The sequence below is a fragment of the Molothrus aeneus genome, chromosome 30, assembly GCF_037042795.1.
Source record: "Molothrus aeneus isolate 106 chromosome 30, BPBGC_Maene_1.0, whole genome shotgun sequence".
Lineage (NCBI taxonomy): Eukaryota > Metazoa > Chordata > Aves > Passeriformes > Icteridae > Molothrus > Molothrus aeneus.
The window spans coordinates 3,200,825-3,261,772 of record NC_089675.1 but is presented as its reverse complement, the minus strand read 5'-3'; the positions used below and the strand labels follow the sequence as shown (position 1 = coordinate 3,261,772).

The 60,948-nt window shown below is 48.8% G+C and overlaps 3 protein-coding genes and 1 pseudogene across 3 annotated transcripts; all 4 read left to right on the top strand.

Annotated features, from left to right (window-relative positions):
• The first annotated feature begins 1,841 nt into the window (after positions 1–1,841).
• On the top strand, positions 1,842–5,592 carry LOC136568032 (keratin, type II cytoskeletal 6B-like). Its single transcript, XM_066567875.1, has 9 exons — positions 1,842–2,495; positions 3,350–3,564; positions 3,711–3,771; positions 3,932–4,027; positions 4,161–4,325; positions 4,434–4,559; positions 4,677–4,897; positions 5,176–5,210; positions 5,318–5,592. The coding sequence occupies exons 1-9, from the start codon at positions 1,986–1,988 to the stop codon at positions 5,590–5,592; spliced, it is 1,704 nt and encodes a 567-aa protein (XP_066423972.1). The 5' UTR covers positions 1,842–1,985.
• Positions 5,593–17,640: 12,048 nt separating this feature from the next.
• LOC136567830 (uncharacterized) lies at positions 17,641–24,589 on the top strand. The gene is made up of 10 exons (XM_066567578.1): positions 17,641–17,725; positions 17,893–18,140; positions 19,402–19,619; positions 20,312–20,372; positions 20,979–21,074; positions 21,388–21,552; positions 22,167–22,387; positions 22,578–22,606; positions 23,334–23,665; positions 23,744–24,589. The coding sequence occupies exons 1-10, from the start codon at positions 17,641–17,643 to the stop codon at positions 24,587–24,589; spliced, it is 2,301 nt and encodes a 766-aa protein (XP_066423675.1).
• A 1,749-nt stretch (positions 24,590–26,338) lies between these two features.
• On the top strand, positions 26,339–45,641 carry LOC136567828 (keratin, type II cytoskeletal 71-like; annotated as a pseudogene).
• Positions 45,642–50,209: 4,568 nt separating this feature from the next.
• LOC136568041 (keratin, type II cytoskeletal 4-like) lies at positions 50,210–55,628 on the top strand. The gene is made up of 9 exons (XM_066567883.1): positions 50,210–50,665; positions 51,634–51,848; positions 52,220–52,280; positions 52,904–52,999; positions 53,587–53,751; positions 53,831–53,956; positions 54,200–54,420; positions 54,664–54,692; positions 55,153–55,628. The coding sequence occupies exons 1-9, from the start codon at positions 50,210–50,212 to the stop codon at positions 55,626–55,628; spliced, it is 1,845 nt and encodes a 614-aa protein (XP_066423980.1).
• Positions 55,629–60,948: the final 5,320 nt, after the last annotated feature.

Below are 60,948 nucleotides of genomic sequence, written 5' to 3'. Positions count from 1 at the left end.
CGAGTTTTACCTGGAGGAGACTCGGTTGACTCCAGGTTTGGAATAATCTGCACATCTTGTCTGAAGACGTCAGAGTGACTCAATCTGGGCGTCTTATCTGCAGGAGCTGAGTGTGGTCAGCACCCAGGCATCTGGCTGACTTTGCAGATCTTCCTCCTTGCTGTGGAACCTCCTCGTGGGATATTCCAGTGAAGTGCTGGTGCCTTCATACCATGGGTTTGGCAGCTGGGAGGGAGGCCAGGAGAAGGACAACCTGCTTTCTCCACCTAAACCCGAGCCACTCTGCAGCTGTCCCAGGCTGCTCGTCATGAGCAAATGAGCTGGGCTGCAGGATGGTCTGGAGAGCTTAAATGTCCATCTGGGAGATGACCATGGAGAAACCAGCCCGTCTTGACTGCACCTGCTTTTGGAAAGGAGGGTGTCCCCTCTGTGCTTTGGGGGTGCTGTCCATTCTCCAGCTGCAGGAACACACACCTGGGCAACCTTTGGCCAACCATGACTTGTGTCCCTCAAGGGTGGGACAATCCTTTGCCAACTGTTTAGTCCATTAAAGAGGGATAATCCTTGGTGACCTGTTGTGTACTTCAATTGCTGAATAACTGCTGGCAACAGTTGAGTCCCTAAGGGTGGGATAATCTTGGCCAACATTTGAATCCACGACAAGGGTAATGTCCCCTCCTTCCTCCCGTTCCACACAGTCTGTGGTTCCAGAAGCATCATCCCAGTGACAATCAATACAATTCATGTTTCTGATTCCTCCAGTGGCTTTTGGAAGTGTTTTCCTGAGCTGGTTTTCCAAAGTGTTTGCTGTGTCCATGGCCACCAGCTGATTCTAGGGATGCTTGCAAACCACATTTACCTGCCCAAATCTCTCCGGTATGATGATGAAAACTCAACACATGCAGCTGGGAAGTTTAAAAACAGGGTACTTTTTGAGTGCTGAAGTGCTTCAAGATATGTATTTCCCTTGACTTTTATTCATGATTTTAAGGAAATAAGAATGAAGGAAATGTTAGTGTTTTTTACCAATAAAATTAATAAATGTAACAAAAATATTTATTTGATTAGTGAGGCTCAGAAGGTACATTACAAGATGTCCTTCATGTGAGTGTCCAAACCCATTGCCGGGGAGCTGGTACATGAAATGAAACATTATTGTCAGTCATCATTACATCTACTGCCTGGAGCGTCCTTTCCATCCTCTGTGGCTTGACAATCCCTGTGGCCATTGGAAAAGCACAAGCAAAGAGTTGGACATCCTTGTTCTCTTGCTCTGGTGCTCAGAATCCCAGGACCTGATTGTCTCAGACTTTGTGGGACACATTTTGGAGGGAAAAATTCCACCTGATGCTCTTAGGAAGGAACTAAGCAGCTGCTTTCTGGTTAAAACAGAAACGCTGACCCATTAAATGTTAATGATGCAGCATTTTTCTACTTGGAAAGCCATTGGGAATTTTCTGCTTAACAAGGAGATGCGATGTGTGCTTGGGGGAATTGTGAAAGACTCATTCTACCTGGGTTTCACCAAAATCCTTGCCTGGTGTGGAGTGTCAGGCAAAAAATCTGGAGTCAGACAACCTGTGGAGTCGTTAGGAGCAGGCAGGGAAGTGGGAGGAGGGAAGAACATGACAACATCACTGTAAAATATATTTTTCCAGATGACATAAAGATATGGGAGTCCACTTACTCACAGAGACCTGCCTCGGTGCTCCTGCTTTTCCCTCTGCATGGTGAAGCGGATTTCTGGGTGGAGTCACCAATTTGGCAAAAAATCTGTTAACCGCACCAAGCTGATGAAGACAGTAAATTTGTTTCCTCTTCACGCCCAAGTTGTCCCAGCCCACCTCCAGGAGCAGATAAAAGGGAATGCCTGGAGCTGTGGAGCCAGAGAAGACTCTGAGCACTTCTCTCTGCCCTCAGCACCAGCTCAGCTCTGTGGATCTCCTCACCTTCCCCAGTTTGGGCTCTTTTGAGGAGAAGCAGCCATGTCTCGTCAGTCTGTCTGCAGAAGCTTCGGAGTTGGGAGCAAAAGGGGATTCAGCTCCTGCTCTGCTGTTGGTGGTGGCTTTGGAGGTGGCGGCCGGAGCAGGATCAGCTACAGCTCGTTCTCCACATCCAGGGGGATTGGAGGTGGCAGCGGACGCTGTGCAGGATTCAGCAGCCGGAGCCTCCACAACCTGGGTGGCAGCACAAGGATTTCCATGGGCAGCTCTTATGGCAGTGGCTACGGATGTAGAATTGGTGGCTTTGGTGGAGGATTTCCAGGAGGATTTGGTGGCATTGGAGGAGGTGTCATTGGTGGAGGAATGGGTGGCTTTTGTGGCCCCATCAGAGGTGGCCCCGGGTTCCCTGGAGGCATCCAGCCAGTGCAGGTGGACCCAACCCTCCTGCGGCCGGTCCACGTTGACATTGACCCTCAGATCCAGCAAGTGAAGTGCCAGGAGAAGGAGCAGATCAAGACTCTGAACAACCAGTTTGCCTCCTTCATCGACAAGGTGAGAGGTTGGAGCTGGATTTGCTTGGGAATGGGAAAACTGCAGAAATTCCTTAGGCTCTGGAGAAGGAAATAACAACCTCTCAGCTCAGTGTTGGGCTGTAATTGTTTCCATTCTGTTCCACCTGGTTTCCTCCTGAGGAAGTGTCAAAATTTAGCATGCATAGAGAAACTGAACAACTTTCTCCAGGTTTGGTGGATGCACACTGGTTTTCACTCCAGTGTAGACAGGGCAAAGGGATGGGGATATACTCAGTGACCAAAGTGTTTATTTAAGTCTGTCCTTTCTCTGGGATAATTTTTTTCTCAAGGAACTTAAAATCTAGGAATGAAATTAAAAAAAAAATTCCCAACCATTTCTTCATTCAGTTTAAGTGCAGATGAGCTCCCTTTAAATAATCTGAACTGGGAGAATGTTAGTTATAAGCGTGCTCTTTTGTCTTTTAAATATATGATGTGTATATGGAATAATTTCTGTCTGATAAGAGGAATGTTCTTGAATATGGAGACCACTGGGATGTCATTCACTGGTAGGTCAAAAAGGATCTGATGCTCCTGAAAATTAATGTCAAAAAATCCTGACTGGTATTGGAAATAATTTGTAGGATTGGAATGGAAGCATTTCAATAGCTGCCCCCAGAAAAAAAAAAAAAAAGAGAGCAGAAATACAGGAGGAGGAAAGAGGAATTTAACAATAATTGGGAAAAAAAGGAGAAAAAAGGGAGGAATTTTCCCCTTGGAAGCAGTGGGAAGGGTTTTGGGGATTGATTCCCATGGCCTTCCAAAGCTCCCTGGAGCTTTGAGCAGTGGGATGTCTCTCTGGTGAATGTCTCACACACCCTTTGTTGGCTGTAGGTCCGATTCCTGGAGCAGCAGAACAAGGTGCTCTCCACCAAGTGGGAGCTGCTCCAGCAGCAAGGGCCGTCAGGGCCCAGGAAGAACCTGGATGTGATCTTTGAGAACTACATCCAGAACCTGCGGAGGAGGCTGGACTCTCTGCTGGGGCAGCGGGGCCAGCTGGAATCGGAGCTGCAGAACATGAGGCAGTACGTGGAGGAGTTCAAAACCAAGTGAGTGCGGGGACAGATGGGGAGGGACGAGCGGGGAGAGCGGAGCTGATGAGGAGACCCCGTGAGTGGAGTGACCACTGCAGGTGAGCACCCCCAGGGGTCTCCGAGGGGGTCTCAGAGTCTCACTTTGTCCTGCCCCGCCACAGGTATGAGGAGGAGATCAACCGTCGCACGGCTGCTGAGAACGAGTTTGTGGTGCTGAAGAAGGTGAGTCTGGAAGACACCAGCAGGGATAGGGTGAGGGGGGACAGGAGGTAAAGACATGGGAAGGACTCAGCTCCAAGATGGGCAGATCCCAACAGGAAGAGCCAACAGCTCTTGTGCGATGAACGGAAGCTGTGGTCTAATTCTGAGATCTTTCCTTTAGGATGTGGACTGTGCATACATGACCAAAGTTGAGCTGGAAGCCAAGGTGGGAGCTCTGACAGACGAAATCAACTTCCTGAGGTGCATCTACGAGGAGGTAGGAGCTCTCTCTTCTCCCGGGGGACTGGTGTTGCAATGAGGAGGCCAAACATTGAGGTTGGATTGGGTGTCTGGGTGGATTTAGGCCTCCAGATGGTGGATGGTGCCTCTGACTCATGTCTTGGTTGCAGGAGCTGGCTCAGATGCAGACGATCAGCCGGGATCTGTCCGTGGTGGTGTCCATGGACAACAACCGGCACCTGGACCTGGACAGCATCATCGAGGAGGTCCGGCGCCAGTACGAGCAGATCGCTCAGAACAGCCGGGCTGAGGCCGAGGCCTGGTACCAGAGCCGGGTGAGTTGGGAAGGGCTCGAGGCTCCTGGGACAGCCCCCACTGTCTGAACCACCTGGGCTTTTGGTCAGCTTTGGTCCTGATGGGTGTCTTTGTCCCCACTTCTCCAGTACGAAGAGCTCCAGAGCACGGCCGGCCGGCATGGGGACAACCTCCGCAACACCAAGATTGAGATCCAGGAGCTGTCCAGGAATGTCCAGAGGCTGCGGACAGAGATTGAGAATGTGAAGAAGCAGGTGGGGGTTGGCCAGTGTCTCACGGGTTCCTTCTGTTTTCCCTCCTCTTTGTGCCATGAGGATACTCCAGTAGAGTGTGGGCAGAGGGAATTAGGAAATTTACTTTCTTCTCCCCAGAACCATCATCTGCAGTCAGCCATTGCTGAGGCTGAAGAGAGAGGGGAGATGGCCACCAAGGATGCCAGGAGAAAGCTGGAAGAACTGGAATGTGCTCTGAGCAAGGACAAGGAGGAGCTGGCTCGCCTGCTGAAGGAGTACCAGGAGCTGCTGAACATCAAGATCGCACTGGATGTTGAGATTGCCATGTACAGGAAGCTGCTGGAGGGAGAGGAGAACAGGTGAGACCTCCTACCATTGGCTGGGCCAGGGTTCTGTCTCCCCTTGGGTCAGATTCATCTTTAACCATCCCTCACAACACATTTAATATTAAAACTTGGTTACTTTCCTTTTTTCCTCCCAATTTTGACGCCAAAACAGAAACATGGTTCCCATGGGGAATACTTCTCAGGGGGCTTGATTGATCTTACATGAAACACGATATAAATGGAATATTTGGGGAAGAGTTTTGCTTCTGACTGTATTCAGATTTACAACTGATGTTCCTCTCCCAACACAGGCTCTGCTTAGAGAACCCCTCCAACGTGAATGTCTGTAAGTATTCTCACATTGTTTTCTCTGCCGAATTGCCTTTGTCCTTGGTTTTGTAAAGATTCCCAGGATGTTGCCTGGTGTTCAGTGAGCCTCTCCCTCTCTTCCAGCTGTGGTGGGCAGAACCACCGTGTGCGGAGGCAGATCTGGCAGCTTTGGAGCCAGCAATGGCCTGAGTGCAGGAGGAGTGTGCACGGTTGGTGGCGGGAACATCATTGGCGGCAGTTGTGGTGTGGGAGGAGGGATCCTCAGTGGAGGCTTCTCCTCCGGGAGCGGGAGGATGTGCAGCACTGCAGGTGGCAGCTTCATGGCCGGGGGAGGCTCCTCCTCTGTGCGGAGATGCGTCACCACCACGACGGTCAAATCCTCCGGGGTCAAATACTGAGCCCTCATCTCCATCCTCCCAGGGAAAGCAGCACCTTCCTCTTCCTCCCACCAGCAGCACAGCCCCTTCCATCCCCATCGGTATTCAGGAGGAAAGAAACTGTTTCTGGGGGAAATCTCCCTAAAGTGAGATTGAAATCAAGACACATCCCTCTGGCCCAGCCTGGCTCTCACTGAGCCCCACTGGGGTGAATCATCTCCCTTGTGGGTCCCCAGCCCTGCAGAGCTCCCCGGCGCTGCTGCACCAGCTGGGGAGTAGCCTGTGGAAAACCACTCTTTCCTGTCACTTTTTAAGGCCTGTGTTTCCCTTGCACCCCTGATGGGTCCCCCTCATCCTGCTCCAGCTGTGTCAGGAGCCCACATGAACAGAAGGAAGGAGATGATGCCCCATAGTCAGATTTAGGAGTGAGAAACAGGTGTCTGGAGTTGTCCATCTTCCCCAGGTGGAGTAATTTGACAGCTTTAATGTTTTATGGATCCTTTTCCCTCCTCTCCTTCCTGCCTGGAGTGTGTGGCCCTGTTGCCCCCCTCTGTCGTGTGAATCAGCTGCTTCCTGCTGGTGCCCTGGCCCAGGGTCATTCAGTACCAATAAAATGCAGAGATATGAAGATATTTTTGTGTTGTCTCATCACTTGATGCTCCCCAGCAGAGGAGAAACACGGGTTTGCCCTGGGCCAGAGTGATTGCAGGGCAAACACAAACTGAACTGAGAAAGAATTGAGAGCAGGCCTGAGAGAAGGACTTGGGGGTGCTGGTGGGTGAGAGCTGGACCTGCCGCAGCCCAGAGACGCACGAGCCTGGGCTGAAGCCCCAACATGAGCAGCGGCGGGGGGGCTGTTCTGCTCTGCTCAGGTGAGACCCCACCTGCAGAGCTGCTCCAGCCTTGGGGAAGGATGTGGAGCTACTGGAGAGAGTCCAGAGGAGGCCATGGAGCTGCTCCGAGGGCTGGAGCTCCTCTGGGGCCAGGCTGGAAGATCTGGGGGTGCTCACCTGCAGAGAAGAGAAAGGAGACCTTTAGACCTTTAAGTCCCTTCCAAGGGGCTCCAGGAGAGCTGGAGAGGGACTTGGAAAGGGGGTGATGGGACAAGAGGTCATGGCTTCAAAATGGAAAAGAGGAGAGTTAGATGAGATGTTGGGAAGGAATTCCTCCCTGTGAGAGCAGTGAGGCACTGGAATGGACTTCCATGAGATTGCCCCAACCCTGGAAGTGTCCAAGGCCAGGCTGGATGGGGCTTGGAGCAATCTGGGATAGTGGAAGGTGTTACTGCCCATAGCAGAAGGTGGAACAGCATGAGCTTTAAGATCCTGTCCGACCCAAACCCTTACATGATCCTATTCTGAGCTGATTTAGATGATCTTGCAGGAACGTCAAGGTGTTTCCTTGGGCATCACCCTGAGAACTAGGATTCATTATTCCCATTTAGGGCTTGGGCTTGGGTTGGAGGTGAGTGGGAGCTTTGAGCAACCTGGTCTAATGGAAGGTGTCCCTGCCCATTGTGGAATCCTCTGAATCCTCCCACTCAGGGAAATCCCCAGGGCCTTGCCTTGGAAGAATATATCACAGAATTTTCCCCACTTAGGCTGAAAGAGAGGACTCAGCCCATGGTGCTCTGCAGCACTACTGCCAATCTACATCAGATTGCCTCTCCCATTGGCCAGTTGACACTGCCCACTCCAATTATTCATTCCTCATTGCCCCTACAGGTTGCTGCCCTTGGCCCTGCCCTTTGCCCACCCCTGTGCCCTCAGGTCATTGGTCACTGACCCCACATTGGTCACTGACCCCACACTATTTTGTCTTCGTCTCTGATCCCTTTGGCGTGGTGGATGTAATAAACCTTGTCTGGAATACATCATGCAAAGGCCCTTCCTGTCTTTCTTCTCCTGAGCTGTCTGTGAGGTGTGTGTGTGTGCATGGACTGGAAATGGCTGTTCTTGGGGCCTTTCTCTGAGCAGCTTCTGAAGGAGAGGCCTCAAAGAAGGTTGCAGCATTTCTACCACCCTGGAACGCTGCACCAGCCCATGGCAGGGGCGGAACTGCATGGGCTTCATGTGATCATCTCATTCCAACTCCTGCCATGGAGGAGTCTCCAGTGGGGGGTTGGAGCCAGGGTGAGGAGGATAAATCGTCCCCAGGGCTGGCACAAGGATGAGCAGCACCCTCTGCCTGTCTGGCTGGGCTCTTACACCAGCTCCTGTGAGCGGTGGGAAGGTCTGACAACTCTGAGTGGACACAAATTACTCACAAAGAAAAAAAAAAAAAACAACAACAGTATGAAAGAGTAAGCCAGAGCCCAGAAACTGCCATCAGAACTCCAGGTTGCCTAGCCAGCTTAGTCATTAGCCCTCTCCAAATTACATCCCACTGCAACCAAATTAATTTGATTAATGCTTGACTGGATTCTTCTGTAGCTCTGGGAGGAGCAAGAGATGAATCAGCCCTGACTCCTCAGCGGTGTGTGTGTTACGGGGGGTGGGACCAGATGGGATTTAAGGTCCTTTCCTACTTCAGCCATTCCATGATTCTATGATTGATCTGGCACAGAAAAAAATATGGAAATGGACATCAATATTGTCAAGTCCTTATCATCTAAATGAGCAAAATAAGGAAGAAATGATTGTTTTCATTTGAACTAGTGTTACTTTCCTGCTGTTTTTCTTATTTACCCCCAAATTTCCTTCCAGTTCACCCTCCTGACTTCTGAAGGATGTTTACACCAGGCTGCAATGTGTCTTATCCTGCTGTTTGAGTCAAAAATAACATTTCTGATTCTAAAATTCATAAGTTGGGATGGGAAAGACCAAAAAGTCATAGCCCTCTTCTTTATCCCAGGGAAGAGTCTGAAATCATCTCCTTCTTCCTCATCCCAGGGAAGAGTTCAGGGACAGAAATATACCCAGGTGGTTCAAAGCCCAGGAATGTCCTGAGAACACCCTTGGGAAGGTGGCAGAGAGGACAGAGATCTCCAGCCTGTTGAAGCCCTGGGAGCCAAAGGTGCTGATGCCATCCTGCCAAAAAACACGGGATTTTTCTGAGTTCCCTGAGTTTTTCCTGGAGAGGAGCCAAGAGATGCCGGAGTTTATCATTCCCATCTGCTGCACTCATGAAAAAGGGAGTTGAAGGAAATTGCTCTAGTGCATCGTGTTGGGATGAAAGGGTTGGGATCCCCTTTGCCCGCTCAGTGGGGCACTGTGAGAGCTGCTGGATCCCATCCAGGGATGCCACAAAAGACACTGAGGGGCTGGAGCATGTCCAGAGACAGGAACAGAGCTGGGGAAGGGCTGGAGCACAAGGAGAAGGGTCTGGAGAGCTCCTGAGGAGCAGCTGAAGGAGATGTGGAGGCCTGGAAAAAATGAGGCTTTGTCGAGACCTTCTCACTCTCCAGAACTCCCTGAAAAGAGGGAGCCAGGTTGGGGTTGGAGGGCAGGGAAAAGTTACTGCTCCTCTGGGGTCAGGGCTGTGCAGGATCTTTTGCATTAGAACATGGGAAGAAACTGAATTGGTGCCGTGTTTTATGAGCTCCTTAGGAAGTTATCCCAAGTGGGATTTTATTGGCTGTAATTAGAGCTGGAATGAGTTTTTAATTGTTACTAATCACGTTTATGGTGGGAGGGCCTCGTGATCCACCATGTTTTTTCCCCAGGGTGGGTCATTGTGCAAACATGGAGGACACTCCCCCAGTTTGGGCTTGCTGGGGAGCAGGAAATATTTGCTTTTGTGAAAAGTACTGGTTTATCACCTGGGAGGAGACCACCCTCTGCATCCTCTAGACTGGGGGTTACCTGGCACACTTCTCCTGAGCAGCTGGAGTCCTTTGGGATCTTGAGGATGGGACATGGGAAGGAATTAAGGAGAAGAGAGTTTAAAGGAGGTTAAAATTTGGGATCAGCATCCTTTGGTCCCCTCTCTGCACTCAGCAACACCCCCAGTTCTGTCACCTTCAACTCGACTGGCCTAAAAACCAGCTCAGATGTGCACTAGAAAACCCTCTGACCTCCTCAAGAGAGACCAAAATCAGCAGCTTATGGAAACAGTGACAGCTACGGAGTATCTGGGCTTGGGAGGAGGTCTAAAACTCCTGTGGGCACATACATTGACAAAGGTACCTAAAGCTGTGCAACTTCCAAAGAAATTTAGCTAAGGGAAGCTCTTCCCTTTGCTTTCCACACTAGGCTCCTGATGTTTAATCCTGAATACTCCATCACTTCCTTTCCTGTTCTTTGGACCCTGCCTTGGATTCCTTGTGAGTGAATCCACTGCCAGGCTCCAGGGGTGACTTGTGCTGGGATCCAGAGGAATCTGTGTCCCAGAACATCATCTATGGCTGTGCAGAAAAATTTGGGTCTTTCATCTAATTAATATTCACCCCAGCTTTGCTTGGACAGGTTGAGCTGACATCTGAGCACTTTTCCTGCTGGACTTGGCCCCTATTGGATGTTGACCCTGCTCCTCTGAATAAAACAGCTGCTGCCACCCAGCCCCATGACCTGGATGAGCTGCTTGGGAATGTGGTGCCTCCCGCTCCCTCCCTGTTCCATCCAGGGCTGCCTCAGCTCCAGCTGGGACAGGTAGAGCCAGATTTGCACAACTTATGGCAACAGCATCATCCACACCTGCTGCTGACAGAGACCATTCCTCCTCTTCCTCCTCCCACCCATTGGGATGGTGGTGCTTCCTGAGCTTCATCTTCCTTCCACGCTCCCTAGTTCTGTCCTTGGAGCGGAATGATATTCCACAAGGTCTACAGGCAGGACCCCAAAACACACATTATATGACCAATTCTCTTGGAGCATGGGTTGAATCAATTCTACCTCTCCCGTGGCCTGGGGACTCAGCTGGTCTGGTGGGGGTGGACACAGCCACAAAATGTCACAAAATGTCACTGGAAGGTTTGGAGCCTGTGCAAGGGAAAGTTCTCTGACACAGCTGAATCTGACGGTGGCCTCCAGGTGCTGCTGTGACCCCTGAACCTGTCGTTGACCTCCAGACCCCTCTCACACACCTGAACCTGTCACTGTCCTCCAGGTCCTGATGTGAAACATCTGAATCTGTCATTGTCCTCCAGACCTTCTGACATACCTGAATCTGTTACTGTCCTCCATCCTGCTCTGACAACTGAACCTGACAGTGACCTCCAGGTGCTGCTCTGACACCAGAACCTGTCCCTGTCCTCCAGGTCGATGACAAATTTACTTTCCCATAAGTTATGGGTTAGGCTGAGACAGGAATTTTGGGTTGGGCCCAAACCCACCACCGCTCCAGGTCATGACTCCAGCAGACAATCAGGAGGAAGGTGACAGGAGAAGAGGTGGGTTGTGCCCATTTTTGTGATGGGTCTCTCTGGGCTGGGGGGTGGGGTCCTCTGCTGAGTATGATCCATTCAGGATTTGATTTGGGACCAGAATCAGCTGGAATGGGAAGTGCTCTGTGTGTCAGCCTTGGACAAGGACCTTCTGCTGGCCCTGGGGGGCCTTGGAGCTGCCTCCCTCCCTCCACCCCCACAAAACTTCTTACTGAATAAATTCTTCCATTTTTGGGCAGGCTCTGCAGGTGTTTGTGACCCCCTGGAGTAAAGATTGGGCTGGCAGCCAAGGAGTTCAGCCCTTCACCTGCATTGCTTTCCATGGGGCATCCTCTGGGAAATCCATTCCAGGGCCTAACCACACTTACAGGGAGGAATTTCTTCCCAATATCCCACCTAACCCTGACCTCTGGCAGTGGGAAGCCATTCCCCCTTGTTCTGGTACTCCAGACCTTGTCCCCAGTCCCTCTCCAGCTCTCCTGGAGCCCCTTGAGGCACTGGAAGGGGCTCCAGGGTCTCCTTTCCCTTCTCCTCTCCAGGTGAGAGCCCCCAGCTCTCCCCGCCTGGCTCCAGAGGGCCTCCAGCCTTTGGAGCAGCTCCATGGCCTCCTCTGGACTCACTCCAGCATCTCGTCATCCTCCCTGTGTTGAGCAACAGTCTCAGGCTCATGGTGGAATTGTTAGGATTCTCCTGATCAAGGCCAGGAGTTGGACTTGATGATCCCTGTCTGTCCCTTCCAGAACTCTAGATATTTCGGGATTCTATACCTGTTGAAGCTCTTAAACTGGCCTTCCCCACCCCACCCTCAGGCCTTTCCCTCCCTGGGCAGGAGATTTCCTCTGGAACCATCATGGTTTTGGTGCTTTTTGTGCAGCTTTACCTTTTCTGCACCTGCCTCGTTGTCCTGCGGCCGCTCCTTCTGCTGCTGCAGAGGCAATCACAGCCATTTGGATCCATCAAGAGAGGGATTTACTCAATTGATCGCAAAGTCTGACCTTGATTGGGCTAATTATGAGCTTGTAGTCCAGCCCAGGTGGAGCTGGGTGTAGTCACCCTCCTGCTGCTGATGGGAGAGCAGCACCGGACCCACTGTTGGTAATCACCTTGTTTACCGGATTTGGAACATCTGCCAGAATTAACTCCAGCTGCTTCAACTTCCTGTGGGACAGGATGTGATTAAAATCATCCTCAACTCACACAGCAGCTTCTGAAGCTGCTGAACACTCTCAGACTCTTCTTTACCTTGGGGACCAAGTGAAGAGGTTCCCGAGGTTTCAAACACCTGGAGAGGCCATTCCTGAGACCTCTGATTGTTGGGTCACCTGGAGATCCTCATCAATATCCTGCCCTAATAGAAATGAAAATAAATTTATATCATGACCAACATGCCCATGGACCATTTTTCTGCTGAAAAACATGTGCACATAGAAAAAAAAATCTCACGTCTCCCTGTGTTTTTGACCTGGAGTTCAACCCAGTTTCCTCCTCCTCCTCTTCTTTTTTTTTTTTTTTTCTTATTTTAATCTTTTTTTTCTCTGCAGGTTGTACTTTCCTCCTCCACCTCCTCCTTCTGAAACCCTTTGGAGATTTTATCTCTGCCTTGTTCCAGCACCTCCCGCCCGAGCCCGAGGGCATCATCTGTGTGTGGAGGCACCCGGACACGCTCAGCCTGTTGGAGATCTCAAGGATCAGAGGCTGATACTTGGCATTTGCCAATTAAGCAAAAAAATTAATGAGCTTGTCCTTCGTCCACTCGCCACTATTGTTAATAATAAGAGCAATAGAAAAATGACTTCAGTGTATTCACAAATCATATTAAATTTAATTAATAAACTTTCACATTATTGTCAGGGAAAGAGGAGATTAACTGATATAATAAAAAGGATATCATAATTATGTTGTTATTTTCTGAATTGGTGATTTAATATCAAGGGTGTTATTGAGGACATTATTGTCTTACCTTCCTGTCAACCACAAGTCACGAACCATTTATTAAAAGAGATTAAAAGAGCCATCAGGCCCTTGTTAAGAGGATCACAAATTAAAGTCAGGTTTTGGGTCGTTGGTCCCTAAATGAGCCTCACCAGAGACCCCCTCCCTCAGGGACAACGCCAGGACTGTCTGACCCTGGAGGTGATGACCTCCCTTCCCTCTCTTGGTGGAATCCACTCTGGAAGCTCCCTCTAGCCTTCTCAAAGTCAAAATTCCAGTTCAAAGTTCTTACCAGGGCATTTCACCTTTTTTTTCTGCAAAAATTACCATGTTTTTGGCATTTCCCTTCCTGCCTTTGCTGAGCACGGCGAGAGGTTGTGGCCAGTCCCTGCAGAAATGTTTCTGGCTCTAGGGAAGCTCTTCCTGCTCTTTGAGGGCTTTCCAGCCCTTCCCACACTGATCTCCTTTGCTTCCCTTGCTCTCATTGGATCTTGGACTCGATTCCAACCTCTACCAGGTTATTCCCTGCTGCCCCAGAGATCCTGATCTCCACTTCACCTTCTCGTGTCCTCCTTCCCCTCCAAATAAAATTCCTCTGTGGTAGCAGAGTCGTTCCTCCTGCTCTGGAATTCTGTGATCCCCCAGCTGCTTCCTTCCATTCGTGTTTGGGAGCAGCTCATGTTGGAGTAGCCCAGTGATGGGTCCTGTTCCTCCTTACCTGTCCTGTCTGGAGCACCCAGCACTGCTCCTTTCCCTCCCTGCACTCCCTGCCCTGGATCCCACAATTCCAACAGCGTTTCCATCAAACACTGCTGTTCAGCAAAGGCGAAGGAAGATATCCCCCACCAAAGTCATTCCCAACCCCTTGAGCTCTGCCTGTCTGCACAGGACAAATCCCTCCCATCTAGAGCCTTCCAGACACCCTCCAGTTAGTTTTCTCACCAGAAAACTTCACTATTTATCACAAAGTGTTGAGAATTCATAGAATTCTAAAAATTTCCTGATAGAGGGGTTTTTTCCTGTGGTTTAATAGCAACTTCCAGTCTCACCCAGCTCTAGGTCTGTGTGAGGGAAACTCTATCTGGTCTCCCTGTCCCCTAAAGGATGAATGTGGGATGCACTTTGGATTATCTGTATCATTAGGACAAATATATATTCTTGCAGCTGGGAAACCTCAGGCTGAAAATAGGATAGACTTTGGGAGAGTATCAACATTTCACCTCTTGTTCTGCATAAAACACAAGGTTTTTTGACATTTCTCTCCTTTTTTTTTTCCTTCTCCAAGTCCTTGCTGCCTTCGCTGACCACAGGGAGAGTTTGTGGTTATTCCAGGGAGGGAGAGGGGGAGAAAAGGAAAGTCTGTGGGCTACAGGCATTTTCATGAGTGTGTCTGTGTCATTCCAGCCCCAGTTCCAAGTGACTGAGGGCCCTAATTATGCAGGAACTTTGGCAGCTGGAGATCAAGATCTCTCTTGTGCTCACTTATCTTCTTCATTCGGGCAGTTATTAAATTTAAATACTGTATTTCTTCATGTGCTACTGTATGGCTCTGGCATACTTCTTGAATAGTCAGAAGTGTGTTGATATCCTTATTTATGCACTCTTTTCTGCCAGTGGGGCTTGCAAAAATACTTCATTTGTATTTAGGATCTGGTTTTCCAAGACACTCTCAGGATTTTAGTAATTTTAGGTTTTGTGTTTTCCGTAGTTCTTTTTTCCCCCCTTTTCTTTTAGTTCTTTCTATTTTCTGAAGAGTTTATGGCTGCCTCATCTGGAGGTGCTCAAGAACAGGTTGGATGGGGCTTGGAGCGATCTGGTCTGGTGGAAGGGAAACCCTGGAGCCCCTTCCAGGGCCTTAAGAGGCTCTAGGAGAGCTGGAGAGGGACTGGGGACAAGAGCCTGGAGAGAAAAGACAAGGGGGAATGGCTTCCCACTGCCAGAGGACAGGGATAGATGCAATATTGGGAAGAAATTCCTCCCAGAGGGGGTGGTGAGGCCCTGGAATGGATTTCCCAGAGGATGTTCCATTCCTGGAAGTGTCCAAGGCCAAGATGGACAGGGCTTGGAGCTCCCTGGGATAATGGAAGGTGTCCCTGCCCATGGCAGAACTGGATGAGCTTTAAGGTCCCTCCCAACCATTCCATGACCTTATTTTGAGCTGATTTAGATGGTCCTGTGGGAATGTTGAGGCGTCTCCTTGAGCATCAGACTGAGAACTGGGATTTATTAGTCCATTTTAGGGTTTGAGTTGAAGGTGGACAGAAGTGGATGAGGGTGATGGAGTTTGGCAGGTTGTGCTCAAAAATCTCCAGTTTGGGTCTGTCTTTAAATTTCTGGATGTTTCCAACATGTCCATCCTGGTGCTCTTCTGGTTCCCTCATTGTCCACAAAAAGTCACACCCATGTCACTGTCTCAGAGTCTTTTCCAGGTGGGAGGAACTTTCCTACCTTCCCCACCTGCCCCAGGTACTGCTTTGGATGGGCAGGACAACACAGGGCCCTCAGTCCCTGCTCCAACAGCTGCACAAGGTGCCCAGGCAGGCAATTTTAATGGATCAAGTTTTGGGATGCAATTTAAACTTATCCTTAAAATCCCAAGACAAAGAGCCAGGTTGACCCTGTGGTTGTAACACCCTGGTCCAATGAAAATCCATCTCCCTGGGACGGATGATGGATGAACCTGTGATCCCTTTGTCCCAGCTGTGTCAGAAAGAAGAGGGAATGACAGGAAGCTCCCCTTTCATCCACAGGATGCGTAGACATCTCTTGGGATGCATCCCTGCTTCTGGAGCCAGCTTGACAGGTCCAGGTGTGGTTGGGATGTGCTGCCAAGGCTGATCCGGTGTCAGCTGCGATCACAACAGCTGCCCACACTCTGGGTTACGGCACGTGGGGTGGGATGGCTGCTCTCTTTGCTTGGGCTCTGGGCTCCAGCTGCTACAGAAAGCTCAGAATTCACACCTGGTTCACTTCAGCTGCTGCACAGGGCAGGATTTTGGGATGGGCTGTCTCTCACAGGTGTTCCACTCTCTGGGGTCACAACACTTCCTTCCATGATCCATGGGGATTACCTGGAGTGTTGCCCAGTGCAGCTCTGGAATGAGGCACTTGCAAAGTGGGAAGAGGAGGGGTGGAGAGGGGAATCACACTGGAGCCAGCACCAGCCCTTTTGAATCACAGAATCATTTAGGTTGGGATCATCAGGTCCAATGATTTCCTTGGCACTGCCAAGGCCACCACGGACTGTGTCCCCAAGTGCCACATCTGCACATTTCTTGGACACTTCCAGGGATGAGGACTCCACCCCTGGGTAGCTGTGCTGGGGCTAGACAATCTTTTCCAGGAAGGAATTTCCCCCTATTTCCAACCTAAACCTGGCACCATTTGAGGCCATATCATCTCATTCTGTCACTCATAACCTGGGAGAAGAGTCAGACCCCACCTGGCTCCAACCTTTCCAGTCTTCTTTGGGAATTCCCTCCCCTCTCCCCTTCTCTTAAAATACTGGTAATTGCACCATTTTTAAATGTTCATCGTAATTAATTCCTGCAGGAGACAGAATTCTCAATCCAAGTCAGAATTTTTTACAGGTTTATAAAAAGGGGGAAATCAGCTGGAAATATGGTTGAATTTCTTCAGGAAATGTTGATAATGAGTAAAATTTAATTACAAAACTAGCACAAAAGGGAGATCTGAGATACCAGTTTGGCTTTTCCTGGTGTAAGGTGAGGTAGGGGATTTTGGTAGGGAAAAGTGGATTTCTCAGCTGTTTTCCTGGAAAACACTGTGTTTCCAGGTGAGAAAAGTGTCTGAGCATCCAAAGTCTTGTCCACCTTGAGATATTCCAGCTGTTTTAATAACCTCCAGCTACAACCCCCTAATTTAGGGAGTTTATGAGGCACTTTCCAAATGGAGCCAGGATTGCACAGCCCTGACCACAGAACCTCTATGTGTAGTGGATTCTCAGCCTGGTTTCGTCCAGCTCCTTTGGGAGGAAGAGAATCCTGCCAGGTGATGTCCAGCTCCTCCTAAAGTCATGTAAGGGTCAGAGAGGAGGTTCTACCCGTGGGGATGTGGTTCCAGAAGTGGTTTTGGAGGAACTATATCTTGGTTATTTTTCAAGAAATTAACCCAGGCTGGAGCCTCCAAGTGGTGCTGCCAGCAGTGGGATTTGGCTCCCAAATGCTTTTCCCTCTGTCCATAGCCACTAAATGCTGGAGAGGTCAAGTCTGGCACAGAGATGGGGAGAGGGATGGATCCTCCCTGTGAGAAGCAAAAGTTGCTCCTGGGAAATTCTGAGAAAGAGAGAAGGACAAGAATGGGAAACAAAGGGTGCAGCAGGTGCTCCTGGTGATGTAGTGAAGGGTCAGACAACCCCAAGGACCATCAAAGTCCTGTGCCCCTAAAAATACCAAAAGAGGTGGGGAAATATGGGAGAGAATGAGCTGTGGGGATGAGCAGGGGTAACTGTAATTACGGATGGAGGTTAATGAGATAAGGACATCCGTCAGCAAAGCTCATGAGTCAGGCAGGATTTGGGGAATTTCATAACTGCCCCACTGGTGCTGGTGTTTATCTGACCTCTCTGGGCAGCCATTAATTGCTGCCTGATGAACCAAACCCAATAACAACATTAGAGACCTGCTAATTACTACGGAATGGAGATGAGCTCCTCCAGAACGTATAAAGGAGAACTTCCATACTCCTCTGGAGTAGCTGAGGATCCTTCATTCTCATTTCTCCTCCTGTTTTACCAACTTCTACATCAGCTCTCCCACCTGGAAGTGCTGCCATGAGACGATATTTCTCCGGATATGGGGACGGGAGTTTCAGTTCTTCTTCTGCTCATTGTGGGACCTTGGGTGGTGGAGATGGGAGATTCGGAGGGTTTGGGCATGGGTATGGCAGCAGGAGCCTCCACAACCTTGGAGGGTTCAGGAATGTCTATACTGGTGGAGGCTACGGAGGAGAAGGAGTAAGATATGGGAGATGCCTTGGGTTTGGTGGCTGGAGACAGGCTGAGAGGGGCTTTGGTGGACGAGGATGTTTTGTGGGAGGTTTTCAAGTTGGTGGCACCTACAGAGGAGGTTCAGGCAGGGAGGTACTCAGAGGAGGCCTTGGCACAGGGGTGCAAGGGGCTGGGCAGGGATTGGGACAGGCTGGAGTTCTCCGAGGCATTGGGGAAGTCCATGTGGACACCAACCTGCTGAGGCCAATACGGCTCCAGGTGGACCCTGAGTTCCAGCGAGTGCGCTCGGATGAGAGGGAGCAGATCAAAGCTCTCAACAACAAATTTGCTTCATTCATCGAGAAGGTGAGTCCTGTCTCTGTACTGTTATCTGGAAAGGGGGAGGTGTAAGGTAGGAGTGAGTCATGGGGACACCTTCATGTTCCATCTTCTCCCCTCAAAAAATCCCAGCACTGGCTGAATTCCCAATGGTGCTGTGAAGCTCACAATGGGTTCCTGTAAACGTTGCTCTGTGAATCACTTTTTGCCTTGGGGTAAAGATCTCAGAGTTGTCTTTTGTGGCAGGACAGTAAATTGCCGAGATGTCACCAGCACATAGACTCACTCTTCTTTTGAGGAAAGGGGTTTCTGGGAATATCTATTCCTATATTCTGGTGCCTGGAGGTTGCTGATGCCAGCAGAAAAAGTGGGTGAGGGACAGACATCTTGATGAGTTAGTATTTTTTTTCTCAAGCAAAGCCAAACCTTGCAAGAACAGGCTGTTTTAGTGCCTTTCTTGCAGGGGTTTGTACTTACCAGAAATTGCAAGTGAATTCAATTTCTCTGAATTATTAAACAAATCACTTCTTGGTTTGGAAGCCCTGCCCTCTACTAGATGGTCAATCTTCAGCTTTTTCATTACTTTCTATCTCTCCAGTTTTGTCTTCTCTTCTGCATCTACTCAAACCAGCCACAAAAGCTCTTCCATCCTGCTGGTATCTGGGAGCTGTGTCTGTCTCTGCTTCTCTCTTTTACATGTTTACTTCAGGGTTTCCTATTTCACTGGACAGGATGTGTTGGTTAAACTGAGGAGATTTAAGATTCCATAGTCCTGAAAAATTAGCATGTCTGTGACTCTTCTTTCCCTCCTAAACTTTTGGGTGTCCAGGTTATCACCTGGTCAATATTATAGAAATCGTGGAGTGATTTGGGTTGAGAGCGACCTTAAAGCTCATCCAGTTCTGCCATAGGCAGGAACACATTCTACTAGACCACTCTGCTCCATGCCCCATCCAACCTGGCCTTGGACACTTCCAGGAAAGGAGCATCCTCTGGGAAATCCATTCCAGGGCCTCACCACCCCCTCTGGGAGGAATTTCTTCCCAATATTGCATCTATCCCTGTCCTCTGGCAGTGGGAAGCCATTCCCCCTTGTCTTTTCTCTCCAGGCTCTTGTCCCCAGTCCCTCTCCAGCTCTCCTGGAGGCCCTTTAGGCCCTGGAAGGGGCTCCAGGGTCTCCTTTCCCTTCTCTTCTCCAGGTGAGCACCTCCAGCTCTCCCAGCCTGTCTCCATGGCAGAGATGCCCACTGGAGACATGCAGCCCCTCTGGATCTGCTTCACCTTCCAGGTTCAATGTCTGGAGCGGCAGAATCAGGCACTCTTGGCCAAGTGGGAACTTCTGCAGCAGCAAAGCTCTGGCCCTGAGGAGAGCAGGAACATCAACAACTTCTTCCAGGCCTACATCACCAACCTGCAGCGGCAGCTCGAGACGCTCCAGAGCCAGAAGGAGCAGCTGGATCCTGAGGCCTACAACATGCTCCGGCTTGTTGAGGATTATAAAAACAGGTGAATAGTCACAAATCTGGGAAAACAGGTGCTAGGATTTTCCTAGGTGATGCTCATTGTGCCCTTGGATGGCAAAGCTCAACTTTGCATCTGCAGGACTTTGGAGTTTCTTAGCCCTGCTCTGCTTCAGGTGCATTATGGGGCTTGACTTTACTGCTGGAGGAGTTTGGTAAGGGTTGAACTCCCAAAAATGAGAGGAAAACCAAAGTTTGTGATGATCTCTTCCATGCTTTTTCCTTCCCAGACTCTTCCTTTTCTTTCTTCCCCCTAGCAGTGAGTGACCCAAGATTCCACTCGCGGGGCCCTGGTGGGAAGGGACAGAGCTGAGCTTGGAGTCAAGTTGGGAAGAGTTGTCACCTTTTCTGGCTTAGATAATTTATGCCCACCCACAGATCTGAAAAATGGAAAGTTTAGTTCAGAATTACTAAATTTAGAAGTGATCTGTATTGACCCCGTTTTTTGGGCTGTTTTAGTGCCTCTTTTTGCAGAGGAGAAAATTTCTGGCACTTGCCAGAAATTGTAATTAAAGTAAAATGAAAACTCAACACATTCAGTCTTTGGTTGATTCTATTGTTTACTGGTCCACCTGACCTAACAATTAATATCAATAATTAAAGGTAATGGATAGATTAATTAAATAGATTAATTAATAATAGATAAGAGATCATAATCTAACTCCTTCTGTCCCCCAGATTCGAGGATGAGATCAACAACCGCACATCCAAGGAGGAGGAGTTTGTGGAGCTTAAAAAGGTGAATTAACCTGAGATCCTGAGCAAATCAAAGCCTTAGAAATAAAAGCATATCTGGATGGTTGCCAAGGTTCTCAAAAGCTGAAGTTTTTATTGAGCTTTGTCTAATTTTAACCAAAATAAATGAATACCAGAACAAGACTGAGGATGGATTATTTCATCTAGAGAATGAATCAGTCCTTTGTAGGACAAATATCTAAAAAGTGCTGGTTTTTCCCTATTCACTCAATCCCAATCCAGGTGGAATATTGTCGTTAAGTTAAATAATATCTGTAGATGGCTTAGAAAAATAAAACTATCTGTGAAGAGAAAATTTAGGCAACTTTTTACTAGAAGTATGAATAAAAATTGTGTTTAGCCATTTCTCATGTTCCCCAGGAATGGATTTATTGCTGCAGCTGTGATACTCATTTCCCAGCCAATTTTTTAATCTTAAATGCTTTCCCTTTGTTCCTCTTGCTTTTCAAATGAAATCTGAGATCTCTAGGCCACTATTTGATCCCAGGAATGAAGGCTTTATGGAAATATCCCAAGAATTGCACTTCAGTGGAGCATTTGGGTCAACAACATGCAAATATATTACAATATTTTTTGGGTTTTTTTACAGGAACTGGATAGTGCCTACATGGGAAAAATGGAGTTTGATGTCCGAGTGGATATCCTGAGGCAGGAGCTGGAGTTCCTCCGGTGTTTATACGAAGCTGTGAGTGATTCAAATCTTACCCTCAGGTCTTGAAGGACACACCTTCTGGAGATTCCCAGAAATTTTGTTTGAGTGGGATTTTTTGGCTTGGAGAATTAATTATCCTTGGCCTTTTGTGAGTGAAAAAGGGTCTGGTGTGTCCCAAAGGCTAGAAGACCTTGCAAATTACAAGTGCTGGGGGTACAGTGGTACCTGGGGGCTGCAGGTGGAGAAATTCCAGTGGGAAATTGGCCACAAGGTCCCATTTTTTCCTCATAAAGACCTGGACTGACCACAAGGACTGTTAAAATCCCTAATCTGGTTTTCCCTGCAGGAGCTGTCCCAGCTGCAAACGGTTGTTGAGAACGTTGACGTTGTTCTGTCCATGGACAACCACAGGGACTTGAACATGGATGGGATCATCGAGGAGGTCAGGCGGGAATACGAGGGGATAGCCCACAGGAGCACGGCTGAAGTGGATGCCATGTACCGGGGCAGGGTGAGTGCACACCAGGGAAACAGGAATACAAATCTCCTCATTGGAAAAGAAGCCAAAAATGTGTTGTGTCCTCTTCCCATCAGTACCAGGACCTGCAGAACATGTGGGTGAGTCAACAAGAGCAGCTGAGGAACAGTCACCAGGAAATCCAGGAACTTGCCAGGCACATCCAACGACTCCAACCAGAAATTGAAATCGCAAGGAAAAGGGTAAAGCTGATACTTTCCAGCCTGACTAAATGGCTTAAGCCCCTTTTCAATGGGATCTCAGTGCAGTATGTAGCAGCCAGTTGTTTGGAGGCAAACGTAGGGATGGAGTTTTCTCTTCCAATTGAAGCCGATTTAGATTTTTGGGACCTATATTGGGGTTTAATTGCGTTTATTTACCCAGCCCACTGTATTTTTGCTGTTCTGTCACTGAGAAAAGCCTTTTGATTTCCAAGGAATGGCAGGAGGGTGTGAAAATTATGGGACTTGGGGGTTTTCCTGTGCTGGGATAGGAGTTGGACTTGATGATTCCTGTGGTTCCCTCCTGATAATGGATATTCCATGATTCTGTTATAAAATCCTCCCCACAGATGGGACATGGTCATGTTCCCTTTGTTCCTTCTGCAGAATTCCAGCCTCCAGGACTCCATTAAAGATGCTGAGCACCGTGGGAGCTCAGCCGTCAGGGATGGCCAGGAAAAGCTAGAGGAGCTGGAAAATGCCCTCCAACAGGCCAAGGATGACCTTTCTCAGCTTGTCCGTGATTACCAGGAGCTCCTGAATGTGAAGCTGGGCCTGGACATTGAGATCGCCATGTATCGCTCACTCCTCGAGGAGGAGGAGAACAGGTTGGGGCAAAATCCATCCTGGGTGAAACACCCAGACAAAGCAGCATGTCCATGGATCTGTCACTGGGATCTCTGGGATGCACTGGCCCTGGGAGGAGTCGCCTTTCTGCAGATCACTGATAAAGCCTAACCTGAATTTTAATTCTGGTTTTATTGGCTGCCTTACCTCAATGTCACTTTTCCTCCACAGGATCCAGGAAGGATCACCAGCCACGATCTGTGAGTATCCCAAGGATTTTCTCAGGGTTTTTCACAGGAAACTCTTCCTACTTTGTGGTCTTGACACCATTGGAACAAACTATCCCGGTTCCCATCTTAATTTAGGAAAGGATGCAAAGGAGAGTTTGTGAACACACATTAATGTAACAAGTGGCTTTAGAATTATTGGCTAATTCCTAATAAATTTGGAGGAAATGGGAAATACTGCCTTTAACCCATAGGTCTGTTTGATGCAGGGCAGAAGGGAAGGAAATAAAAACTTGTCCTAAAATTCGTGGGAAAATTGAGGAAGCTGAAGGAGAGAGAAAAACAGTTTTGGCCTTTGTAAAGAATAGGCTGCACTGAGTGTTCATGGGTGAAATAAGACATAAATGATGTTTAAAAAAAATCTAAAAATCACAGAAAAATGAGAAAATATTCCACAGGTTGATGTCTACTCAGGGAGATTCTTGTTGGCCCCTTCAAAGATAAGTCCATGACCACCAGGGTAGGAAGGATGATGCTTAAATCAGCCCCGCTCAGAATTTTTTGGGGTAAAACGAATAAATTAAATGTAATTTCCATTTCTTCCAGGTGTCATTGACCACAGTGCCAGAGTTTCCGGAGTCTTTGGAGGCATAAAAAGTGGGAAGGGTATAATGAGTTCCAGTGGTAGCAGTGGGAGCAGAACGAAAGGGCCAGTCACTGGAGGGGGAAAAGGTGGAAGCTCTGGAGGGTGGGGATCCAGCTCTGGTGGTGGTGGTTCCATCTCTGGAGGCGGAAAAGGTGGAAGCTCAGGAGGGTGGGGATCCAGCTCTGGTGGTGGTGGTTCTATCTCTGGAGGCGGAAAAGGCTCAGGATCTGGAGGAGGAGGAAGCTCAGGCAGTGGAGGCTCCATCTGTGGAGGAGGAGGAAGTTCAGGCAGTGGAGGCTCCATGTCCAAGGGAGGCAGCAGCTGTGGAGGGTGGGGTTCCAGCTCTGGTGGTGGTGGTTCCATGTCTGGAGGCGGAAAAGGCTCAGGATCTGGAGGAGGAAGCTCAGGCAGTGGAGGCTCCATCTGTGGTGGAGGAGGAAGTTCAGGTGGTGGAGGCTCCATGTCCAAGGGAGGCATGAGCTCTGGAGGGTGGGGATCCAGCTCTGGTTCCATGTCTGGAGGAGGAAAAGGCTCAGGATCTGGAGGAGGAGGAAGCTCAGGCAGTGGAGGCTCCATCTGTGGTGGAGGAGGAAGTTCAGGTGGTGGAGGCTCCATGTCCAAGGGAGGCAGCAGCTCTGGAGGGTGGGGATCCAGCTCTGGTGGTGGTGGTTCCATGTCTGGAGGCGGAAAAGGCTCAGGATCTGGAGGAGGAGGAAGCTCAGGCAGTGGAGGCTCGATCTGTGGTGGAGGAGGAAGCTCTGGCAGTGGAGGCTCCATGTCCAAGGGAGGCAGCAGCTCTGGAGGGTGGGGATCCAGCTCTGGTTCCATGTCTGGAGGAGGAAAAGGCTCAGGATCTGGAGGAGGAGGAAGCTCAGGCAGTGGAGGCTCCATCTGTGGAGGAGGAGGAAGTTCAGGTGGTGGAGGCTCCATGTCCAAGGGAGGCAGCAGCTCTGGAGGGTGGGGATCCAGCTCTGGTTCCATGTCTGGAGGCGGAAAAGGCTCAGGATCTGGAGGAGGAAGCTCAGGCAGTGGAGGCTCCATGTCAAAGGGAGGCAGCAGCTCTGGAGGGTGGGGATCTAGCTCTGGTTCCATGTCTGGAGGAGGAAAAGGCTCAGGATCTGGAGGAGGAGGAAGCTCAGGCAGTGGAGGCTCCATCTGTGGAGGAGGAGGAAGTTCAGGTGGTGGAGGCTCCATGTCCAAGGGAGGCAGCAGTTCTGGAGGGTGGGGTTCCAGCTCTGGTGGTGGTGGTTCCATGTCTGGAGGCGGAAAAGGCTCAGGATCTGGAGGAGGAAGCTCAGGCAGTGGAGGCTCCATCTGTGGAGGAGGAGGAAGTTCAGGTGGTGGAGGCTCCATGTCCAAGGGAGGCATGAGCTCTGGAGGGTGGGGATCCAGCTCTGGTGGTGGTGGTTCCATGTCTGGAGGAGGAAAAGGCTCAGGATCTGGAGGAGGAAGCTCAGGCAGTGGTGGTTCCATGTCCGGAGGTGGGCAGAGCTCCGGTGGTCACGGATCTGGCTCTGGCAGTGGCAGCTGCAGCCCCCAAAGTGGGGGGATGAGCTCTGGAGGTGGGAGCAGTTCTAGCAGGAGAGGTTCCATGTCTGGAGGTGGCCAGAGCTCTGGTGGTCACGGATCTGGCTCTGGCAGTGGCAGCTGCAGCCCCCAAAGTGGGGGGATGAGCTCTGGAGGTGGGAGCAGTTCTAGCAGGAGAGGTTCCATGTCTGGAGGTGGCCAGAGCTCTGGTGGTCACGGATCTGGCTCTGGCAGTGGCAGCTGCAGCCCCCAAAGTGGGGGAATGAGCTCTGGAGGTGGGAGCAGTTCTAGCAGGAGAGGTTCCATGTCTGGAGGTGGCCAGAGCTCTGGTGGTCACGGATCTGGCTCTGGCAGTGGCAGATGCAGCCCTCACAGTGGGGGAATGAGCTCTGGAGGTGGGAGCAGTTCTAGCAGGAGAGGTTCCATGTCTGGAGGTGGCCAGAGCTCTGGTGGTCACGGATCTGGCTCTGGCAGTGGCAGATGCAGCCCTCACAGTGGGGGAATGAGCTCTGGAGGTGGGAGCAGCTGTGGCAGGGGAGGGTCCATCTCTGGAGGTGGAGGACAAGGAAGCTCTGGCAGGAGACCATCCACGTCTGGAGGTGGTCACAGCTCTGGTGGATATGGATCAGGCTCTGGCAGCTGCAGCCCCCACAGTGGGGGAATGAGCTCTGGAAGCTGGAGTGGCTCTGGCAGGAGAGGCTCCATGTCTGGAGAAGGAGGAAGCTCAGGTCATGGAGGATCCAGCTATGGCAGTGGTGGGTGCATTGGTGGAGGAGAAGGAGGCTCAGGGTATGGAGGAGGATGCTCTGTTAGGAGAGGCTCCATGTCTGGTGGTGGGGAAGGAGGAGGAAGCTCAGGCTATGGTGGATCCACTTATGGCAGTGGCGGCTGCACTGGTGGAGGCGAAGGGGGCTCAGGATATGGAGGTGGCTCTGGCAGGGGAAGCTCCATGTCTGGAGGTGGTCACAGCTCTGGTGGATATGGATCAGGCTCTGGCAGCTGCAGCCCCCACAGTGGGGGAATGAGCTCTGGAAGCTGGAGTGGCTCTGGCAGGAGAGGCTCCATGTCTGGAGGTGGAGGAAGCTCAGGTCGTGGAGGATCCAGTTATGGCAGCGGTGGATGCATTGGTGGAGGAGAAGGGGGCTCAGGGTATGGAGGGAGCTCAGGATATGGAGGCTCTGGCAGGAGAGGCTCCATGTCTGGAGGTGGTCACAGCTCTGGTGGGTTGGGATCGGGCTCTGGCAGTGGCAGCTGCAGCCCCCACAGTGGGGGAATGAGCTCTGGAGGTTGGAGCAGTTCTGGCAGGAGAGGCTCCATGTCTGGAGAAGGAGAAAGCTCAGGTCATGGGGGATCCAGTTATGGCAGTGGTGGGTGCATTGGTGGAGGAGAAGGGGGCTCAGGGTATGGAGGAGGAAGCTCAGGCAGGAGAGGCTCCATGTCTGGAGGTGGTCACAGCTCTGGTGGATATGGATCAGGCTCTGGCAGCTGCAGCCCCCACAGTGGGGGAATGAGCTCCGGAAGCTGGAGTGGCTCTGGCAGGAGAGGCTCCATGTCTGGAGAAGGAGGAAGTTCAGGTCACGGAGGATCCAGTTATGGCAGTGGTGGGTGCATTGGTGGAGGAGAAGGGGGTTCAGGGTATGGAGGGAGCTCAGGATATGGAGGTGGCTCTGGCAGGGGAAGCTCCATGTCTGGAGGTGGTCACAGCTCTGGTGGATATGGATCAGGCTCTGGCAGTGGTGGGAGCAGTTCTGGAGGAGGAATTAGCTCTGGGTATGGAGGAAGTTCAGGCAGTGGAGGATCAAGCTCTGGCTGCATTGGTGGAGGAGAAGGGGGCTCAGGGTATGGAGGAGGAAGCTCTGTTAGGAGAGGCTCCATGTCTGGTGGTGGGGAAGGAGGAGGAAGCTCAGGCTATGGCAGATCCACTTATGGCAGCAGTGGCTGCACTGGTGGAGGAGAAGGGGGCTCAGGGTATGGAGGGAGCTCAGGGTATGGAGGAGGAAGCTCAGGCAGGAGAGGCTCCATGTCTGGAGGTGGTCACAGCTCTGGTGGATATGGATCAGGCTCTGGCAGCTGCAGCACCCACAGTGGGGGAATGAGCTCTGGAAGCTGGAGTGGCTCTGGCAGGAGAGGCTCCATGTCTGGAGGCGGAGGAAGTTCAGGTCATGGAGGATCCAGCTATGGCAGTGGTGGGTCCATCTGTGGGGGAGAAGGAGGCTCAGGGTATGGAGGAGGAAGCTCTGTTAGGAGAGGCTCCATGTCTGGTGGTGGGGAAGGAGGAGGAAGCTCAGGCTATGGTGGATCCACTTATGGCAGTGGCGGCTGCACTGGTGGAGGAGAAGGGGGCTCAGGGTACGGAGGGAGCTCAGGGTATGGAGGAGGAAGCTCAGGCAGGAGAGGCTCCATGTCTGGAGGTGGTCACAGCTCTGGTGGATATGGATCAGGCTCTGGCAGCTGCAGCCCCCACAGTGGGGGAATGAGCTCTGAAGGTTGGAGCAGTTCTGGCAGGAGAAGCTCCATGTCTGGAGGTGGAGGAAGCTCAAGTCATGGAGGATCCAGCTATGGCAGTGGTGGGTGCATTGGTGGAGGAGAAGGGGGCTCAGGGTATGGAGGGAGCTCAGGATATGGAGGCTCTGGCAGGAGAGGCTCCATGTCTGGAGGTGGTCACAGCTCTGGTGGATATGGATCAGGCTCTGGCAGTGGCAGCTGCAGCCCCCACAGTGGGGGAATGAGCTCCGGAAGCTGGAGTGGCTCTGGCAGGAGAGGCTCCATGTCTGGAGAAGGAGGAAGCTCAGGTCATGGAGGATCCAGCTATGGCAGTGGTGGGTGCATTGGTGGAGGAGAAGGGGGCTCAGGGTATGGAGGAAGCTCAGGCAGGAGAGGCTCCATGTCTAGAGGTGGTCACAGCTCTGGTGGATATGGATCAGGCTCTGGCAGTGGCAGCTGCAGCCCCCACAGTGGGGGAATGAGCTCTGGAGGTTGGAGCAGTTCTGGCAGGAGAGGCTCCATGTCCGGAGAAGGAGGAAGTTCAGGTCACGGAGGATCCAGTTATGGCAGTGGTGGGTGCATTGGTGGAGGAGAAGGGGGTTCAGGGTATGGAGGGAGCTCAGGATATGGAGGTGGCTCTGGCAGGGGAAGCTCCATGTCTGGAGGTGGTCACAGCTCTGGTGGATATGGATCAGGCTCTGGCAGTGGTGGGAGCAGTTCTGGAGGAGGAATTAGCTCTGGGTATGGAGGAAGTTCAGGCAGTGGAGGATCAAGCTCTGGCTGCATTGGTGGAGGAGAAGGGGGCTCAGGGTATGGAGGAGGAAGCTCTGTTAGGAGAGGCTCCATGTCTGGTGGTGGGGAAGGAGGAGGAAGCTCAGGCTATGGCAGATCCACTTATGGCAGCAGTGGCTGCACTGGTGGAGGAGAAGGGGGCTCAGGGTATGGAGGGAGCTCAGGGTATGGAGGAGGAAGCTCAGGCAGGAGAGGCTCCATGTCTGGAGGTGGTCACAGCTCTGGTGGATATGGATCAGGCTCTGGCAGCTGCAGCCCCCACAGTGGGGGAATGAGCTCTGGAAGCTGGAGTGGCTCTGGCAGGAGAGGCTCCATGTCTGGAGGTGGTCACAGCTCTGGTGGGTTGGGATTGGGCTCTGGCAGTGGTGGGAGCAGTTCTGGAGGAGGAATTAGCTCTGGGTATGGAGGAAGCTCAGGCAGTGGAGGATCAAGCTCTGGGTGCATTGGTGGAGGAGGAGGCTCAGGGTATGGAGGAGGGTCAGACAGGAGAGGCTCCATGTCTGGAGGTCACGGCTCTGGTGGATATGGATCAGGCTCTGGCAGCTGCAGCCCCTACAGTGGGGGAATGAGCTCTGGAGGTTGGAGCAGTTCTGGCAGGAGAGGCTCCATGTCTGGAGGCGGAGGAAGTTCAGGTCATGGAGGATCCAGCTATGGCAGTGGTGGGTCCATCTGTGGGGGAGAAGGAGGCTCAGGGTATGGAGGAGGAAGCTCTGTTAGGAGAGGCTCCATGTCTGGTGGTGGGGAAGGAGGAGGAAGCTCAGGCTATGGTGGATCCACTTATGGCAGTGGCGGCTGCACTGGTGGAGGCGAAGGGGGCTCAGGGTATGGAGGAGGGTCAGGATATGGGGGAGTATCTGGGTGTGGTGGAGTTTCAGGGTATGGAGGAGGAAGCTCAGGCAGGAGAGGATCAATCTCTGGAGGAGGAAGCTCCTCTGGAGTTTGGGGATCGAGCTCTGCTGGTACTTGCAGCCCTGGCAGTGGGGGGGAAGGAGGTTGGGATTGCTCTGGAGGGGACAGTTGTTATGGGGGAGGGACCTGTGAATATGAGACACCCAGCTGCAGAGATAAGACTGAGGAATGCCTGTCAGGAGCAGAGTGGTCTTCTCCAAGCCTAGGTTACTGGTCTGGCTATGGAAGCAGCTCAGGTTCCCCTGGAGATGCTGCCCACAAGTAAAACTTGGATGGAAAATCTCACCAGTGGAACAGGATGAAGTTGTCCCCCCTCATTGTCGGGGGCAATGGGACTTTCCTGCTGTCACCACTGGTCTGGACGTGCTGTGCATCATCCTGAGCTCTCCCTGCACAACCATCCCTGGACTTTCTAGGGATCCCACTCCTCTGCTGGATGCTGATATTGTGATGGTGTCCCTTCCTTGGGCTTTCTCAGGGCTTTTAATCTCAGGCTGTGTGGAACTTTTATCTTTGGCAACTAAAAGCTTGAAACCCTGTCTGATGTGTTTGTTTTGGTCTTGGGGAGGGCAGGACTCTGATGTCTCTGATGAGACATTTGATAGAACTTTCTATATAAATGAACTAATGGAAATCTGATCCAACCACAGAAAAAAGTTTCTGGAAAAAGTTAAAAAGTGGAAGAAAGTGGCTGGAAAAGAATGACAAATGCAGATTGTCTGCTGTAAAAATAGGGTTTAGGGCCAAGTCCTTTATGTCTGGTCTGGCCAGTCAGCCAGGACTCATGGCTACACCTCAGATCCATCATTCCCTCCAGGAGTCACTCATTAAATAACCTGGGGGCAGATCCTCTGCATAGCTTTTTTTTTGTCACTGCAGCTGCAGATGAAGAAAGGAGCAGAAAGTCTGGGAATAACAAAGTCTCATCTCACTTTTGGTTCAGTTTTCCCCTGTAGTCCCGAGTTAAGGTGAGATGGGGTGTACCTGAGGAAACATTTCTTGGCCAGATCTGATTTTGGGGCTGTCCTGTGCAGGGTCTTGATGATTGTTGTGTGCCACTTCCAAGTCAGGATAGGTGATCTTATTCAGTGGTGGTTTTTATAACAGGAAGCAAGATATTCCCTAAATTTCTCCCAGAACCTCCTTAAAGTCCAATCAAAAGTTCTGACAAAGCACAGAGCAGCTGATTTTATGTCAAAAGTTTGTTCAAGAAGCTCAATTTAATAATGTCACCCTTGTTTAGCAACACTCCACTAAGACTAGTGGAGTGTCCCAATCCCATTGGGAATACATCATGTCCTTTCCCCATCTGGAGGGAAGGAGGATCCTCTCTTTTGGAGAGAATTCCAACTGTGAAGAGTCCTGGGAGGGGCAGGAGGGTGACGGGGAGAGACCCAGATTTCTGGGAAATACTGTGGAGACCCTTTTGCAAAGGACTGCGGTGCCACAAAAACAACCACAGCATGCAATGGAATTATGGAACTATTTTGATAGGAAGTGATCTTTAATGGTCATTTTCCTTCACTGGGGGCTCCAAGAGAGCTGGAGAGGGACTTGGAAAGAAGTGATGGGACAAGGGGTGGGTTAGAGGACAGAAGAGGGGAGGGTTAGGTGGGACATTGGGAAGAAGTTCTTCCCTGTGAGGGTGGTGAGGCCCTGGAATGGATTTACCGAAGGATTCCCCATCCTTGGAAGTGTCCAGAGCCAGGTTGGATGGGGCTTGGAGCAGCCTGGGATAATGGAAGATGTCCTTGCCCATGGCAGGGAGTGGAACAGGATGAGCTTTAAGGTCCCTCCCATCCCAATTGTCTTGATTTACAAGACAGGTGTCTGCAAGGGAAGGCAGAAAAGCCTCCCTTGGAATGGAGAATGTAAACCCCCTCCCTCCGAATTATTATAATTTTGAAATTAGGGGGCTCTCAGGCAAAGATAAGAGAGTAGGAATAACAATTCTTTAAAAATGCGGGTGTTAGAATGGTAGGTGCTGCTGCCTATCCCCTGTCCCCAGCAAGCCTCTCCTATCAAAAAGCAAGCTGAGTGAACATTCAGGCAACGCAGTCAAACCTCCATTCAACACTCACTGGGGCTGGCTCAGTGATAGAGGCAAGAAAGGCTCTTTTGCAAGGTTTTATTCCAGCAGGGCAACACAGTCGCTGAAGGACAAACCCGGGAAGGGAGGATAAACCACGTGGAGCAGTCATCTTATAAAGGGGAAGGGGTAGGGGGCAGAGCTAAGGGCTGGTCAGAGGGGACTGGCCTCCAGGGGAAGGGAGATGGCCACCAGGGACGCCAAGCCAGTGACAAAGGAGGGAGAAACCAGAGGAAGTTGCCACACCAACTCCATGGGGGAGTCTGTTTTTCCCTTTGGGAGGGCTAACTATGGTAAGTTGTTAATGTTTCCAGGGCTGAGTGCTTGGGGATTGACCAAAAGGAGAGAGTTCATGAGATACATGCTACAGTTCTTTATTATACAGGTGTGTATAATAAAGCAAACAAACAACAACCACTCCGGCACCAACACCAAACAGAACCCAAACCCAGTCCCAGCCTTTGGGCTGTGGCACTGTCCTGTCATGACGTTCTGATGCTTGTATCCCCATTCCTGTGTTCTGTTCATGCTGGATATCATGTTCTGTGCCTTCAAGACTGGCTCTGAAGAGTGAATGTTTTGTTTTGGTTTTGCTATCAGCCGCTCCCCCACGGCTGGTGGGACACACAGACAGGGCAGTACCTGGTGCTGCTTTTGCTTTTTGCTTTGCTTTTCCCTTTGCTCTTGCTTCAGCTTTGCTCCTGCTTTGCTCTTGCTTTTTGCTTCTGCTCATTAGTTAGTTTAGCTAAGCAGTCCAAATTTTCCCTGGACTGTTTCTCCTTTCCCTTTTTTGAACCCACTCAAACCTGCTCCAGACTGGGACCTGGGAAACACCGAGAGTTTGCACCTTGCGGCCTGCAGCAGCTACCCCCAGTGTCAGAGGGACTGATAACAGAGCGACCACCCCCAAGAGAGACTTTCTGAATTTGTAATCTTTTTCAGAATGGTGAAAGAGTGGTGTCATCTGGTATTGTTAATTTTGTGTGTTGGGGATGTTTTGCCTGTTAAATAAACAGGTTCTTTCCACTTCTCTCCGAGGAATCTTTCCCGACCTGGTTGCGGGGAGGGGCTGTGTGGGTTTGCTTTCTGGAGGGGCCCCTTTGGCGGTTTTCTCCCAAATTTGCCCTAAACCAGGACAGGCACTTTCCATTTGGTGCAGTTCCGGGCACAGCCAGCAGGGGCGCTGCTGGCTCCCGGTGGGCGGGGCAGGTGCAGTGATCCCTCCGTGGCTGCAGGGGGCGCTGTGGGGCGGCGCGGGGAGCACGCAGCAATGGCGGCTGGGCCCAGACGGGGAGGCACGGAGGAGAGGCTTTGATCCACAAACCCCGGGGCAGCCGATCCCTGTGCCCCAGCAGGACTCTCAGGAGCAGCAGGATGCAACGGCAGGGATGAGCAGAAATCCCAGTGCAGTGGATGAGATGTATCAAAACTCCACAACAATAGCTGTAACCTGCGGGATGCCCTGGCAAGGCAGGGGCATACAGGGCCTGTTGTAAATGCAGGGCCACTGATATTATGAGTAGAAAAGTTGTCAATTTTTTAAAGGTTGCAGAGTTCACAAGTTAAACCAATTGCTGCCAAGTTGGAGTTCTAACTATTTGTTGTTAATAATTTCATGTTGTAATCCCCTGTTGTTAATAGTTTTCCTTTAATTACCTGTTCTTGATGGTTAGAAATCCCCTTTTGTCGAGTATCACCCTGCTGCTTCCTGGACGATGGCACTCGGGACTGTGAGGAGGAGGTGACATCAGGGTTGGCATGCAAATGAGGAAACCCCTCGCCAAATCTAGCAGGAAAAACCCCTAAAAACAACGAGCCACCACAGAATTAAGAGATCAGAGTGATGTCTAGACGTGAGGAACGTGTTCGCTAAGACCCTTTTTACCCCTCACCCTAACCTAAAAAGATGTCGGCTAGAAAGAGGACCTCGAATGTCAAACTGAAAAACCGAGGAATCTCCTGGTGCTCTCGTGAGGATGGAACCCCCAGCTCTGCCTGCATATCAGCAGACACAGCTGCACTCTTCCTCTCCCTCCATGCCACTCCTGGGAGCAGCAGGGGTGTGAGCCCGACCCATTGGTTCTCCCCACCCAAGCTGATTTTTAATAAAGGCATTAAAAAGGAGAAAGATCTCCTGCCCTTTTCAACTGATGAAGGAAGGAATGAGGAGGAGGACTCCATTTTATCAGAAGGCTAATTTATTACTTTATTGTACTATATAATATTAAAGAATACTATACTATACTAAAGAATACAGAAAAAATACTTACTGAATGCTAAAAAGATAATAATGAAAACTTGTGACTCTTTCCAGAGTCTTGACACAGCTTGGCTCTGATTGGCCAATGAGTCAAAACAACTCACACTGGCATCCAGTCAAGCAATGACCTTCGGTAAACAATCTCCAAACACATTCCATATGAGCACAATACAGGAGAAGCAAATGAGATAAGAATTGGTTTTCTTTTCTCTGAGGCCTCTTGCAGCCTTTCAGCTTACCAGGAGAAAAAGCCCTGGGTGAAGGAATCGTGTTCAGAGAATGTGAATGCCACAGGGGCCGAGCAGCAGGAGAAGGGTTCCCCGCTGGGTTATGGTGGTGGCAGTGAACTCCCTTCCTCAAGCTGCAGGTCCAACCATCCTCCCACGAAGACCAGCAGCGAGAGAGTGGCTGCCCCAACCCTGTCTTTTTTTACCTGCCCCCATTCTCATGGTATCTCTGCTCCCTTCGCCCCAGACAAACTCCCAAAAACCAGGGGAGTTCCTTCTCCCCATCTCAAGAGCCCAGCCATCGGTGCTTCTTAGCAGCTTAATGGGAAGAAATTCCACCAGTAGTAAGGAAAGAACAAGAAAAAACCCAACCCCCAACACCAATGCATTCCATGATTCCATGTGGAGCCACAAAGGGCTAAACCAAGCTCGCAGCAAAGTCTGGAGGCACTTTGGAATCTGCATGAGGGAGCCCCAGATGTTGTAGTTCAAAACTGGGTCTCACCTGGCTCTCACCTGGCCTCACTTTCATGGCTCTCAAGAGGCTTCATGATCCAGGTGAAACCTCAGGATCTAAATGAAAAGCCACTCTGCATCATCACAATTCTGTTTTTAATCCAAGGGATTAGGCTTTAATTCAGGCAAAACTTCATCTTTTAGGATAAAAAATGGACTAATTCCACACAGTCTGGATGGTTATAGGGCTTTAGTTTTACAGATAAATTAATTGTGCAGCTAGGGTGTTTCTCATCTCTAATCAGAAGAAATAAAAATTCATAACTAATAAAACTATCGGATTATTATTAAAAAGGATTGATGATACAAGTATATAATTAATTTAAAATTATCTGATTAATAATACAATATTATATTGACAATGAAAATGAGTATTGAAAAAATTTTATTGATAATAAAGATGTATGATAATAAAAATATTGAATATAATATAATATATAATAAAAGTATTGAATGTAAAAAAAATGGACTAATATAATTATCCTATCAATAATATAATTATCTGATTAATAATGTAAATATTAGATTATGGATTAAATATTTGATTAATATTAGACTAACAATAAATGTATCAGATTAATAATTAGAACATTGGATTGCCAACAAAAAAAATTTGCTTAGTAAAAAAAATTGGAATTATGATAGAAATATCTGATTAATAGTAAAAATATTTTATTAATAGTAAAAATATGAGTGCTGTGATCAGGCCTGAGTGTTTTTTACTGATCCCCTTTTTAGTGTGAAAGGACAAAAAGGAAGAAAATGGGTAAGAAATGAGCACTTCTGGAGGAATTGCAGCATCCTATTCATGCCTTTGCCTTGGAGGGGATGAGTCACCTGCTGGGGATCAGACACAGCCTCTGCTCCAGGTGCCGCCAGACTTTTGAGGTTCCGAGGAGAACTGAGAGCAGCAGCTGGGAACCCTCGAGGGGGTTCTGTGCTGTTTACACGCTGGGAGTGTCCCAGGTACTGCAGGGAAGGCTTGGGAGGGAATATCCAAGCCTGTTCTGCTCATCAGCGGAGCCATCAAGGGCTGCCTAGTTTCTGGAGACGTGTTCCAGCACCTCCTTCCATATCCAATTATACCTGTTGGAGTCAGAGGGCAAAATCTCATCTGGCATTTGAGTTGCCTAAAAATACCATATTTTTTAATATTTATGGTGGTTCCTTTCCTCCGTGAGCTTTTCCTCCTGCTGGTTCTGCAAGGAAGAGCATCTGGCCCACTTTAGGACTTTGGACCACACGGATTTAAGACCAATGCCAAATTTTAGGTCTTTGGACCACATGAATTTAATAATAAGACCAAATTTCTGGGGTTTAGACACAAGTTTAAATTCAAGATCAAGTTTTAGGTCTTGGGACCACAAAAACTTAAGACCAACACCAACATTCAGGTCTTTGGACCACACAAGTTTGAGATCAAGGTCAAATTTAAGGTGTTTGGACCACAAAAATTTAAGACCAAGGCTAAATCCCAGGGGTTTGGACCACAGAGATCTAAGGCCAAGCACAAATTCCAGGTTTTCAGACCAGACAAATTAAAGACCAACACCAGCATTTAGGTCTATGGACCACAGAAATTTAAGATGAAGGCTGAGATTCAGTTCTTTGGACTATTCAGATTTGAGCAGCGGTGACCAACCAGATTATTTTCTTTCCAGTGCCAAAGTGTATTCAAATGTGTGGAAAGCATCAAAAAATGTGTGGAAGGCATCAAAAAAAGATGCAAAGTTGATGTTTTCAACTGCTGGCTCCTCATTAGCTCATCCCGAAGTTCATAGAACAGCAGAATATATCCTGAGCTGGGTGGGACCCACAAGGATCATCCAAGTCCAGCCTCTGTTTCAAATGCCAATTTGAGATCACCCGTGAAAATGTCACGAGATTTACTCCACAAGGCTGCAGACATCTCGAGTTTTGGCGTTCAGGGGCTGAGCTGAAGCCATGAGAAGAAGAGGGGGCCCTGGCTGATGTCTTGGTGTGTGTTTTCCATCACCACGGAGCTGTCAATGCCGAGAGAAGGAGTTTGCTGACACCCTGTGCCCAGGCAGAGCAGGAGCCTCTGGGAGTGCTGGTGGATGAGCAGGATCTCGGGAATGGGGGGAGGACAGGGAGAAGGGAGGCACTGGAGGAAGGTCAGTTCTCTTTGGAGCTGGTGGTGACTCTGTCTCGTTGCTGGTTTTATGCCAGAGGCTCACACGTGTTGTACAGAACATCCCAGGCTGAGTCAGCCTCAGAGTCCATGGGCAATGTCAGCTTCCATGGATTGAGGACCTTGTTGTCCAAGTGCTGTCCTAAATATTATCCCCCACTGCTGTAACAACCTCTTGCTTGTGGCGTCCTGGAAGGTTCCTGAGTGTTTCCAGGGAACTGGCTCATCCCATGGAATCACAGAACTGTGGAATATCCTGAGCTGGAAGGGACCCACAAGGACCTTTGAGTCCAGCTCCTGGCCCTGCACCAACATCCCAAAAGTCCCACTAATTACAAAATCCTACCTCCTGAGAGCATTGTCCAAATGTTCCTGAAGCTCTGGCAGCCTCCGGGCCATGTCCATTCCCTGGGGAGTCTGGGCAGTGTTCTACCATTCCCTGGGGAAGAACCTTTTCCTGATATCCAACCTAAAGCTCCCCTGGCACAGCTCCAGCCATTGCCTGGGTCCTGTTCCGGGTCCCCAGAGCAGAGGTTGGAGCTGTCCCTTGGGATGAAGCTGCAGCCCCCAGTGAGTCTCCCCCCAGACTCCTCCAGCCAGACAAACCAACCCTCAGCTGCTCCTTGTGTGGCCTCTCCAGACCCTTCCCCATCCTCACAGCACTCTGGGTGCTCCAGGATTCTCCAGGATGCTCGGGGCACCCGCAGGGACCCGAGCAGGGGCCCAAATGCACGAGATACCACCATCTAGTGGGAGGAAAAGGTTGTGCTGTGCTAAAATGGAGCTGGTCTTTGCCCCAGTTCTCCCAGTCTGACTGGTGGAGTTTTTTACATCTTTGCTGTGCAGATGTGACCAGAACAAGACATTCCCTCCTGATTTACTTTGGCAAAAAGCCGTGAAATTAGTCATGGCTGTATTGTAGCACCATCAAAATTGTGGGGCTCATTGCTGGGCCTCTTTCCAAAATTCCTGGTGATTAGAAGAGCACTGGTGAGCTGTGATTACCCTGGTACACAGGCCACATCCAACCCTCCCTGTCATGGGAGGGAGCTGCAGAAAGGTGACTGCTCTGGCACAGATACACCAAGTTCCACCAGCTGGGTGGGAGAAGTGGATAAGGCCTGGTGTGCCTCAAATCTGGGGAGCTTCGGCTGTCAAATGAGGCATAAATATTTTGTCTCCTACAGCAATTTGTGTGGGATGGGGTAGAGCTGGGAGAGGGAGGCAGAGTTGATGTTGTGGCCCTGTAAGCTACAGCCCAAGGGTGGCATCAGATGGCCCCAGGTACCTCTGGGGACTCAGGGTCATTAGGGGTCAAGTGGGCTGGGAGCCAGAAGAGAGGGTGATCCAATGGATGAATCTTTTGTGACATCCAGGGCTGTGAAAACTCAAATTCAAAAGTTTGGCTTAGAAAAGTAGAAGAAAACTCAATTAAACCATCCACGACCTTTTGCAATTTATTCTTGGAGGACAGCCTGGACCCAGCCATGAACCTGTTGGCTCTGGCCACAGGAAGGAAATAAAGACTCTATGTGAACTCCTTTGTTTGAAAAGCTCCACATTTTCAAGGCAGGTGCTGTGAGAACCCTGCTCAGGGCCCTTGGGGTACCTCAGGAGTACCGGGAGGGGGATTCAGCAGAGCCCAAGGAGAGACAAGCTGGAGGCACAAAATGAAGCTGAATCAGAGCAGCTCCAGGCCAAAAGTCCTCCCATGGGCTCCAATCCTGCTCTTCCAGCAGGGAATGCCATGGACGCTGCCTCTGTTTAAATTAAACATCCAGACTTCAATTGCTGCCCTGTGTGGGTGTAATTGATAGCGCTGTCAAGAACCCCTAATTAAGCTGCTTGTCTTTCCAGCTGCCTCAGCCTATCAATTATCTCCCTTGCTGGGCTGAGGGCAAAGTGTTCCAGAACAGAACATTTGCAAATAATGAGGTACAGGGAAACCTTTGGCATCAGCTGCTCTCGGAAACAGAATTCCAGCAAGGTTCCTGGTAACCAGATTGGTTTTTCATCAGCTTTCTTGTGAAAACCTCTTTGACAAGCCCAGGAACTGAAAAAATAATTTAAAAATTTAAAAATTCCTGAAAAACCAAGGCGAGAAATTAGCAGGGGAAATATTATCCCATTTCTTGGTGATTTGAAATGCTTAAAAGTTTAATGGCCACAAAAACACTGACCAAGGTTTGAGCCTATTGAAAAAGTTCAGGATTGAACTGGTGAAGCAGTAGAGGAAAGTGATTTCTTCTTGTTGATCTGAAATGAAACCTTCACTACTTTGTGTTTTGAAAGAGACTTTGGCAGGAAGGCACGAGCAGAAAGATGGAATCTTGGCTCCACCTCTCGGGCTCTCAGCAACTCTGTGAAACTTCTCAGCCTTTTCTTCTCCACTTGTCAAGACACTCCAATAAATCCCTTTTTATTTGCCTTGAGCTATCCAGAGGGTTTTAATTACAAGCTCCCATATAAAGGAGAGTGACAAGGAGTAGCAGATGGATTAATAAGGAATTTTGCAGGATACAGGTTGCTTTAACCTGTATCCTGCAAAATAACGCACCACAACCAGCTTAGCACTGCTCTCAATTAAATAATTAACCAGCATCCAAATAACAGACTTGGGATAGAGCCTCCTAGTTTCAAAGCTTTTTATTGTCTTCTCCAAGTGAGTCTTGTTCTCCAGCTGTTCTACACAATCAAAGCCAAAGACTTAACAAGAATCACAGAATCATGGATTGGGTTGGAAGGGAACTTAAAACTTGTCCAGTTCCACCCCTGCCATGGGCAGGGACATCTTTTACTTCCAGGGTGCTCCAAGCCCCATCCAATTTGGCCTTGGGCACTGCCAGGGAGGGGGCAGCCACAGCTACTCTGGGAAATCCATCCCAGGGCCTCCCCATCCTCACAGGGAGGAATTCGTTCCCAATATCCCCCCTATCCCTGCCCCCTGGCAGTGAGAAGCCATTCCCTGTGTCCTGTCCCTCCATCCCTTGTCCCCAGTCCCTCTCCAGCTCTCCTGGAGCCCCTTTAGGCACTGGAAGGGGCTCCAGGGCCTCCCTGGGGCCTTCTGTTCCCCAGGCTAACACCCTCAGCTCTCCTACCTTATCTTCATGGCAGAGGAAACTGTCCTTGGAAGAAAGAAACACTCTCCAGGCCATTTCCTAGCTTGTATTCACTGTAAGGAAGGAGAACAAGCTAACTCAATAAAAGAATCCAAGCTGACTGCATTTACACCTAGAGAAATTCCACTGGATTTCTCAAATGTTCACTTGTATTGTATATTGAAACTTCCTAATTTCTACCAGGTACTGCAAACCCCAGGAAAACTCCAAATTATTCCTTTTCATCAAGCAAGCTCCACTCCTGATATGTGTGTAAAGGAGGAGCACAGACATGTCCGGGCAAAGGGATCCTTCTGGGTTGTGTCCTCTCCTCCATGGTGAGGACATCCTTCCAGCATGAGCCAGCAGCTGTCAGCTGGGTGAGCTTCCCATGGGAGAATATTCTTTTCACCATCCTCTGCTTCTAGTGGGTTGACCCTTGGCTGAAGCAGCACTTCTGCCTCCTGGCATTCTTTGGGAGAGACTATGGAACCTGGAGCCATGGCCAGAGACTCCAAAACAAAAAGGGATGGAAATGGGTTTGTTCTGGGCTCTGGGGAGGTCAGGGGTGCTGGGGCACCTGTGGGTTGGTCAGCAAATGTGGAGGTGCTCACCTCGTGCAGGTCAACAGGGACCTCCTGCAGCCTCTGGATGTGAAGGCCAACCCTGAAATCCAGTGGATCTGAAAGCAGGGGAGGGAGCAGCTGAAGGGCCTCCACAGCCAATTTGCCTCTGATTGACAAAGTGAGAGTTGAGAGAAGACTTTGGCATTCCAGACTTTGGTATCTCTTCCTCTCCACTGCAGTTCACGAGCCTTGAGCTGGTTTTGGTATGTATGACCCCAGTGCCATGACCACAGGTAGAGCATGTTATGTTTTTTTAATCTGATTTATACTTTAAAATACTTTGATGAACTGCATCTGGTTTTATTATTAATAGTGGGAGGGGGCTGTTCCTCCAAAGCGTCCAGCAGGGCTTTTGGCACTGTTGGCTTCTTTCTTCCATGGTCTCCTGTTCATGAATGAGGGTTTCCACTTTCAGCCCATTGATGCAGATTTATTTAAAACTTTGGGTTTTGTTAGCTACCACAAAGGCTGTGCTGTCCAGGGCTTCCTTGGAGAAGGGATGAGCAGCAGGCTCCCCTTGCTCTAGGATTCATGGAATCATGGAACTACAGAATATGCTAAGCTGGAAGGCTCAACCCATGAGGATCATTGAGTCCAGCTCCTGGCCCCATGCACCACACCCCAACAATCCCACCATATATGGCTTGGGTTGAGATGGACCCCAAGGATCATCCAGTTCCAATCCCTTTCCATGGCAGGGACACCTCCCACTTGATTGTAGGTTTAGGAAGGTCACATTGACCCCCTTTCTCCTCCCATCCTCCTCAATGAGCCTGGCGATTCTGACCCAGAAGAGCAGATTCCTCGTGTCCCCCCACCCCCGACTCCTGTGGTCCCAGTAGGAGTCATCCCAACACGCCTACCTGAACAGGTGGCTTTACTCTCTGAGTGCAGGGGAAACTTCCAGAGCATCAGAACAGGGCATTGGCTGCCCAATGGGATGTCCTGTGGAAGCAGCTGCTGCCAGCCCAGAGGGACATCAAGGCTGTCTTGGGCAGCATTGCCTGCTGCTGGTGGCAGTGGCTGGACTCACTGCAGTGGGAACAGGACCAGGTGCAGCCCAAGCTGAGCCACTCTGAGGAGTTCGTGCAGGAGTTCAGGTGCCAGTGAGTGAGGAGAAACTACCCTTGGGGCAGGAGATCCAACAGCTGCACTAAGGGGACTCTTGGCTTGGGCTGCACCAATAGACTTCCAAAAAACTGAGATAACAAAAGCTGTGATTCAAAGGGCTAAGACTCAAACAGCTGAAATCCAAAAGGGTGATGTGCAAAAATCTGGGATCCAAAAGGCTGAGATCCAAAAACCTGACACCTGAAATGTTGAGATACAAGAGCCTGAGATCCAAAAGTTTGAGATCAAAAGGTTGAGATCCAAAAGGATGAGATCCAAAACACTCTGTCCTCTCAATATCCACTCAAAAGAGTGTGGTCATTCCATTCTTGGAATGACCCCTTCACTGGTCTTCTCTCTTCCCCACCAGATAGGAGCAGGAAGTGCACAGATGCGCTACTGCTGAGAGCAACTGGGTATTGCTGGAGAAGGTAAGGAATTGGGATCAATGGAAGATTTTCAGCAAGAACTCTTCAATGCTGGATATTGGGATTCTGGGGAACCCCTTAGCTGTTGCTGGTCAGGAGATAACTGAGTTTCTCAAACAAAATTTCTTACTCCAAAAATATAATGGAATTACCTTAGATCCTTGGGTAGGCATAATTTTGACTCCTAAATGTCTGGAAACTCTTTCAGGATGTGGAGTGTGTCTGTCTGACCAAGGCAGAGCTGGAAGCAAAGGTGGAAATCCTAAAACTGGAGATGGAGTTCCTGAAATGTATTTCTGCTCAGGTAGGGACACTCCTGTCCCAACTGTTCCTCATGGCAGCTCTTCCTCCCATCCACTCATTGTCTATATGAATTTAGGCCAGATTAACCGATCAGGCTCTTTTTGGGAATGTCAGTCAGGAGGATTTTGAGATTTGAAAAAAATAAACCAAACCCAGTTTCAACTCCTGGGCTGTGTCTCAGGTCAGATTCTACATGGTGGCGTTAATTCCACTGGGGTGTGAGATAAGAAATCCAGGGACAGGGATGCTCTGGTGACCTAGGGCTGCCTAGCACAGCTTCTAGGAAAAGTGAGCTGGAGAGAAGTCCCTGTGATGCCTCTGTCACCATGAAAATGGACAACAGCTGGCATGAGGGTATAGCTTGGAAAAGCAAATCCCAGTTGGAAGCATTGTACTGAAACAGGGTAGGTCTGGTGACAGCTTCTTAACACTCTCACTGTCAGAAATAACAGTGCAAAAGTGGTGGGATTTGGTTCCAGTCTTCAATAAGTGATTTCTGGATCTAATTTCCCCTTCTGATAAACTCTGTGAGTCTCAAAGCTGGGAGAACACCCCTGGAACAGAGGTGATGGCGTGTGCTGGGAATGGGGAGTTGTAGGAGAATTGACTATTTTCTGCTAGCACTCTCAGGATCCACAAATCTTATTCTCTAAACTGAGTTTAATTCACTCTGGACAGAGACTCAAGGCTCCTATGTAAGCCACAAATATCAACTCCCAGCTCTCTCCTTCCTTACTAACAGGTCCAAGAGCTTGAGGAGGAAAAGCGGAGGCACTTCAAGAAGCTGACGTCCCACCAGCGAGAGATGAAAGAGCTGAGCTTTGTGATCTAGAGGAGGCAGTGTGACCTGGAAAACGTGAAGGATCAGGTGGGAAGGGTGGGATTTAACATCTGGATCCTATGTGTCACATTGCAAGTTGTGTTTTCTACACCTTTGTGGCATCTATAAAAAAATGGGGACAAATTTCTTAGTAGGGCCTGTGGCAATAGGACAAAGGGTGATTGTTTTAAACTGGAGAAGGGTGGATTTAGATTAGACTTGAGGAAGAAATTCTTCCCTGTGAGGGTGATGAGGTCTTGGAATGGATATGCCAGAGCAGCTGTGGCTGCCCCACCCCTGGAAGTGTCCAAGGCCAGGTAGGATGGGGCTTGGAGCAACCTGGGATAGTGGGAGGTGTCCCTGCCCATGGCAGGGGTGGGACTGGATGAGCTTTACTGCCCTTTCCCACCCAAACAATTCCATGATCCCACAATTACTTTCATCTTTATCAAAGTGAGTTGCCTCACACTGGCTCCATTGGTCTAAGGAAGCTCTTCCCAGAGTTAAGCAGGGAAGAAGGATTATCTCCCAGCCTATTTTCTGCTGGATCCTTTTGATTATTGCAAAGAGCTAATGGCACCAAATTAGATCATGGGATTAGCTACAGCTCTCAGAAAATTGCTGAAATTGCTTCAGCAGGAATTCTGGATTCTGACATGGATTCAAAGCACTCAGCAAATGGGTAGAATTATGACTCACCAGTAATTCAGCACCTGTAGAAACTGGTATAATTTCCAGACCATCTAATTCATTATATAGTTTATAACGGGAAGCAATGGGAAACCTTAATTATTAGTTCCAGTTAGGGCAGAGTACTGGTATCCTCCAAACTAAACTCAAACCCGTCTGGCAGTACAGGGAAATGTTCAGACTTCCTGGAGTATTTTATAATTGATTATTGATTTTGGAAACATTTTGCTTTTCTAAAAAAAAGCCCTGATACCCCCTCAGTTTGAGACTTTCAAAATAAGCAGGATTTTTTCTTTTAAAGTTGGGAATGATGAGAAAGAAGATACAAAAAGGCAGGATGTCTCGCCCCCCCAGAAGGTGTCATTTTTGCAAACATCACCTGGTGACATTGAGCAGCACAGCAGCCTCCCCCAGGCAGGCTCAGTGAGCTGCAAGATGAGCTCCAGAAGGCCAAGGATGAGCTGGCATGGATGCTGCAGGATTCCCAGGAGCTGTGGAATGCCAAGATGGCCCTGGATATTGAGATTACAACCTACAAGACTCTGCTGGAGGGTGAAGAGGCAGGTGGGTTCCACCACAGCCGTGTGTGGGCAGTGCTCAGTCCTGGGGCTCCTCCTCCAGAGCCCCAGGAAGGTGAAAAGTGCTAGAAATGCTCATTGCATCATGGATAACCTTGTGACTTCCTTCTCCTCTGGGATCTGCCTTGGGAACCCTGTTGGAGAATGTAAGATAAAGGTTTTCAAATTTCCTTACAAAATTAAATCATCTCACTGTGGCTTGGAGGGGGAGGAAAAGAAGGAGGAGGAGGAGAACGAAGTCTGTGTCCTCCCCATGAGTGACTCCTGTTATGTTTTCTTTCAACAGTGATTTCCATCAGCTCTGGGACTGACCTGGGATGTGGGCCTGGACAGCCCAGAAGATTCCAGTCCTCCTGCAGTGCTGCATCCCCACCCCACAACATTTGTGCCCCTCATGGAGGATTCACCTCCAGAAGTGTGGCTGGCTCCAAAGTGAGGAAATTTATGCCTGGTGCTCCTGGCTGCATCCCCAGGAGAGAGGAATTTAGGGCTAGAGCTGGGGGCTCAGCCTTTCCAGACACTGGGGAACTTGGGAGGTGTGGGAAGAGCTGCAGGGCTGCCAAGAGCATGGGTAGCTCTGCTTAACCATGAGGGATGTGTGGACCAGGGGTAAGGATTTCAACTGGACCTCCTTGTCCCAGGAACAGCCAGATCTGAACTTCAGCTGTGAGGGTGGTGACAAGCAGGATTTAAGGGCTAAAGCAGAAAAATCAAAGTCCTGCTCCACTTTTAGTGCTAAAAGTAACCTCAACTCCACCTCAACACAAGGGAGAGGCAGACTGGGTGTGAGAACAGTAGAGCATCAGGAAACCACATCAGAAAAGCTCCTCCACTGGGATCACATCAAAAAGGGACACTCGGAACATTAAAATCCCCCAAATCCTTTTGATTTCCAGTCTTTCTTTAAAGGGTTGTTGGTTGTGTGATTTTGAGTGATAGGAGCACTTATCACTCAATTCCTGTTTCCCTTTTATTTTTCCTCATTAAAACTTTGCTATCTCTGTGCCAAACAGTGTGATTTAATCCAGAATCTTTTCCCTAAGGTGTTCTGGGAAGTGTTTCTGGAAAAGGAGCTCATCAAAGTCTGTCCAATGTAGCTTTAGGAGACTTAGTGGAGTTTTGTGGTGGGACACACAGAGTCACGGAGAGGAAGGAAGGATTTTAGTGATGTCCTGGGAATGACTGGTCATGCATGTGCAGGCAGGGAAGCCATAAAGAAAACCTTAATTCAGAATTCCACCTGCTGGAGTCAACAAAGATTAATTACTCCACTGGTGCTCCTTGGACACACATAAATTACACCACCCTCACTTCTCCTGGGTGGCTTTAAACCTTTTACTCCTTTTCCAGTAAAATTAATGGAGAGCCAACATGTTACTGTTTGCTTTTAGGTGTTTACCAAAAGTACACAAATGGCCATTCCTTAATTGCACAAGACATATCTAATGATTAGAAGTCTTAATTAAACAGAGGAGGCAGAGCAGTCTGGAGAGGGTCATGGAATCATGGAACGGTTTGGGATGGGAGGAACCTTAAAGCCCATCCAGTTCCACACCCTGCCATGGGAAGGGACAACTGTCACTGGACCAGGTGGCTCCAAGCCCCTTCCAGCCTGGCCTTGGAGACTTCCAGGGCTGCGACAACGGGGATCCAATAATGTAGATCCAGTCTTTGGTTGGTGTAAATTTAACGTCTTTTAAGATGATTTTCACCAAATTTGACTCCTACCTGGATTCAAATGGGTGTTCTAAAATTCAGAATGAAATCATGTCAGCCTCTGTGTTTTTATGTCGTATCTGTTGCAGACATGTGATGACAAAACACATTTTTTCATAGCTCTTCAAAATCTGCTGGAAGAGGTTATTACGGGGGGAAAAGCCTTGTAATGTGCTTGGTTGGTTTTTCAACATTGTTTTCGAGGTCCTATGAATATGATTCAGGTTTTCAAAAAGATCAAATGGGGATCTTTTTGTTTCATTGTACAGTTGAGCAGATTAAAAAAGAAACTAGAAATGAGTAACATAAATCAACATAAAATCAATAATAAAAAAAAGTATTAAAATGTTCTGTGATTAGACTGATGAAAGAGCACAACAAAGAAATGAACTTGAGGTTGGGCAGATACATTTTACCAAAGGCAAAATTGAGAATAAAGGTCTTTCCTCACCAAAATTATCAGGATTCAGAACTGCAAGAGGTTCCTCTCCCCCCACACTCTCATGTGATAAGAAGTTATTTCCCAATCAAATATGAGAAGCACAGAATACATCAGGCTTAATCATTAATGAAGGAAACCACAAGAAAGATTTGACAAGAAAAGAGCAATCAAACAGGTATAAATATTCATTAGGAGGGCTCTGATTGCCAAAGGTTTTCCACTAGAAACAGACCATCCTCTCACTTTTTATACAAGAGGAGAATAAATCAGTGCAATGACATGGAATTAGGGTTATTTCTTTGCCTCCAAACTCCCCTATCACAATTTCAAGATGTGATAAGCTAACTTGGCTAGTGTTGAACTTAAACCTGGCCTCTCTGAACATCAGACATTCTGCAGCACCTCCCAAAGCCGCACCAATCCAATCCAATCCAATCCAATCCAATCCAATCCAATCCAATCCAATCCAATCCAATCCAATCCTTTATTTGGGCATTGGACTTTTGGCATAGGAAGAGCTTTTCTCCTGGCTGAGTACGCTTCCCACTTTCCACAAGCAGTTCCTTCCTAGGATGGCTCAGGGAATCTCTTCAACTGGAAAACCCCTTCAGCTGGAAGGGATCAGCAATCTTGTGGATTTACAGGGACATTTCTGTAACCTTTTAACAACTGAGGTACTTTTCTCACCTTTTCTAACACTTTTGCTTTGCCAGGCAGTGGGACACCATCCTGACCCAGGGTTCCCATACATCCCACAATCATTTCCACTGCAGGAGAAAGAAAACAACTGCAGGAAGATCACAATAGGAGGAAGATCAAACCAAGCTTTTGCTTTGTTGGAAACCTGAACTCTGATGCCTCCAATCACAGGATCGGGCGACGTGGCACCACGAGACAAGTTGATCCAGGAGCGTGGGATGTTGGGGCTCTCATTAGGACTTCAAAGGTGCTGAAGAAATTTAGTGCCCAAAGGGTGGGACTCATTTCACCTCCCTCAACCTCCCCAAGCAGGCGCTGGGGCTGGTGTCTGGTTGTCTAGACGGCCTCTGGTCTCCAGGAAGAACAGAGGGAAGGAGCTGCAGAGGTGGATTCCTCCCACCTGCTTCCACTGCCTATTTTGGGAGGTGATGAATCACTGTCTGGAGATGCCAGATCTCTTTCCATGAGCCAGAGACGGAGTCTCAAAGAGGAAATTAGAATCTGTGGCCAGGTTGATGGCTGAAGGAAGGAGGAAAGTGCACTCAAGCCCAGTGTTTGATGAGTTTTATGAGGAATATCTCTTGAAAAATCCCAGCTTTGACTCCTCACGTGGATTCTTAATGAGAGGCAAAAACATATGACCAGACTGAATTGCCTTGGATAACTTTGGCTTTAGGATACAAGACACTGCACTAATCCAATCAATCCTCCAACATGCCATTAATAACTTGGACAAGAATCTGCCCAGTCCAAGAAACTGTAAAAGTCCATGTTCCAACCCAGTCTTACATGGATCAAATGACTGTGGCACAGGCAGATTCCTGCCATTGTCCAGCCTGACTGTGAGGAGCTCTCAATGGCTCAGGATAATAACAGAGCCCTTTGAGACTATCGCATAAAACACCTTCTGAGAGCTCATCCGGATTCATTTCCAGAGGCAACAAACAAATTAGTGAACGCCACTGTTCCTCTAATGAATTCCCTTTTTGGCAGCGCATTCAAGGGAGTGAAATGCTGACAAAGGAAGCGATTGCAAGTTGTCAAAATGACTCATCCAATCCCTCTTCAAAATATTTTCCTTTTTGATTTCCTCACTTATTCCCATCTGTTCCTTTTTCTTTTCTTTTTTTTTTTCTTTTTTCTTTTTTTCTTTTGAGTCAAAAAGCTGCAGGTTTTTCTTCGGAGTGCTCTCCCCTTTCCCACATCCATATTCACAAAAACAAATTGGTTATTCTTGAGGTCTTATGCACCACTTATTATTCCTTGGAAGGACCTAAAAGACATTAAATGAAGCTGCCTACCCACTGGGATCCAGAAGAAACAACAGGAATTTGGCCAACACTCACATTTTACCCAATGTTGAGCAACTTTACCCAAAATCTTTTCCCTCTCAGGAACCCAGTGGCTCTCATGAGTTTGGGCACTGGGGCTGCTCCAGCACAGCTGTTTCACAGGATGTTTAATTGCAGCCTATGCTGCATTCCAAGTGTCTCCCACACATCCGACTGGGATAATGGAGTGCAGAGTGGGAACGGGGCACATCTTCAGTCTGACGATGAGGCTGGTTTCCTCCACAGGGTTCCGAACGTGTGCTCTTCTTTGGAGTCAAATCTGTATTTTGCTTCTGATAAATCTGTTTAGAACTTCAAGGACTGTGGAAGTTCCAAACTGCAGCATTTGAAGCCTCTCATATTTGTTTAATCTGATATCTCCAACTGTGCTGGCAGCCGAGTTTACACTGTAAGCCTGAACTACTACAAACAAAGGTGTCATCTGAATGTTGTAAATATCTGGAATTATCCCTTTTGGATACAGCAAAAGTAGCAGTTTACACAACTAATTTATACCACCAGCCCATCAAACTCACAGAAGTTGCAATTACAGGTTCAATTAATGGTTTTGGGGATCCTGGAGCTGCTGTCACATCCCACAGTTTCCTTGTGCATCTTCTTTTCAACCACGTGATATTAGAAAGTTGCATGTTTGGAGGAGGTTTGGCATAATTTTTGTCATCTTGACTCTTGGAAAATGTTTTTGGAGAAGGTAAATGAGGATGAGGGAACATAGAACCTGGGTCTCCAGCTGCCACCCCATTATATAATATGGAGATTCCTCCAAGCATTGCTCCCTTCGAGAGGAAGGACTGAGGGTGTTCAGTTGTTTGAACTATAGTGTCCTTTTTTTCTCCCAAACACTTCTTCTGCAAAGAGCTGAAAGAGCCCTTTTGTTTTGACTTTCCAACTGCCAGTTTGGAGAAGGCCTGGAGAGGTTTCCTGCCTCACCTCCTTGGGCTAGTGATTAGGAGAGAGAGGGATTCATCTCCCCAGCATGAGTCAGAGCCTTCCTTGTTGTCCAGCCTCATCTACTCATTAAGACTTCCTCTGTTGGTGCAGAAAGCCCAGCCCCTGCGGAGAGCAAATTGCCCCCATTCCCCTGAGCACAGACCCAGGGACTCCTTGCCTTGGAGCTGTCTCCCCAAGTCTCAAGGACACATCTGGCAAAGTCACCCAAATTCAGCCGTCACTTGGTGAATGGGGCGGATCTTGCCAAGCTGGAACAGACTATTGTTCCTTTTTTGTTCCCCATAGAGAGTTCCAGGAGGCGAGTCTGAAAGGACTCTGACACCCAGCCTTGGAAGAAGCTCCAGAATAGTGAAAGCCAAAGAATAGTGAAAGCCAAAGAATTAACTGTCACAAGTAAGAACTTCCAGCATAATTCTAGAAAAAATGGTCACTGATGGCACAAAACATACATCTGTGAGCAAACAGAAATAAGTCACAGATCCTGGATTAAACCTGATCTGCTTCACTGGTGTTTCAGGGAAGGTCATCGTGAAATGATGCACATTCGCAGGCTTCTGCACATTTTCAGAATTCCCAGAATTCTGTGATTCTGTGCATGTAACTGGGAGATATTTAGAGTCCTTGGATACAAATCCAGACCTTAAGCTCAGTGAATTTACTGGTGTTTCAGATACAGAAATAATCCATTATGACACAACTTCCACAGTGTTTGTTCTTCTACAGTTGACTTTCTTCTTTTATTTTTCCTTTGAGTTACTTTTCCGCACCCAAAATTGTGAAATTACCCCCACAAAGTGCAAGTCCGCAAAACATCCCATCACACACAGCCCTATGAGACACAAAACCCCAAACGACACACTGCAAACAAATCACAAAGAGTTCTTCAAAAATGTTCCTAAACTATAATTAGCACTAAGTTAGGGGAGCACTTCAAACCATAATGTATTCGAAGGCAACTTGCAAACAGAGCACTTTTAGATTCCTTTTTATTTCCTCAGTAGTTACTATTTGCTGGGCTGGTTTGCATTTTGAGGAGCATTTATTGCTGCCAGGCAAACCAAACCCTTAAGTACTTAAATTACCGTCCTGATCCTATCAAGGCCAGCTTCCCAAAATATATATAAGGGACAGCATCCCTGCATCTCTCCAGTGGGATCCCTGTTCCTATCCTGCACCAGAGCAGCCCCATAACTTTGCTATTCTACCTTCAAATCAGCCACAATGAGCAGGCAGGCACCAATGGTGAGATCTGTCCTGGGACGAAGAGGCTTCAGTTCAGCCTCGGAGATCTGCGGCCGCAGCTACGCGGCGTCGGCCAGCCAGCCGGTGCGCTGCGGCGCCTACAGCAGCAGGAGCGTTTGCAACCTGGGCGGCAGCAGGAGGATCTCCTATGTCAACGGGGGCTGCGGCACCGCCTGCTTTGGGGAGATGGGCTTCGGAGGCATGGCCTACGGGAACGCTGCAGGAGGCAGGATTGGCCTGTGTGGCCCCCGTGGATACAGCATCGTGCGGGGGTACCCCGAGCGCAAGGCCGACGGCATCCAAGGGATCTGCATCGACGAGCGGCTGCTGAAGCCCCTCTGCGTCGGGGTGGACCCGCTGGAACATGAGATACGCTGCCAGGAGAAGGAGCAGATCAAGACCCTCAATACGCAGTTTGCCTGTTTCATCGACAAGGTGAGTGCAGTCCTGCTCCAGAATTGCTCTCCTTCGAGGAAAACAAAACCTGACCGAACCCCTCCCAAACCCACCTTGTGCCACGAGTCCATCGACCTCCTCCTAAGCCTCATTCCAGCTCTGCCATGAATCCCTGAGCTGGATCCACGCAGGGGTCCAGCTTTCCACAGAAAATTTTAAGATAATTCTAACAATTTTTAATAACTAATAATAATTTTAAGAGCATGTTGATCCAGATTGAGATCTTTTTTAATGGGGTTCATTTCAGCCCTGTCCCTGCTCTGGCATTCCATGGCCTTTGAATCATAGCCATGGTTGCACTGGACTTTTTTGCCCGTGTTTCCTCTTGGACAGTCTCGGTTCAAATTGGATTTCTTGCTGCAGCTTAGGTGGAAGTTACAGCCCTGACTGGTTCATCTTTCTGTCCTGTGTTAAATAATTCAAATAATTCCCTCCTCTCTTTGACTTTAAATATAGTGACAGTTCCAAAAACTTTCCCAAAGGCAAAGGTGGTTAGTCTTGATCCAGACATGTGAAGGTTAGAGATGAAATCTGATCTGTCACCCAAGGATCCCTTTGTAGAAAAAACAGAGACAAAGCAGTTTCACTATCTGGGGACTTGATTTTATCCTAAAATACATCAGAGGCACTGCCTGGAGTTTTGTTCCTAATACTTTTTAAGAAATGCAGATTTAGACACCAGGCTCCTGGATTTCTAAATAATGTAGACATGACATTTAGATTTCTAAATAATTTACATGTCTGAATTCTAGATTTTGAAATAATTCAGACTTGTGACATAAAGATCTCTTAATAAGGGCAGATAACTTTCAGATCATGGTGCTGTATCATCTCTCACTTCCTGACGACCCCATTCCTGCACCTGTGATTAAGAGCAGAGAGTTAAGCAGGTGTTGAGTCCCTGCCTTCACCTCTTTACTTGAAGAATTGCTATCTTTTGCCTTCAGGTTCGATTCCTGGAACAGCAGAACAAAGTGCTGGAGACCAAGTGGGGCCTCCTGCAGCAATACGTGCTGCCAAAAAAAGGGAAAAATCTGGAACTGTACTTCGAGAATTACATCTGTGACCTGCGAAAGCGCCTGGACTGTTTGCTGTGTGAAAAGCAGAAACTGGGCAGTGAAGAATGTGCCACAAGCCAGCTGGTGGAGGAGTTCAAGTGCAAGTAAGGACCTTCTGAGCTCCTCTAGCTGGTGGCGTTTTGCTTTTCTGGTTCATCTTGGGCAACTTCTCCTAGACTTGTGGCATGTCCCCTCTGGGAGTGCCACATTCTTCTGTCTCACTGGCAAGCTCTTTGCATTGGTAATGTTGTTGTTGCTCATGAAGAAGCTTCTGATCTTGAGATGGTTTAATGTTGGTCTCCAGACACTGATCTGGCAGTGCCTGGTGGCAGTCCCAGCAAGAGAGAGTTGTCATTTTTACCTGGTGGTTATTGTCATTTATACCTGAAGTCATTATAATTTATACCTGATGGTTGATGTCTGAGTGTCTGAGCATTTTTTGTTCCTCAGCCCTTTTTTCCTCCTTTTCCAACAGGTATGAAGAGGAAATCAACAGGCGCACAACTGTGGAGAATGAATTTGTGGCACTCAAAAAGGTGAGAAGCTCAAATGACATGAATAGTTTTACCTGTAGTAGTTTTTTTGGGGCAAAACTTGGCTGAAATAGTTAATTATTAACAAAAAACCACAAAAGTGTTATGATGAGTTAGAGGAAGACTTAGAAAGAGGCACAGGGTTGGGAAAAGAGGCAAGTAGAAAGTAAAAATAATGTCTCCCCAAAGTTTACATCATCAGCACTACAGCACCAGTTTTGTTGCCTCAAAAACATTCCTGAAGTGTGGGAGGGGGACAGAGAAGGACAGGTCACACCAGAACACCAGGTTATTTCTGTCTGTCTCTCCACATCCTTTATTCTTGGACATCAGAAAAGCAGGAATCATTTGAAGAATATTAAAAATTGTGTTTAAATACTCATTAGACAGTTGTGGGTTTGTAGCTGCGTCCTAAGTGATAAATCAACTAATTCCTGTAAGTCATGTTGGAATGGTTTCGTTTTCCTTCAGGAGGCACCAGGATATCCTGACTCACCCTCTCACACCTTTTTTCTCTTGAAATCTTGTTGAGGCACGTTTCTGTCTTGTTGGTGTTGCCCTCTGTGTGTTTCTCCAACATTTACAGCTAGGTTTGGGCTGGAATGTGTGTGTCTCTCCTCTTGCAGGATGCAGACTGCATCTTCTTAAACAAGGAGGAGCTGGAGGTGAAGGTGGATCTGTTAAGGAGGCAGCTGGAGCTGCTGAAATGTGTGTTTGAGGAGGTGAGTTCCTCTGGTACATCCTGGGACTTCGGTGGTCCTGTCTTATCCTTCAGGTGCTCCAAATTTCTACTGCTTGAAACTCCTCTGGGATGTGTCTCATACAAAGCCCTGAATAACTAAAAGCATGGAAGTACAAGGTTGATATAAAATTAACATGATTATGCTGGAGATAGGGTGGTTCCCCCTTCCTTCATGCAGCTCCAGGTAGGAACTGACTGTGTCCTAACTCTACCCTGGAGAAAAGATGAGTCTGTCTTGTTCCTCCGGATTGCAGCTGCCTGATTAGAGCTGAAGCAACTCCCAGCTCAGTCCTGTCATTAAATCACTCAGGCAGCAGGAGATGAGAGGATACCAAGGGTTAAGTCACTCCAATTTCTTGCCCTTGATGTGGACAGAATTGCTGCAGGTCAGCACGTAGGTCAGCAGTCACAGGTGGCAACTCATCCTGCTGCAGGATTTTCTGCTGAGCCCTCCCGAGGGACATTTCTTGACTTGTTCTATCCCTCAGCCACTCCATGTCCCAGCCCTTCCCTCCCTGCAAAGCTTGAGAGGTGAGAAGAGCTGACAAAGCCCTTCCTACCCCGCAGGAAAGGGCCCAGGTTGATCGCCAGCTCTGTGACACCTCGGTCATCGTCAAGATGGACAACAACCGAGACCTGGACATGGAAAGCATCATCAAGAACGTCGAGTGCTGGTACCAGGAGATTGCCCAGAAGAGCAAAGAAGAAGTCGATGCTTTCTATCAGAACAGGGTGAGTAAGAGGCCAGCTGGGTCTGTGCCTGGCTGTGTCACAGGCCAAGAGTGACGATTGTCCTATTTCTTGGTTCCAGTTTCAGGAGCTGCAGGATAAGAGAGGGAAATTCTGCCATGACCTGCAGAGCAACAAGTGTGAGATTTCAGAGCTGACACGGATGATCCAGAAGCTGCAGTGTGAGCTGGAGAGCGTCAAGAAGCAGGTAGGAGATGTTTCCAGAGAAGTAGGACAACTCAGACACAGGGCAAGGTGATGCATTGATCTTTAGAAGACTTGACATCTGCTCTAGGCCCTGGCTGGAAAGTGCAAAGTGGATGGAGAGGGATGGGATGCTGGTGGGTTTGCCTGTTTGCAATTAGAAGAGCAGATTTATCCAAACGCAAAGTGTCCAAAAACCAGGATAAGAAGCTTTGCAGACTCCTACACTGCTGTCTTCCCCTGACAGGTCTCCTGCCTGCAAACCTCCATTTGTGACGTTGAGCAGCGTGGGGATTGTGCCCTCAAAGATGCTCGAGAAAAGCACGTTGAGCTGCAGAATGCTCTACAGAAGGCCAAGGACGAGCTGGCCTGCATGCTGCGGGACTATCAGGAGCTGCTCAATGTCAAGCTGGCCCTGGACATTGAGATTGCCACCTACAAGACTCTGCTGGAGGGTGAAGAGAGCAGGTTGGTGACACTTTTCCCTCCTGTGTATCTGAGGCTATGGCAGTTCCTGCTCCCAAGTGAATTCTACCTCCAAGGTCTCCCCAGGCTCACAGAAACTGGACCTGGAGAGGTGCCTGGAGGCCATGAAGGCCACATGGGTGCCAGCAAAAACAGTTCCTGTCCTAGGCATAGTGAGGCGTGTTTCGTGGTCTGGATTGTGGCTGGAAGTTGTGAGTAATGTGTGTTTCTCTTTTCTCCCCACAGGATATGTGTGGGGAACCCTGTGAGCGTGTGTAAGTAACTGCATTTTCGGTCATGAAGATTTCTTGTTTTAGGACCTTTGGGGGCAACATTATCTGTCTGCCCCAGGTCCCTCTGCCTCCCTTTTCCAGTTCTGGAAAGTTTAGCCCGAGAAATCTCAAATACCTTTGAATTAAAAAAAACCAGCTTTTGGAGTGAGGGGAGAAGGTCAAATTCAAGACCCTTTTATACCCTTGGAGGCAACAGGATGATGTCCTGGGGACCATGGGATATGTACTGAACCTGGCAAGCACCAGCAGCATGGGAAGGGGGAGGATGCATGAGGGGATGTGTTGGGACACGGGGGAGGAGTAGGAAGGAGCAGGGGCTCAGACACATTGGACAAATCCGGAGGAAATCGGGTTTGGTTGGTTCTGTCAGTCAAGAAACAACGTGCCTTGTGGAAGTCGTCCAGTTTTCCTCCCTAACTGACTCCCATGGGCTCTGTTGCAGCTGTGGTCAGCAGTGGCTACAACATCCCTGATGACTGCGGGATGATGGCCAACGGGGCCGTGTGTGGCTACGGCTCCCTGGGCAGGCGGGCCGGGCGCCACAGCTCCCAGACCGGCGGATTCAGCTCCCGCAGCGCCGGCATCCACCCCAAGAGAGTCCTCAGCTCCGTGGCCAAGCAGTGCATCCCAGAGGTGTTTTGCCAGGCTGGAGGGGTCAGCTGCAAAGCCGGGGGGTTCAGCTCCCGCAGCGGGGGGTACCCAGCCCGCACCGTGGTCAGCGCTGGGAGCGCGGGCCTGAATGCCAGGATGACGCCCTGCCAGGCTGGACAAGTGCTCAGCTTTGGGAACCAGGGCTGCGTCATCCGGCAGCTGGCGGGGCCCCCCGTCGTTGTGTCCAGCAGCCCTGAGGTCGTGGGGTGCAACAACGGTGTGGTGGGGAATTTTGGGGTTGTCAGAGACCCCTGTGTGGTCCCATAGGACAGCGGCGCTCAGATGCGCCAGCCCCGTGCCAACATGATGCAGGGTGATTCCTCTGCCCCTTAGCAGCAACATTTGTCACCAAACCCATTCCCACATTTATTAGCCCCAGGTTTATCCCCCCGAGCTGTGTTTTCAGAATGCCCAAGCCCAAAGATCCCTCTAGAAACTTCTGCAGGTGCTCAGCACAGTGTGATTTCTGAATACTCACTTTAGGTTATCACAGTTTTAAGGGTTTGTTTGTTGCTCTGCTTCCCCCTCTGTCTTTTCCCATAACAAGTAGATTAATTAACAATATTCCCCCCTCCAAGAGCCCTCTTTTTTCTTCCAGCTCCTCCCAAAGCATTTCAGAAAAGAGAGTGAGGATTTAACTGCTTAAACCTTCCCAGGAGATGCTGCAAAGAGCAGACTCCCTCTATTTTTATCCTGTCTTTTTTTGGTCCAAGAAAACCCTGCACTGCAAATTTATGCTTAAAACTGAAACAAAGCAATTTTCAAAGCACCTGCTGGTTACTTCACAGCCATCAGCTTTTTTTTTTTTGTGTGTGAAATTTGCTTGTGGATGAACACATAGTACTTTTGTTTGCTTCTGCATGTTGGGGTGGCTGGCTCAAGGAGTGCTAATTTTTAGAAGAGATCACCCCCTTTCCTTTTCCATTCCCCCAGAATGCCAAGGGAAGTTACTGGTGCATAAATTGTCCATGTTGACCTGTTGACAAATGGAGCTGTTCCCACTGACTGCTCAAACTTCCCAGCTTCTCACTGAGTCCTCAATAAACTGCTTTGAAAGGACATCTTTTGTCTCTCAATTTCTCCATAGATGGTATTAAAAGAAACTACAAAATAGGTGAAAAAATACTCTGAGGAGAGTAAGAACCAAAGAGACTTTGGAATCTCTGTGGGCAGTTTGGGACACTGTGGGGCTCAGGTGTCACTGGGGGTAACTGTGGTTTATTTATGTCCTCATAGCATATCACGTAAGATATTTTATAGACCAATTAACAATTGATGTCAAAGATTTTTAGAAACCTCCAAAATAATCCTGAGCACCACACGGTAATATTTTCCAACCTATTGCAACCTCCAAACAATGTATTTCTTTGATCCTTTCAAGTCCGAGCAGTTGATTGAAGATGAATTCAGCAGTGCCCTTCTGGGCTTATAGGTCTGGCTGTGAGACCAGAGATGTGTTTCAGACACAAAAACTTGGCTTTAGTGGCTTTGGTGATGACAAAGTGTTATTTGAACTGTGTGACATAAAAAGCACTGAGATATCTTTGCCGTAGTGAGGTGGGATTGACTTTACCCTGGTTTTGGAGTCTCCCATGTTGAGCTCAGCAGGGTTGCTGGGGATTCATTTCTTGGAAAAAATGACATTTCCGCAGGGTGATTCATCCAGCCAAACACAGGTGCATAATTTAGCATGAAATGCATGGAGCTTGAGGCTGTCTGCACCAATGGGATCCGTCCTGGCTCTGGAGGCAGCCCCGGGCAGGGAGATTAACACAAATATGGGTGTCCCATGCCAGGCGCCTGCAAATTCCCAAGAATCCTCCCTGCCTCTCCCGCCGGACTTGCAGACGTTATTATCACAGGGAATTTCTTCCTGTCTCCAGCCCAGGAAGAATTACAGGCCACACAGCCCCAGTAATCTCTCCACTCTCACAGGACAACATTCTAATTGCAACCTGAAGAAAGGGGACAATTAAAGGGCGAGGTGGGGAATAAGATCAGCACCTTTGACGAATGGTAGGGGATGTAATTTCTGTGCTGAGAGTGGAAAAGGCTTCATCCAGCTCTGACCAGCTGCATGTCAGACCCTGGTATGGTGAGGTGAACGCTTGTCCTCCACCTGTGCCCTCTCTCCAACAAGGAATCCCAGTTCAGCAGTTTCAAGTTTAATTGGCTCCAAGTAGATGGGATGGAGCCACCTCAGTGGGGAATTCTGCACTTGAGCTTGCTTCATTCACCACTTGCAAATGGAATTTGGAAATAGGAGTCCCTCCCATCAGGCAGTTTCCATTACTTGTGTGAACATCATGGATTCATGGTGTGGTGTCCAGATGTCACTCAGCCTCGGCCAAGTGTTCAGGAAACTCTGCAGCTCCAAATCTGGGTCTTGTGTCTGTGAGGAGGCCTGGCCATCCCTTCACAATCCATACCCAGCATGATTCATCTTGGCTTTGTGCCAAGGTCCCTTTCTGTTGGGTTTGCTAAAAAGATGCCTCCTTGAGGAAGAGGAGGGGGAGGAAGCCCTGCTTTGGAGCTGGGCTTTGTTCCTCACCTGGTTGACCTGACCCATTGCTCTTCCCCTGCCTTCTCTGCCTTCATGGCCTGGACAAACAGGAACCAGCTTTGCAACGCATTTCCAGCTCAGAGGGGTGGGGGCCTGGCACGCCCCAGGATTTCCAGAGCTTCCCCCCCGACCATTAAAGTCAGACACCGAGGCAGCCCCAGGTGAGAGAGGACTCGAGCCTGGGCTGTCCCTGTGGGGCCTTGGGCTGAGCTCAGACAGAAGCCTGAAATATTTGGAGCATTACCAAGGGTGACTCTTCTCATTCCTGACTGAGGAAGCGGGAGATGACTGCCTAATTTCAGAGGAATAATTAACTTTTACTAGCCTGAATAACAGAGAGAAGAAAGGGAGGTGATCCTGCCTCATCCAAAACAAGGGCAGCTCCTTTCCTCCTCCTCCTCCTGGAGCCAACACCCAAATATTCTGAGCTATATTAGCAAACCAAAGAGGGAAATGAAGGCTGCATTTATTTTTCTCTCTCTGGCTATAGCTCTTAAAAATTTTATATCGGGAGCAAAGGGAAAAGGTTCATCTCAAATGATTTTCAAACCATTCATTAAAGCTGTAAAACAAGCTCAAAATTCTCTCCTGGCAAGGCATTGCTACCTGTCTTTCCAATATTTATTTTGTGTTTTAATCTTAGGGATTGTTTTGACTTTATTATTTTTATTTCCTTTTTAATCTTAAGGAGTGTTTTGACTGTTTTTCCCTTGCTTTTCAATAGCAACAAGTTCAAACACTCGTTATAACTCGGGGAACTGGAATTTCAATTAAAAATAATCAAAGAAAACATGTTGATACTGGAGCAATGTCTTCATGAAGTTCTTCTAGCAAGAAAAAAAAAATTAGAAATACCATTCCAGGAATTTTATTCTATTAAATGGCTTGGATTTGGTTGACTAATTTAATAAAATTAATGTCATCCGAACCAAACCCGGGACATCAAACCAATGCCTACCATGGTTGAGGAGATGAAGAAGAGAAAGGGGAGAAGCAAATCCATCCAGGCTGAGTGCACAGTCCAGGTCTCTTCCATCATGCAGGGGACACACGGACCAGTCAGAGGGCTCCCCCTCAAAAAACAACCGTGTGCTGCCAGAAGACCAGCATGAGGAGAAGGGAGACTCTCCTCCTGCATCAGACCCCTTCCCACCCTTCCTAATAAGCATCTTCCAGTTCAACCATCCTGAGCAGGGTGGGAAAATTCTGCCATAAATTCATTTTTAAAACAAGAGAGATTCATGGCACCAACCCACCCAACCTGAGCTTAATTTATAGACTAGAAAGGTGAGGGTTGGGCCTGGCACAGGTTGCTGAGAGAAGCTGCGGCTGCCCCATCCCTGGAAGTTCCAAGGCCAGGCTGGACAAGGCTTGGAGCAACCTGCAGTGGGTTGGGCTTTAAGATCCTTCAGTGGGATTCTTCTTCTCCCACATCATCTCTCTGCACTGATTGCACCAAGACTGGAATGCAGAAAGAGGAGGAAGAGGTGGGACTCTGACAGGAACAGAGAGAAAGTCATCTCCCAGAAAATCATCTCCCAGAAAATCATCTCTCAGAAAGTCATCTCCCATAAAATCATCTCTCAGAAATCCTGGCCACAGCGTGTCCCTGCAGCACAAGGCAGGAACAGCAGCACAACTGCAGCCACAGCAGGAAGAATACCCATCCCAGTAAATAGCTGAGCTGGTAATTAACTCCAGCAGAATGAATGGAACAAGGAAATATTCTCTGAGCCAAGGCTGTCATTTAAGCTTTTCCACTTGCTCATTATTCCCCGTGTGTAAGAGTTACCAAAATGTTTTTTTACGTCAAAAGCTGACACCAACCATCACAAGCCAAACAAAACCAGGCAGGCTCAAGAGACATTTCTTCCATCCAGCCTGGATAAGGAATCCAAGATAAAGAACATTTTCTTAAGTCTGTCACTAGACACGCTCTTTCTCTGGCCTCTCTCTCTCCTCCTTCTCTCCTGACCTGGAATAAGATAAAGATGCTGAACCTCTGCACTTTAGCATTGAATGAGGAGTTTTTCAAGCCTTTTAGCTCAGGAGCAGCAGAAAAGGGAAACCCAAACTCATCCAGACTTTGAATCAACAGCAACAGCAAAAATTAGATCAGCTTTACGGGAACAAAAACCCTCTTTGGCCTCTGTGGAGATGTTGGTGATGGAGCACATCAGGAGGAGACAAGAGGACACAAGGAAAGGATGCTTGTGCCTTAGGCTTGGCTTTAACAATCTCAGAACCTGGGGAGTGCAGAGATTTGGTGTTCTGGCAGCAGAGAAATTGGAGGATGAATCCTAGTCACAGTGATCCCAGTTGCTCCCACTCTGCAAGAAAAATAAATAGTTGGAGCATGAGCAGAGATCCTGGGATGAATCAGCTGGGACTGTGAGAAAGATACAGAAATCTCAGGAGCAAATCTGCCTCCTTTGCTGACAATGTAGGAGTGGGATTTTTGCTTTACTCTACTTTATGGTGGGCTCCTTACAAAGTCAAACTGGGAAATTCCCAGTCACACCACAATGACTTGGTTTGCAATAATCTCACTTTAAACCAAATCAACTTGTGCCATTTCAGCTTTTGATTTTAGGTGTTAACAAAAAGGTTTAAACGTCTCAGAAGTTGTTCCTGAGGACAAAAGGTGATTGGTGAGTTCCCATTCCTGGAGGTGTCCAAGAAATGACTGGACATGGCATTCATAGCTCTGGTGTGGGTGACAAGGTGGGGATCAGTCAGAGGTTGGACTCAGTGATCCTGGAAGGCTTTTCCAGACTCAGTGATCCTGGATTCTGTGGAGTGGATGCAGATTTATGGCATCTTTTACCCAGGGAATGATTTTCAGGAATAATTAGGGCTTCTTTGTTTTCGGCTAGCCAATTATCAGTCTGTTTCCAGCTCCTGGGAAGTCCAGTGTTTTTGTTTCCCCTTTCTGGCCCCAAATGAGATGTCTCTTCTCCTGAGACATTGCTTTCTATCAATTACCAAACACACCATTTACTACACCTGTTACTTCATTTTTGC

What these genes read in the sequence shown, in the direction of transcription:
- LOC136568041 (XM_066567883.1), top strand. Translation starts at nt 50,210, where the DNA reads ATGAGCAGGCAGGCACCAATGGTGAGATCTGTCCTGGGACGAAGAGGC. An exon ending in ATGCTTTCTATCAGAACAGG is followed by an intron (nt 53,752 to 53,830) that starts GTGAGTAAGAGG and finishes TCTTGGTTCCAG; the next exon opens with TTTCAGGAGCTGCAGGATAA. An exon ending in TGGAGAGCGTCAAGAAGCAG is followed by an intron (nt 53,957 to 54,199) that starts GTAGGAGATGTT and finishes TTCCCCTGACAG; the next exon opens with GTCTCCTGCCTGCAAACCTC.
- LOC136568032 (XM_066567875.1), top strand. Translation starts at nt 1,986, where the DNA reads ATGTCTCGTCAGTCTGTCTGCAGAAGCTTCGGAGTTGGGAGCAAAAGG. An exon ending in TTGCCTCCTTCATCGACAAG is followed by an intron (nt 2,496 to 3,349) that starts GTGAGAGGTTGG and finishes TGTTGGCTGTAG; the next exon opens with GTCCGATTCCTGGAGCAGCA. An exon ending in AGGCCTGGTACCAGAGCCGG is followed by an intron (nt 4,326 to 4,433) that starts GTGAGTTGGGAA and finishes CCACTTCTCCAG; the next exon opens with TACGAAGAGCTCCAGAGCAC.
- LOC136567830 (XM_066567578.1), top strand. Translation starts at nt 17,641, where the DNA reads ATGGGGACGGGAGTTTCAGTTCTTCTTCTGCTCATTGTGGGACCTTGG. An exon ending in TCCGGTGTTTATACGAAGCT is followed by an intron (nt 21,075 to 21,387) that starts GTGAGTGATTCA and finishes TTTTCCCTGCAG; the next exon opens with GAGCTGTCCCAGCTGCAAAC. An exon ending in ATGCCATGTACCGGGGCAGG is followed by an intron (nt 21,553 to 22,166) that starts GTGAGTGCACAC and finishes TTCCTTCTGCAG; the next exon opens with AATTCCAGCCTCCAGGACTC.